Raw genomic sequence first — 72089 nt, 5'->3', positions numbered from 1 at the left:
AGTTTTCTATATATAGGTCTTTAGTTTCTTTAGGTAGAAATATTCCTAAATATTTTATTCTTTTCATTACAATGGTGAATGGAATTGTTTCCTTAATTTCTTTTTCTACTTTCTCATTATTAGTATATAGGAATGAAAGGGATTTCTGTGTGTTGATTTTATATCTTGCAACTTTACTATATTCAATGATTAGCTCTAGTAATTTTATGGTGGAGTCTAGGGTTTTTCCCTGTAGAGGATCATGTCATCTGCAAACAGTGAGAGTTTTACTTCTTCTTTTCCAATTTGGATTCCTTTTATTTCCTTTTCTGCTCTGATTGCTGTGGCCAAAGCTTCCAGAACTATGTTGAAAAGTAGTGGTGAAAGTGGGCACCCTTATCTTGTTCCTGACTTTAGGGGAAATGCTTTCAATTTTTCACCATTGAGGATAATGTTTGCTGTGGGTTTGTCATATATAGCTTTTATTATGTTGAGGTATGTTCCTTCTATTCCTGCTTTCTTGAGAGTTTTTATCATAAATGGATGTTGAATTTTGTTAAAGGCCTTCTCTGCATCTATTGAGATAATCATATGGCTTTTATTTTTCAATTTGTTAATGTGGTGAATTACATTGATTGATTTGCGGATATTGAAGAATCCTTGCATCCCTGGGATAAAGCCCACTTGGTCATGGTGTATGATCTTTTTAATGTGTTGTTGGATTCTGACTGCTAGAATTTTGTTGAGGATTTTTGCATCTATGTTCATCAGTGATATTGGCCTGTAGTTTTCTTTTTTTGTGGCATCTTTGTCAGGTTTTGGTATTAGGGTGATGGTGGCCTCATAGAATGAGTTTGGAAGTTTACCTTTCTTTGCAATTTTCTGGAAGAGTTTGTGTAGGATAGGTGTTAGCTCTTCTCGAAATTTCTGGTAGAATTCAGCTAATCCAAGAAGAAGATATAACAATTATATATGCACCCAGTATAGAAGCAGCACAATATGTAAGACAAATGCTAACAAGTATGAAAGGGGAAATTAACAATAACACAATAATAGCAGGAGACTTTAATACCCCCACTCACACCTATGGACAGATCAACTAAACAGAAAATTAACAAAGAAACGCAAACTTTAAATGATACAATAGACCAGTTAGACCTAATTGATATCTATAGGACATTTCACCCCAAAACAATGAATTTCACCTTTTTCTCAAGTGCACACAGAACCTTCTCCAGGATAGATCACATCCTGGGCCATAAATCTAACCTTGATAAATTTTAAAAAATCAAAATCATTTCAAGCATCTTTTCTGACCATAATGCATTAAGATTAGATCTCAATTACAGGAGAAAAACTATTAAAAATTCCAACATATGGAGGCTGAACAACACGCTTCTGAATAACCAACAAATCACAGAAGAAATCAAAATATGCATAGAAACAAACGAAAATGAAAACACAACAACCCAAAACCTGTGGACACTATAAAAGCAGTGCTAAGGGGAAAGTTCATAGCAATACAGGCATACCTTAAGACACAAGAAAAAAGTCAAATCAATAACCTAACTCTACAACTAAAGCAACTAGAAAAGGAAGAAATGGAGAACCCCAGAGTTAGTAGAAGGAAACAAATCTTAAAAAGTAGGGCAGAAAAAAATGCAAAAGAAACAAAAGAGACCATAGCAAAAATCAACAAAGCCAAAAGCTGGTTCTTTGAAAGGATAAATAAAATTGACAAACCATTAGCCAGACTCATCAAGAAACAAAGAGAGAAAAATCAAATCAATAAAATTAGAAATGAAAATGGAGAGATCACAACAGACAGCACAGAAATACAAAGGATCATAAGAGACTACTATCAGCAGTTGTATGCCAATAAAATGGACAACGTGGAAGAAATGGACAAATTCTTAGAAAAGTACAACTTTCCAAAACTGAGCCAGGAAGAAATAGAAAATCTTAATAGACCCATCACAAGCACAGAAATTGAAACTGTAATCGAAATCTTCCAGCAAACAAAAGCCCAGGTCCACCCCAGTACTCTTGCCTGGAAAATCCCATGGACAGAGGAGCCCAGCAGTCCATGGGGTCACAAAGTGTGGGACATGACTGAGCACTGAGCATGCATATTAGTGGCTTAAAAAAACTAATGTAGAGATCAGGAGTCAAAAGTCATCTCTTTGGGCTAAATATAAGATGGCTGTAAAAGTGATCCATCAGGACACTCCAGGGAAGAAACGCATTGCCTTCCTAGATCACTTCCTGGGGGTTACCTGTATGGCTTGTCTCATGGTCATTCCTCATCTTCAAAGGCAGTAGCATCTCTCTGACTCCAATACGTCTCCTCTCTCCACCACATTTAGGGGACCACTGCCATTATTTATACCAACCTGGATAATCCATGGTAATCTTCTCATCTTGAGGGCAATGTTTAGCAAATTTATTTTATCTTCTAGCTTTATCCCCCTTTATGTCAGCTAACATATTCAAAAGTTCTTAAGATTAGGATGTAGACATCTTTTTGAGATCTTTATCTTGTCTACTCAAAGTCTTTTTCTGATATATATTATTTGATGTCATTCAAGAGCCCTTATAGAATCGAATACAGAATTTATTAGGGCTTCTGCAGTGAGTAAAATATTTTTCTTACAAAAATTGCACAAAAAAATGAATTTTGGTATAGATCTAAACTTACCAATAACTAACTCTAACACAGGACCATAGCCTTGTTAAAAAGTGATCCACAGGACTTCCCTGGCTGTCCAGTGGTTAAGACTTCACCTTCCAATACAAGTGGTGCAGGTTCTTTCCCTAGTCAGGGAGCTAAGATACCACATGCCTCGAGGCCAAAAAACCCAAAACATAAAACAGAAGCAAATTTTTTTAAATAGAAAGGAACTCACAGATCAGGACCTGCAGTGTCACACCTCTAGGAGTGCTAGAAATGCAGAGTGCTTGGGCCCACTGGAAGACATACTCACTCAGAATTTGCACTTGAATTATAATCCCTAGTGATTTGTATCCACAGTGAAGTAAAAGTAGTGTTGATGTAAAATGTGTTTTCTCGTGTTCTTGCTGTTAACATTTGGGGCAGGATAATTATCTGTACTGAGTGCTGTCCTGTGTGTTATGGCTGTTTAGCAGCATCCTTTCTGACATTGCCAAATATCCCCAGGAGAAAACCACCTCTGGTTGGGAACCACAACCCAGAGTTTGAGAACAGGAAGCAACCTAATAGGATTCAGTCAAGACTCCATCTCAAAAGTGGCTTGTAATTTTCATCAGAACATTAAACCACTTTAAACCTCACTTCTAAAATGGAAAATGGAATTATCATAGTGCTATCTCACAGAATGTTCTCTAAGCATTAAACCAGATCATCCCTATAAGTTGCTAAGGTAGGTTATGGTGCTTGACAAAATCTAAATATGTCTCATAACTTAACAAAGATATTTAATTAGGTGCTAATTGATAGATCCAACTTCAGATATAATTTGAAATTCTTAAAAATTTTAGCAAAAGAATCAGGAAACCAAGGACTGAATTGCCCAATGAATTACATTATAGGAACAAAGTTGCCCTCTCACAAAGAGGGAAATAATTTTCTAAGGGTATCACAGACAGTGTTCCCACCACAGGTTAACATTTTGAGACCCAAGGAGCCTATTGCCCCAGCCTCACACGTTGCAGAAAGCTAAACTCATGGTTGGAATAAGGTGCTGGCAGTTTAGATCTCTGGCAGGCAAGAGAGTTAATGGAGAAGGATTAATAAAAACTGAATTCTTGGGGCTTCCCTGGAGGTCTAGTGGTAAAGAATCTACCTGCTAATGCAGAGGACACGGATTCCATTCCTGGTCCAGAAAGATCCCACATGCCCTGGAGCAACTAAGCCCATGTGCCACAACTACTGAGCCTGCACCCAGGCCAGGGAGCTGCAACTACTGAAGGCCCTGCGCCTGGAGCCTGCGCTCCCCAACAAGAGAGGCCACTGCAGTGAGAAGCCCATGCACCGCAACTAGCGAAAGCCGGTGTGCAGCAACGAAGACCCAGCACGACCGAAAATCAATCAATCAGTCTTTTTCAAACACTGAATTTCCCTGGCTTATAACCTGACATCCTGAGAACAAAGACTCAGCAGGAAAAAAAATCCTATCTTGTCCAGACCAAGTCCCACGGGGAAATCATGTACGCATAGGTAATTGTAATATAAGGGAAGTGTACCCCAGGAGAAAACATTGAGAGCTATAACTATTTTGTCTACTGTATCACTGAGCTTTTAACACCTGGGCATGGATGAGATACAGGTTTTATTGTGGAGTCCTAAATCGGGCTAACGGACAATGCTTAATCTCTTTTTGCTCTCTTGTCTCAGGACAGAGCTTCAGTCTCTATCACCAACCATCCACTAAGAGATTTCAGACTTCCACACAGAGAACTTCCTTTCAGAGTTCCCATGCAGGTGAGTCCAAGAGCCCAAAAGACACTGCTGGGAAGAGTCAGAGAGAAAGAAAGAAAGCATGTCTGCATGAGGTCACCTGAGAATCAATTCAGCCTAACCCAAAACCCAGAAATCTATTTGTTTGTTTGTTTGTTTGCTTGCTTGCTTGCTTAAATATCAATGTACTTGAATAATGCTTAAAGTAAAGGAAACACTGAAAGCAGTAAGGCAGTGTTCAGTGATGCCAACTAAATGATAGGAAATCAAGCACAGTTAGAAGAGCAAAGAGAGGTTAAAGTGCTCCCAGTAAAAGTAGGACATATGCTGCATTTGCAAATACTTCCTTCCATTATGAGGGTTGTCTTTTCATCTCGCTTATGGTTTCCTTTGCTGTGCAAATTTTCAAGTTTAATTAGGTCTCATTTCTTTATTTTTGTTTTATTTTCATTACTCTAGGAGGTGGGTCAAAAAAGATCCTGGGTGATTTCTGTCAAATAGTGTTTTGCCTGTTCTCCACTAAGAGCTTTAGACTGTCCAGCCTCACATTTACATCTTTAATCCATTTTGAGCTTCTTTTTGTGTGTTAGGGAATGTTCTCATTTTATTCTTGTACTTGTTGCTATCCAGTTTTCCCAGCACCACTTATTGAAGGGACTGTCTTTTCCCCATTGTATACTCTTGCCTCCTTTGTCAGAGATTAGATGACCATAGGTACTTAGGTTTCTCTCTAAGCTTGCTATCCTGTTCCATTGACCTATATGTCTGTCTTTGTGCCAGTGCCATATTGCTTGATTACTGTAGCAGAGCTTTGCAGTATAGTCTGAAGTGAAGGAGCCTTATTCCTCTAGCTCCATTTTTCTTTCTCAAGATTGCTCTGACTATTCAGTCTTTTGCGTTTCCATACAATTTGTAAAATTTTCTGGTCTAATTCTGTGAAAAATGCCATCGGTAATTTGATAAGGATTACACTGCATCTGTAGATTTAGGTGGTCTAGTTGTTTTCAATATTAAGTAATACTCTTTCAATCCAAGTACAAGGTTATTCTCTCCATCTGTTTCTATCACCTTTGATTTCTTTCATCATTGTCTTAGAGTTTTCTGAGTATAGATATTTTGTCTCCTTGGATATGGTTTCTCCCTTGATATTTTATTCCTTTTGTTGCAGTGGCAAATGAGATTGTTTCCTTAATTTCTCTTTCTGATCTTTTTTTGTTAGTGTATAGGAATGTAAGATGCTTGTGTATTAGTTTTGTATCCTGCAACTTTACCGAAGTCATGTATTAGCCCTAGTAGTTTTCTGGTGGCATCTTTAAGATTTTCTGTGTGCAGTATACACAATCAGTAATGTGTAATCAGTAATGTGCAATCAGCGATAGCTTTACTTCTTCTCAATCTGCATTCCTTTTATTTTCTAACCAACTTTATTGACACAGATTTCATCACATAAACTCAACCATGCAGAAAAGTCAATGTTTCAATAAGTATGATTGTAGCAGCTGAAATAGAAGCATTTGTTAGTGCAGTGTTTGCTTTTTGAAACCTCTAATTCCTCAGAATGATTCTGGTTTTTAGAATTCCATATTTAATATCAATTTATGGCAAGTAAGATTACATATTAAAAACATCTATAAAGATTCTACAGTTTTGCATTGTGGGTTGCTATACAGACAAGAAAAATAAGTTAATTAATATGAAAGGTATGCAAGATATGGGCTTCCCAGGTGGTTCAGTGAAAAAGAATCTGCCTGCCAAGGTAGGAGACACATGTTCGAGCCCTGGGTCAGGGAAGATCCTCTAGAGAAGGAAATGGAAATCCAACCCAGTATTCTTGCCTGGAGAATCCCCATGGACAGAGGAACCTGGCAGGCTACAATCCATGGGGTTGCAAAAGGATCAGATACTACTTAGTGACTAAACAGCAACATGGCAAGATAGAAGGCAGGAAAAAATACCTAAAAATTTGGGTTTTAATTAGAAGTGTTCATGCCAGATAATAAGGCGGGGCTTTTTTACCATAAAGATATTAATAACTGATTTAGCTGCCTGATTAGTATTTCCACACATCACTGCATATTTAGTGACAAAACATCAAAGAACCCGGAAATGTGGAATCCCTCATGTGCTCTAACTGTTGGTATTTTATCTGGTATAAATATAGCTCAGCTTGAACGAATATATTTGTTGGGATGTTAATACAACAAACTTAAACAGCAAACTTAAACTCAAAGGTTAAGAACAGGAAGATTAAATTTCTTGGCACACAAAATAATAGTGGATAAAAGTTGATGACTTGTGTCACTATTTTATGTGCTGATCAGATGAGCAATTAGTGAAAAGTTTTCTAACATGTCTTAAAAATGTTATAGTATGGAGATGTACTTTTTTTAGCCGTTATGTGTAAGGTTTTGTTTTGTCTTTCATCTTTTTTTACTTTTATACAAAGGCAGCATTTTCTAAGTTATTTTGTTCTGTGTTGCAACCTTTTTTTTTTTTCTTTTGGTTCTTTTAAACTGTGATATGGCTTCCCTGTCAGTTGGTAAAATAGATAAGTTGGTAAAAATCCACCTGCAATGCAGGAAAACCCAGTTCGGTTGCTGGGTCAGGAAGATCCGCTGAAGAAGGGATAGGCTACCCGGTATTCTTGGGCTTCCCTTGTACCTCAGCTGGTAAAGAATCTGCCCAAAATGCAGGAGACCTGGGTTTGATCCATGGGTTGGGAAGATGCCCTGGAGAAAGGAAAGGCTGCCCACTCCAGTATTCTGGCCAGGAGAATTCCATGGACTGTATAGTCCATGGGGTCCCAAAGAGCTGGACACGACTGAGCAACTTTCACTTTCAAGCTGTGATAAGATGGTAACTGATGTCTTTCATTTTGTTTAATTGATACAAAACAAGCTAGCTTCTGATCAAAGGTATTTCATAAAATCTTCCTTAATCTATTGAAAGGTGCTTTGATGAGTTTTTCTTTGGTTTGTAGAATTAGGACTGAACTGTTGCCTTGCTGGCTACAGATGCCATCACTTTTTCTGTGATAAAACTACTGAAGTTTGCTTTCCTAGGTAAAGAAATATTGCCTAAAGATGTCTGCTGTTTGTTTCAGAGCTTCTCCTGGGGAGATATTGTCTACATCTATGAATATGAACATGCTATTTTGTGTGTTACCATCGTTTTTTTTTTTTTTTGCTTGTTTTTCTGTTTTGTAGTATCTTGTTCTTCATACCATTTCTGTCCTTTATTGAGCCCATCTTTGCATGAAATGTTCCCTTGGTATCTCTAATTTTCTTGAAGAGATCTCTAGTCTTTCCCATTCTGTTGTTTTCCTCTATTTCTTTGCATTGATCGCTGAGGAAGGCTTTCTTATCTCTTCTTGCTATTCTTTGGAACACTGCATTCAGATGCTTATATCTTTCCTTTTCTCCTTTGCTTTTTGCTTCTCTTCTTTTCACAGCTATTTGTAAGGCCTCCTCAGACATCCGTTTTTCTTTTGTGCATTTCCTTTCCATGGGGATAGTCTTGATCCCTGTCTCCTGTACAATGTCACGAACCTCATTCCATAGTTCATCAGGCACTCTATCTATCAGATCTAGTCCCTTAAATCTATTTCTCACTTCTACTGTATAATCATAAGGGATTTGATTTAGGTCATACCTGAATGGTCTAGTAGTTTTCCCTACTTTCTTCAAGTCTGAATTTGACAATAAGGAGAAATAAGTCAGAAAGAGAAAAACAAACATAATATTGTTGTTATGTGGAATCTAGAAAAATGATATACATGAATTTGTTTGGAAAGTAGAAACAGACACTCAGACATAGAGAACCGGCATATAGGGATACTGGGGAGAGAGCGCAGAGGAAGGAGGATAAATTGGGAGATTGAGACAGACATATCTACACTACTATGTATAAAATAGATAACGAATGAGAACCTACTGTATAGCACAGGGAACTCTACTCGATGCTCTTTGGGACCTAAATGAGACAGAAATCTAAAAAATAGGGGATATATGTATATACATAGCTAATTCATTTTGTTGTACAGCAGTACTTAACACCACATTGTAAAGTGACTCCAATAAAAATTAATTTTAAAAAAGAATAATAATCAAAATATTTACATATACATCTTATGATCTGGGATCAATTTTTTTCTTGCTTTTCATAATTCAAGAACTAACTAGATTTTAATAGTGATGGGGTTATCTGGTTTTTTAATTATCCTTTTCCTTTAGAGACACACGCTGAAGTTGCTTAAATATTAATAGGTAAAATGATATTATATGTGGGAATTGCTTAAAAATAATCATCTCGTGTGACCAGGAGTACTGTGGCCAAGTTACAGGTCAGTAACTTGTGAAACCCATCGATGAGTTGATGAGTGTTCATTATACTCTTCACTACTCTTCACCTCTGTTTATGTGTGAATTTTCCATAATAAAAAAGGTTTTAATGGTCCCAGTGGGAGAAGACACATTCTTCCAACATCTACCCCTGAGAACATAACTGCAATTTTTTCCATTTTGAGTATAGTCCCCATATTCCTGCAGTTATATTGCCCCAAGCTTACAAAAATTAAAAATTTTAATGAGAAGCTTTGAGAATTCAGCTTCTGGAGCTCAATAAACTTTGCCCCTCACCTTCAGTTCACAAATATGAGGGAAAAAAGACATTCTCTCATGCTTCCTAGAAACATCACCCTGGCCCAGAGATCCACGTGCTGTTAGTTGCTCAGTCGTGTTCGACGCTCTGTGACCCCATGGACTGTAGCCCATCAGGCTCCTCTGTCCGTTGGATTCTCCAGGCAAGAATACTGGAGGGGGTTGCCATTCCCTTCTCCAGGTGCCTAGCGCCATCTCGCTCATGTTAGAGGCACGACTGCTGGCTACAGGATTCACTTTCCAGGGATGAGTCCATCAGATTGGAAATAACAACACAGCATCCTCGGGAAATAGAAGAGAGGAATTTCCCCAGGAGCACTGTCAGGAGCAAGAAAATTGGGCAAATCTATAGATTAAAAATGATTCAGAAATGTTCAAGTGCTAACCAAGAAGCAATCCTCAAGTTTAATTACAGCCTCTTCTCTTTCCTCATCTCCCTTGCCTTCTGCTCATTCCCACATTATTTCTACAACCCTCTCCTAACTCATCAGGAACCATCTCTCTCCTAGTTTTTTCTTGGGCTACACTGGTCGCCCCCTAACATTTTACCCAGTGCCCAGTCTCCTCCTGCTCACCTTACTGTAACTTGCACATCAGAGGGGCCACACTCTTCATTAACTTGTGCATGTCAGCGAGCACACACAGCCACGTTCAGTTGTCTCTGATGTACATGAATGACAGCACTCTCATCCCATTTGTCTCCAGGGAGATGAAATGAGACCATTCAGAAGAGATTAGCATGATTTCTGTACCTGGTAAGTTTAATAAATATTAACTGCTATTTATATCATTTCTTGAGTGCCTTCAATGAGCCAGACTGTTAGTCTGTGTATGTCATATGTGCTAGTCACTCAGTCATGTCTGACTCTTTGCAACCCCATGGGCTGTAGCCCACCCCTTTCCTCTGTCTATGGAACTCTCCAGGCAAATATACTAGAGTGAGTAGCCATTCCCTTTTCCAGGGGATCTTCCCAACCCAAGAGTCAAACCTGGGTCTCCCATGTTGCAGGCAGATTCTTTACTGCCTGAGCCACCAGGGAAGCCCTATTTTTGTACAATTTCAAGTAGGATGTTTTTTTCTCTATTATGCATCTGTTTATTGCTGGAAATGGGAAAGAAAATGATATATTTTTATATTTCAATCTAGTTTCACCAGAATGACTTCTTAGTTGTAATAGCTTTGCAATTGATTTTAGGTAGCCAGTTGATCATTTGAAAATGTGATCAATTTACTTTTACCCAAGATGTGACCCTATAATTGCTTTTTTATTCTTTGGTCATATTAATTTGAAATTTCAGAACAGAATTGGGTAGTGGCAATGAGATGCATACTTGTCTTCTGTATGGTCTTCATGTAGCTTTCTCAAATATTTTCATGTGCAGGTTGATATAAGCTGATGACCAAGGAAACTATTTTCATAGTAAGGAAACCTATTTAATTTCCTCAGAACTCCTTTCAAGCAGTATCTTTAGCATTCAATTAGACTATCCAATTTTTTGGATTTTTTTCTACTTATTTGCTCTACTGTAATAAATACATTACCAATATGAAATGCTGGTTGCTTTCTAGGGTTAAATGTTACCTGGGCATAGTATTTGGTTTGCATGATAAACTACTAAATATTTTTATATTTTATTGCTATTTTCTTTGAGTTTTTTAAATAATATGCTAATTAGAGACTAGTCTCTGGTTTTTCTCATACCACTACTATTGCAGAAGGCATGTTGTATCATGATTAAAATAGCTCTAGAAAATACACTGGAACACTTATTTTCATGTGCCTCCAGATAATTTTTATGTATTTCAAACAGGTTTTGTGAGATTTCAAAAGTAGCAATTTTTTTCTGGGAAAAATTGATAACTCAATGCCTTATTTCATGATTGTCCATTATACATGTTAATCAAATGAGTAGAAAATACCATGCCATTATCATAGCTTTTGGAAATTATACACAGACCCATGCTTTTTTAATTAGCATTTAAAGTAATAATTTAAATAAAATTAATAATAATTAATGGTGATTAATTATGAATTAATGATAATTAAATAAAATGACTAATAATTTTAATAAATAATTATTTTATTATAAAGCATTTAGTAATAAAGTACAAATTAATTCAAAGGCATTTGAGAAGCCTGGGTGACCAAGGGTCAAGGTAGTCAAACAAATGAGATCTTCTTTGGGTGCAAAATTAGTTTTCATGTGAAACTTTTCCAGCTACTGGTGGCAACACAGGAGAAGATAATGGCATTAGGAGACCTCAAACTGACAGGCAAGAGAGAAGAGACCATTAAGCAAAAGCATCATCTCATCAATATATTGAGTTCAAGCTAAAAGTGACCACATTTCTAAGATGCCTGTTGATCACTGATTTAATCTTGCTTCTGCTTCTCTCTTGGCAGACACTCCTTCACATGCAACCAGGAAACCACTCACAGCTTCCAGTATTTATCCTCCTGGGACTTTCTGAGAAGCCAGAGATTCAGTCTGTTCTCTTTGGGCTCTTCCTCTCTTTGTACCTGGTCACCGTCTTTGGGAACCTGCTCATCATCCTGGCCATCATCACAGACTCCCACCTCCACACCCCCATGTACCTCTTTCTCTCCAACCTGTCATTGTCTGACATCTGTTTCATCTCCACCACCATCCCAAAGATGCTCCTGAACATCCAAACCCAGAGCAAAGCCATTACCTTCGCAGGCTGCATCACCCAGATGTATTTTTTCACAGTTTTCAGACTTTTGGACAACTTACTCCTGACCGTGATGGCCTATGACCGCTTCGTGGCCATCTGCCACCCCCTGCACTACACGGTCATCATGAACCTGCGGCTCTGTGCCCAGTTGCTCCTCCTGACCCGGCTCATCAGCATTCTGGGGGCCCTTCCTGAGAGTTTAACCATGTCCTGGCTCGCTTTCTGCCCCATAGTTGAAATTCAGCACTACTTCTGTGAACTCCCTGAGGTCCTCAAGCTTGCCTGCTCTGACACCTTCATCAATAATGTCATATTGTATCTTGTGACAGGTGTTATGGGCTTTTTCCCTCTCACCGGCATCCTTCTCTCTTATTCTCGAATTGTTTGTTCTGTACTGAGGATCTCAACGACAGGAGGAAAGTGCAAAGCATTTTCCACTTGTGGGTCTCACCTCTCGGTGGTCTCCTTGTTCTACGGAACCTGCCTTGGGGTCTACCTCAGCTCCACATGGACACATGACTCTCAGACAGGGGCGTTTGCCTCTGTCTTGTACACCGTGGTCACCCCCATGCTCAATCCTTTCATCTACAGCCTGAGGAACAGAGACATGAAAAGAGCTCTGAGAAAGCTTCTCTGCAACACGTTGTCTCCCCAGTGACAACAATGACCTGGAGCCTGGACACGTGTGATCAAGAGCAATGGATCAGAACACTTAAGAGTGTGGACTCTAAATTTTTCAATGCACTTGGTTCTGAGGTTGGAATGAATCTGTTGAAAGAGGTAAGGGTGGAGAAGCAAGCTAACTGTCCATCCTCAGGACGCTGGGAACAAGTGTAGACTAGAGATGCAGAGGTATGTGTTTTCAGGAGGACAGATGGAGTGTGTGGGAGTGTGTTCGATTGTGTCCGACTCTTTTAGTGACCCCGTGAGGTGTAGCCTCTCAAGCTCTTCTGTCAATGGGATTCTCCAGGCAAGAATATTAGAGTGGGTTGCCCTTTCCTCCCCCAGAGGATCTTCCCAACCCAGAGACTGAACTCAAGTCTCTTGAGTCTCCTGCATTGGCAGGTGGATTCTTTACCACTGCACCATCAGGGAGAGGCCCAAGATTTTCCCGAATTCAAACGGTGATGCCATCTTAGTAGATGGTGATTTTTTTCTCTGTGATAAGACAAATATACTTTATTGTATTATTTTTATCTTTCTTAGACTTTTTTCTTTTTAAAAAAATTTTTTAATTATTTATTTTTAATTGGAGGATACTTGCTTTACAATATTGTGTTGGTTTCTGCTATATGTAGCATGAATCAGCCACAGGTATAGGTATCATCCCTCTCTCTTATATCTCCCTCCCACCTCCTATCCCTCCCACAACTCTAGGTTATCACAAAGCATTAGATTTGAGCTCCCTGCATCATACAGTAAATTTCCACTGGCTATTCTAATTTTACATCTGGTAATGTATATGTTTCAATGCTATTCACTCAGTTCGTCACACCCTCTCCTTCCCCAACTGTGTCCACAAGTCTGTTCTGTATCTATGTCTCCGTTGCTGCCCTTCAAATAGGTTTATCAGCACCATCTTTCTAGATTCCATATATATGCATTAATATTTGATATTCATCTTTCTCTTTCTGACTTATTTCACTCTGTATAATAGGCTCTAGGTTCATCCACCTTATTAGACCTGAGTCAAATGGGTTCCTTTTCATGGCTGAGTAATATTCCACTGTGTATATGTACCACAACTTCTTTATCCAAAGAATATTCAACCCCCATGTGCTTCAGTTGCTCTGTACGAAATGAACCTATAACAAGGCATGCCTCACAAGGGTGACAAGAGGTTTAAATGGAATAAAATGGCAAAGCTCAGCAAAAGGAATGCAAGTGGCAAGTCCTAAATAAATTTCAGCTCCCGTTACATACAAGAGTAATTTTTGTAATGCTCCAGCTTTTTGTTCCCATATTATTAAGTCAATTTCTCCCCATGTACACTGTCCTCCATTAGGACTAGGTCATAAAGCTCAGTATACCCCAGGAAGAAAGAGGATGTGTAATGTGGAGCAGAATTTCTCAACCTTGGCATCATTGATATTTGGGTTTAGGTCATTCTTTGCTATAGGAGCTATTCCTGAACATTGTAGGATGTTTAGTCATATCCCTGGATAAGATATATAACCAGCCAAATTGCAAGGACTAAAAATGTCTTCATGTACTCCATAAGGGGCCTAATCACCCCCACTTGAGAACCACGGGAAAGTAAACATATGAAAATTTTCCATGTGCAAAATCCCCAGGGGAGTGAGCTAAAGCAGGAGTCCCCAAGCTCCAGGATCTAATGCCTGATGATCTGAGGTGGAGCTGATATAATAATAATAGAAATAAAGTACACAATAAATGCAGTGTGCTTGAATCATTCCGAAACCATTTCCCCTCCCCCCAGCCACCCCGTGTGTGCATGCGTGCTCACTCGTGCCTGATTCTGCATCGCTATGAATGATAGCTCACCAGGCTTATCTGTCCATGGAATTCTCCAGGCAAGACTACTGGAGTGTGTTGCTTTTCTTTCTCCAGCAAAATATTTTTTACACATGATAAGAATGGACCATAAAAATGCCTGTACAAATAGAAAAGCAGAGTCCCAGACTTGACTCTATTTTGCATAACAGTCAGAAGAAGGAAAGGAGACTGGATAGACTACAAGGCTGATGACATTGAAAACCTAAAATCTATTATTCAAATAATATGTGGACAAAGAAGACCCTTGGCACCCTGTCTCACTGGGATGACCCAGAGGGATGGGATGGGGAGAGAGGTGGGAGGGGGGTTCAGGATGGGGAACACATGTACACCCGTGGCAGATTCATGTCAATGTATGGCAGTTCAGTTCAGTTCAGTCGCTCAGTCATGTGTGACTCTTTGTGACCCCATGAATTGCAGCACGCCAGGCCTCCCTGTCCATCACCAACTCCCGGAGTTCACCCAAACTCATGTCCATCGAGTCAGTGATGCAATCCAGCCATCTCATCCTCGGTCGTCCCCTTCTCCTCCTGCCCCCAATCCCTTCCAGCATCAGAGTCTTTTCCAATGAGTCAACTCTTCACAATAAAACCACTACAATATTGTAAAGTAATTAGTCTCCAATTTAAATAAATTAATTTATATTTTTTAAAAAAAGAAGACACTTGGCAACATCATTTTTTAAGACTTTTTTTAAATTCATTTATTATTTTTGGTTGCACTGAACTTCCCTGTTGCACTTGGGTTTCTCTAGTTGTGGCAAGCAGGGACTGCTCCTCATTGCAGTGCTCAGGCTTCTCTTGTGGAGCACCGCCTCTAGGCACGCAAGCTCAGTAGCTGTGGCTACAGTCATTCAAGAGGAAGATGCCCTAAATATCCTGCTGTTTTTATTTGTTTGAAAAATTTTAATATTTGATCTGGGTTATAAAAGTTACTCCCTTATATACTGGTGTTCTTTTTTACTTTTTTATTGAGGTATAGTTTATCAACAATATTACATAAGTTTCAAGCCCACTCAAAAAAATGGGCAGAAGACCTAAATAAACATCTCTCCAAAGAGAACATACAGATTACCAACAGACACGTGGAAAGATATTCAATATCACTAGTTATTAGAGAAATGCAAATCAAAACTACAATGAGATATCACCTCATACCTGTCAGAATGGCCATCATCAAAAAAATCTGCAGACAACAAATGCTGGAGAAAGCATGAAGAGAAGGGAACCCTCCTACACTGTTAGTGGGAATACAAATTGGTACAGTCACTATGGAGAAGAGTGTGGAGATTCCTTAAAAAATTAAAAATAGAGCTACCACATGACCCTGCAATCGCACTCCTGGGCATATATCCAGAGAAAAATGTGATCTGAAAGGATACATGCACCCCAGTGTTCATTGCAGCACTGTTGATAATAGCCAAGACATGGAGGCAACCTAAATGTCCATCAACAGAGGGATGGATAAAGAAGATATGGTACATACATACAGTGGAATATTACTCAGCTGTGAAAAGAATGAAATAATGCCATTTGTGGCAACATGGATAAACCTAGAAAGTGTCATACTGAGTGAAGTAAGTTAGACAGAGAAGAAGAAATATCATATGGCATCTCTTATATGTGGAATCTAAAATGATACCAATGAACTTGCTTACAAAACAGAGAGAGACTCATGGACTTAGAAAATGAACTTATGGTTGCTGGGGGGAAGGGATAGTAAGGGAGTTTGGGAAAGTCTTGTACACGCTGCCATAATCAAAATGGAGAACCAACAAGGACGTACTGCGTAGCACATGAAACTGTGCTCAAAGTTATGTACCAGCCTGGGTGGGATGGGAGTTTGGGGGAGAAAGGATACATGTATACGTAAGGCAGTGGATGAGATGGTTGGATGGCATCACTGACTCAATGAACATGAGTTTGAGCAGGCTCCAGGAGTTGGTAATGGACAGGGAAGCCTGGCATGCTGCAGTCCATGGGGTCGCAAAGAGTCAGACACAACTGAGCAACTGAACTGAACTGATGCATAAGGCAGAGTTCCTTCTCCATTCATCTGAGAAAAACCACAACATTGTTAGTTAAATATGTCCCAATACAGAATAAAAAGTTTAAAGTTTTCAAAAAATATATGTTTCAGGCGTACAACCTAGTGAGTCACAATTTGTAAAGGTTATACTCCACTTACTGATACTATAGAATATTGTCTATATTCCTTACTGTACAGTATATCCTTTGTGACTTATCTTATGCATGGTAGTTTGTACCTGTTAATCCCTTGCCCCTGTCTTGCCCCTCTCCCTTCCCTCTTCCCACTGTTGGCCACTGGTTTGTCACCTACGACTTCGAGTCCAGACTTCCTTGGCGGTCCAGTGGTTATGACTCCACACTTCCAGTGGAGAGGGCATGGGTTCAATCCATGGTCAGGGAAATTCTACATGCTGAGCAGTGCAGCCAAAGAAAGAAAACTTTTCTATACCTGTGAGTCGGTTTCTTTTCTGTTATATTCACTAGATTTATTTTTTTAGATTTCACTTATAAGACATATACAGAAAACAACGTCACTCGCTTGTGAATTATTTAAGATAGCCCATTCTCTCTGGACTAGAGTTTTGAGGACCATCCAATGAACCTGACCCTGAAGTCAAGTTTTGACCCTGAGAAGCCATATATTCCCATAGAGTCTGCCTGAACAGCCAGTTCTCACACTACTTCTCTCATTGTATTCCTGGAACTTCCTTCAGATTGCCCTTTCAACAGTAGGAACAGAAGCTGTGGCAAAGTCATTCATCTGGCTTTGTTGGTAGTTGGGTGCAACCCACAGCCTTGTTCATAATTTCAAGTTAAGCTGCTTGACATTCACATGACCTTGGAAAATGTGCCATCGTGCCCTTGATAGACAAAGAAATCCCATCTCAGATGTTGAGGAAGTGCTTGTGGGAAAAGATAGTGGAGATCAGATCCCGGAGAAAGAGCATTGTGACTAAGGTGCGTGGGGAGAGGTGTTCCCATGGGAACAAAGTTAGCAGTAAAGAAGCTTCTTTCTGGTTTGACTTCCACACTCATGGGAACCAAATTGATCAGAGAGCAGAGTAGCAATGGAACAATTAACTTAATGAGCAGTTGTGAGAATTCAACCTCTGAAGTCACAGAAACACTAAATATGCCCCTTACTCCTCTCACTACAGCTCCATTGTCCCAGAAAGGAGGAAGTTCATCGGTGCCCTTGCAGAGAATGGATGCCTGATGCCACCTCCTTGCACTTCATTGGAGCTGAAGTGAGGATCCATCACCCAAGAATGAAAGGATCCAGGGAACTAGAGGCTCACTGAGGACATTAAAGTGTGTGCTGTGGGAAACAGGTATGGAGGCAGGCAGAACTCTGGGTATTAACTTGGATGGCACAAATGAGCATAACACAGTTGGTAAGAGTCCATTTACTTAAAACACTCTGTACAGTTCAAGTCCTGAGTCTCTCAAAATCTCTCTTCCAGTTCTAATGAGGTGGATGAAACTGGAGCCTATTATACAGAGTAAAGTAAGCCAGAAAGAAAAACACCAATACAGTATACTAACACATATATATGGAATTTAGAAAGATGGTAACGATAACCCTGTGGGCGAGACCGCAAAAGAGACACAGATGTATGGAACAGTCCTTTGGACTCTGTGGGAGAGGAAGAGGGTGGGATGATTTGGGAGAATGGCATTGAAACATGTATAATAACATATAAGAAATGAATCACTAGTCCAGGTTCGATGCAGGATACAGGATGCTTGGGGCTGGTGCCCTGGGATGACCCAGAGGGATGGTACAGGGAGGGAGGTGGGAGGGGGTTTCAGGATGGGGGACACGTGTACACCCGTGGCAGATTCATGTTGATGTATGGCAAAACCAATACAATATTGTAAAGTAATTAGCCTCCAATTAAAATAAATAAATTTAAATTTAAAAAAATAAAATCTCTCTTCCACTCACGTTCCTTCCTCTCTCTTCTGGAACCCAATTCTGAGAATCTCTCACCTTCCTAATGGAAACTGACCTTGTTTAAGCTCCCAACATCTCTTCATATTTCTTACCCAACCATCCTAGCTATTTCTCAGGAGCTATGTGCTTCTATTCTCCATCTGATTCTCCTGTATTCTTTTATCTATCAAATCTTACTTATGTGTTCACTCACTCAAACAAGACGCATTCTCTGGGATTCTTCCTATTTACCACTTCATATATGTGTGTGTGCGCTGAGTCATGCACAACCCTTTGCAACCCCATGGACTGTATAGCCCACTAGGCTCCTCTGGCCATGGAATTTTCCAGGCAAGAATACTGGAGCAGGTTGCCATTTCTTACTCCAGGGGATCTTCCCAACCTCCAGATACTGAACCCAGGTCTCTTGCGTCTCTTGCATTGGCTGGAAGATTCTTTACCACTGCACCTTACAAACACATTCAGCCCATTCAAACAGCTTTGTGATATTAAGTTACTGAATGTTTCTCTGCCTCAGTTTCCACATTTATAAAGTGAGGATAATAATAGTATCCACTTTGTGATGTTAATATGAAAATTAAATTAAAAGAGATAATGCACAAGAATGTTTTTATCTCCATCACCCAGTAAATATCTATACGTGTTAATGATTATTGTATACTGTTTACATATATTCATTTGTTAAATCAAAACAATAATGATCATGATAAAATGAGTTAAGGCATACAAAACTTAGCACAAATACTTGACATATGGAGGTCCTCAAGTCATTTGACTTATTTAGTAAGTGTATCACTTTCATTTATTGGGTATTTGCAAATGTCCAGTCCCTATTTTAAGAGGCTTACATTTTTGTTAATATGTGAAGTGATTGTGATCTATTTTCTGAGAGATTTAACTGCACATATGAACACTGCTGGGGTTATTTTTCTCTTGTACCCGCTTTTTATGTTAATTTTTATTTTTGAATAATTTTAGAGAAATTTTAAAGAAAGTTACAGAGATAATACAGAGAGTTCTCATAGTGGTGAAAATGTTTCAAAACTTGTAGAAGCAATGATTGCAAAACATCTGAACGTCACTGAATGTTACTTTAAGGTGACTATGGTTTTTACATATTTGGTTTTATATATTTGTCTTGTATCGACTGCCTTACTTGAATCATTTTCAGTCCAAAGAGGTTTTCCTCCTCTAATTAAAAAAAATTTTTAAGAGGTTTTCAGTTGCCAATTTATTATCTTCAGCCAATCCATCATCTTCAAACAAATAATTGCTTTTTTGATACTTACATCTCTTGTATCTTTTCTCTTTGTACTGCATTAGCTAGAACTCCTTCAGAATTGATAATAGTGATGATAAACTTTCTTTTCTTCTGTAATATTTAAAGGAGAAATCTTTTGTGCCTGCCCTCGGTTCCCACAACAGCATTTTTGGAGGTAAATCTTGTTGTTTGCTTAATTTCCTCCTTAATTATTGATCTTTTATCCTCCATTCTGAATCAACTTTGGACACCTACATTGTCCCAGAAATAAATTAATTTCTTAGAGATTTTCTATTTTTTATGCCAAGTTTTAAATAATATTTTCTTGCAAAGTTGAATGTTTCCTTACATCTATGTTTATTTTTCTCATTCCTAATTTTAGGCATTACTGTTCTCTTTCTTATTTCATTCATTAGGCTAATTTTGCCTGTATGTTTGCTTTTTCCAAAGAATTAGCTCTGGATTGTCTCAACTTTAGACCTGTTCTTCTCTTCAAATCCTTAACTCTGCTTTTACCTTAATTTTCTGCTTTACCTAGTTTTGTTGTGTGCAACTTGCATTAAAAATGTCTTCTAAATCTTTAAATGTTTTTCTTGAGGATAGACTACATGTATGTTCATTTGTACCTTTTGAAAGATGTAATAGAAGAAAATGGGTTGAAAAATCCAGACTCATTTTATCACTCCAAGCTGATTCTTGTCCACATTTTGGTATATCTTGTAGATCATTTTCCTTAGATTTGTGCAAGGAAACTTATAAAAGATCTGTACAGTGATGTAATTTCTCCAGTCCAGAAATACAGATCAATTATCATCTCATGGAGAAGGAAATGGCAACCGACTCCAGCGTTCTTGCCTGGAGAATCCCAGGGATGGGGGAGCCTGGTGGGCTGCCATCTATGGGGTCGCACAGAGTCGGACGCAACTGAAGCGACTTAGCAGCAGCAGTATGTGAGGTGCTATTTCTCTTTCCACCTGATGAAATTTTGCATTCCTAGTCTTTATTTTTCTCAGTGGCTTCTTAGTTACCTCAGTGAAAAGGTATCTTGTTTTACTTTCATCCTCATAAGTTAATACTAGAAAAAATTCTCAAACATTTATTATCCCTTTTAATAAATCTTTAATATCCTATGCCTTTTTACCTGGTAATATATTACTGTTTCTATGATTTATAATTAAGGCCTTATAGGTTAAAGATACTAACTTTTGTTAGTCAAATAATTATCTTTTGCATTCCAACTTTCTGCAGGGCACATTTTCTCATTAATAATTTTTCAATTTGTTGTCCAATTACTGATCTTTTCTTCCCTTATTTCCATCAAAGACTTTTTATTCATAGAGAACATCCACTTTTAAAGATTACATATGCATATGTGTGTGCTAAGTCGCTTCAGTCGTGTCTGACTGTATGCAGTCCCATGGACTACAACCTGCCAGGCTCCTCCGTCCATGGGATTCTCCAGGTAAGAATACTGGAGTGGGTTGTCATGTCCTTCTCTAGGGGATCTTTCCAATCCATTGATTGAACCGGTGCCTCTTACATCTCCTGCACTGGCAGGTGGGTTCTTTACCACTAGCACCACCTGGGAAGCCCAAGGTTACATATATTCATGTATAAATTATATTATCTATGTATTTTATTTATTTTCTTCTGATAGCTTATATGGTCCCTAGCTCCACACTCAACATTTGAAATTTATTAGGGAATCTGGAGATAAGATTTAACACTATTTTTTCTAAATTACTAATCAATTGTGAAACACTTATTTGTATCTTTAAAAGGCCCTCTAAAATATATAGGAATTAAAAAATGAAAGTTAAGATGATAAAATACATAGAGATATATCCTAAATTATGATAAACATCATATTAAATAAAAACTCTAGAATTATTCCCTTGAATAAAGGAAGTATAATAAGAATTCCAACTCAACATAAATATGAACAGTGTCGGGGAGTTTTATAGCAATGCAATAAGACCTAAAGATAAATAAATGTTGTAAATTAATACTATTTGAAGAAAGCATATAAATATTAGAAAAAAATTTTAATTAATAAAGGAATCTAGAAAATGCCCATAACACCTTATAAATACAGGAAAATCTAAGATTTTCCTAATGTAATAGTGATATCGAAGATATAATGTGAGGGAATATCATTATTAATAGCATTAAACTTAAAATACATTAAAACACCATATAGAAATTCTGCTATTTGCAACACCTCGGATGAATCTAGAGGACATTATAATAAGTGAAATAAGCCAGACAGAAAAGAATAAATAGTGTATGATTCCACTTACATGAGGCATCTAAAATCATCAAACTCATGGAAGCATGGAATAGAGTGTTGATTGGAACTATTGTCTGGAAAGGAAGGGAAATAGGGAATTCTTATAAGATTTGTTATGCAAAATGAATAAATTCTAGAGATCTGGCATATAACGTGGTGGTGGTGGTGGTGGTCTAGTCACTAAGTCGTGTCTGACTTGCAGCTCCATCAATTGTAACCCACCATGCTCCTCTGTCCATGGAATTTTCCAGACAGGAATACTGGAGTGGGTTGCCATTTCCTTCTCCGGGGATATAACATAGTAAACAGAGTTAATAATACAGTATTGTACTCTTTAAAATATGTTAGAGGAATAGATTTTAAGTATTCATACCACACAAAAGAATATAAGGACATTTTTTGGAGATGATAGGTATGTTTTTATGGGCTTCAAAGGTTACTTGGTGGTAAAAAATCCACCAGCCAATGAAGGAGACTCAGGTTCCATCCTTGGGTGGGGAAGATCCCCTTGGGAGTAGAAAATGGCAACCCACTTCAGTATTCCTGCCTGGAAAATTCCATGGACAGAGGAGCCTGGCAGGCTACAGACCCATGGGGTCTCAAAGAGTTGGACAGGACTAAGCATGCACCCACCCAAAGCTAAAACCAAGAGATGATTTATGTGAAGATAAACTCAATATTTAGGAACTCTAGGAGTCTATATTTAGAAATTCAATTTTTGATTGAATTTGTGTAAGGACATTGATAATATAAATGAAATATAAATGGTGATTAACAATAATATTAGGGGTGTTTTTCTTTTTTAGCAAAAGGAGCACCTAAGGTCCAGAGGATCTAAGAAACTCTCAGTGAGTGAGAAGAGCTGCCTAGAAGATTTAGGGAATTCCCCATTCCCAAAGAACTGGGCAGAATGCTCAATAGTAGTCATCAGGGACTCCAGGAAAATGATGATTGTTTGGGGATGCAGGCAAGCACTAGAGCAGTGCTTCTCAAACTTGTATGTGTCAAAGTTTCCATGGGGTCTTGTTGAAGTGCCAAGTGCTGGCTTCACACCCAGCATATCTGACTCAGTAGGTCAGAGATGATTCAGTGGAAAAGAATCCACCTGCCAATTCAGGAGATACAGGAGACGCAGGTTCTACACCTGCGTTGGGAAGATCTCCCGGAGGAGGAAACTGCAACCCACTCCAGTATTCTTGCCTGGGCAATCCCATGGACAGAGGGGTCTAGCAAGCTACAGTCCATGGGGTCACCAAGAGCCAGACACACAACTGAGCACAAACGCAGGTCAGACAAGCCTAAAACAATGTGTATTTCTAACATTTCTAGAGGTTTCTGGTGGTGCTCAGGAACCACAGTTTGAGAAGTGCCAAACTTGAGATGATTTTTCCAGATGTCAACAGTAACCACAATTTGTCATCAAAGAAAGTCAATCCTGAGCCAAAATGAATGACTTCATGATCTCCCCGGGTTTGGGTTAAGGATATTTCTGTCTTTCTGGGGAATGTTTATTTGGGGTAAATTTTGTATTGCTTTTTTCCTCTTTGTTGGCTAGCCCGGCATAATCATGGAAAGAGAAAACCAAACAGGAATCAGAAACTTTCTCCTCTTGGGATTCGCAGAGGACCCAGACCTGCGGCCTCTCCTCTTCGGGCTGTTTCTGTCCATATACCTGGTCACATTCACTGGGAACCTGGCCATCATCCTGGCCGTCATCTCAGACTCCCACCTCCACACCCCCATGTACTTCTTCCTCTCCAACCTGTCCTTTGCGGACATCGGTTTCACCTCCACCACCATCCCAAAGATGCTGTGGAACATCCAGAAACAGAGTCAAGTTATCACCTATGCAGGCTGCCTCAGCCAGGTTTTTTTTTTCGTTGTGTTTGGATGCCTGGACAATTTAATCCTGAGTGTGATGGCCTATGACCGCTTTGTGGCCATCTGTCACCCCCTGCACTACATGGTCATCATGAACCCCCAGTTCTGTGGGCTGCTGGCTCTGGGGTCCTGGAGCCTCAGTGTCACAGGCTCCCTGCTCATGACCTTAACCCTTTTGAGGGTGTCCTTCTGCAGAAGCATGAAGATCCCACACTTTTTCTGTGATCTTCCTGAAGTCCTGAAGCTTGCCTGTTCTGAAACCCTCATCAATAACACGGTGGTGTATTTTATGACTATTATCCTAGGTATTTTTCCTCTCTCTGGGATCCTCTTTTCTTACTCTAAGATTTTCTCCTCCATCCTGAGAATTTCATCAGCCAGAGGGAAGTACAAAGCCTTTTCCACCTGTGGGTCTCACCTCTCAGTGGTTTCCTTGTTCTATAGCACAGGCCTAGGGGTCTACCTCAGTTCTGCAGTCACTTCATCCTCTAGGACAAGTCTGGTGGCCTCGGTGATGTACACCATGGTCACCCCCATGCTGGACCCCTTCATCTACAGTCTGAGGAACAGGGACATGAAGGGGGCCCTAGGGAGACTCATCAGCAGGGCACCATCTCTCATTCACAGGGCCTTCAGAGGACTCTCATAAGTAACTGGGCACATAACGTTGAGGACCAGACATCCTGGCTTCCTTCATTTAATGTTTTTACCTTTCCTAATACTCATTTTTTAAAGAAAAACTTCCCTTGGGTCTTCACAGCCCTCTCTATTTTCCTTCATACTATATCTTTAGTTCCCTTTTTCAATTTGTAACCATATGAATTTAACTTCCTATACACTGAACCTGATATTTTCTGTTACATTTAGTCATGATTTAAATTTCTTAAGAAATAAACTAAATCTCATATTTTAAATATATTATCTTCACCGTGATGATTGAATGTATACCTATTAAGGAAATGTTGCCCTGCAAACTCATTTACAGAGATGTTTTCTGAGGCTGTGTGAATCAAATCAACTGGAAGAAGTGCCTTTTTTATGAATAACTTTCAGTCACATCAAAACTTAGTGATGAAACTTGAAATTCTGAAAATTTCTGAAACTTGAAATCTGGAGCTAAACCGTTCAAAGCTGGCCTTCAAGTACTCAAGATCCTTGTGCTTTTCTGCTCTGTCTCTAGCATGGGCCTTCCACCCTCATGGTCACAAAATGGCTTCTGCCCTTGCAGCCACGGCAACTGCATCCCAGGGAGGTGGAATGGATAAATATAATATAAAAGATATTCTTTCATCACTTTAGCACATTCTGTCTGGCTTCCAACTTTCATATCTGCATCTTTTGCCTAAGGGATTTCTCTAGTCTGCCTGGCCCATGTTCAGAGAACTAATGTCCCAGGAATCACTCCGTAACCAGAGACCAACAGGAGCTGGTGTATAAATCACTTGCACATTGGGTAAGATAAGTCTGTAGGATATATATTTGTACTGGCTCCCTGTCTTTCCGCAGCAGAAGTCCATGAGTCGATCGTGGTGGTAACTGGCTTGATAAACACACTTTCTATGGCTGTTTTCTCTTGCCTGACACACGGCTCTGTTCCCAGGGATCACTAAAATCTTTGTCTTAGCTAGACTGAGCTACATTTCCTGTATCACATAGTGGCTTTATAGGCAACACCAGGGTCTTTTCCAATGAGTCAACTCTTTGCATCAGGTGGCCAAAGTATTGGAGTTTCAGCTTCAGCATCAGTCCTTCCAATGAACACCCAGGACCTATCTCCTTTAGGATGGACTGGTTGGATCTCCTTGCAGTCCAAGAGTCTTCTCCAACACCACAGTTCAAAAGCATCAATTCTTCAGTGCTCAGCCTTCTTCACAGTCCAACTCTCACATCCATACATGACCACAGAAAAAACCATAGCCTTACTAGATGGACCTTTGTTGGCAAAGTAATATCTCTGCTTTTGAATATGCTATCTAGGTTGGTCATAACTTTCCTTCCAAGGAGTAAGCGTCTTTTAATTTCATGGCTGCAGTCACCATCTCCAGTGATTTTGGAGCCCCAAAAAAATAAAATCTGACACTGTTTCCACTGTTTCCCCATCTATTTCCCATGAAGTGATGGAACCAGATGCCATGATCTTCGTTTTCTGACTGTTGAGCTTTAAGCCAACTTTTTTCACTCTCCTCTTTCACTTTCATCAAGAGGCTTTTTGGTTCCTCTTCACTTTCTGCCATAAGGGTGGTGTTATCTGCATATCTGAGTTTATTGATATTTCTCCTGGCAATCTTGATGCCAGCTTGTGCTTCTTCCAGCCCAGCATTTCTCATGATGTACTCTGCATATAAATTAAATAAGCAGGGTAACAATATACAGCCTTGATGTACTCCTTTTCCTATTTGGAACCAGTCTGTTGTTCCATGTCCAGTTCTAACTGTTGCTTCCTGACCTGCATACAGATTTCTCAAGAGGCAGGGTAGGTGGTCTAGTATTCCCATCTCTTGAAGAATTTTCCACAGTTGATTGTGATCCACACAGTCAAAGACTTTGACACAGTCAATAAAGCAGAAATAGATGTTTTTCTGGAACTCTCTTGCTTTTTTGATGATCCAGCTGATGTTGACAATTTGATCTCTGGTTCCTCTGTCTTTTCTAAAACCAGCTTGAACATCTGGAATTTCACAGTTCACGTATTGCTGAAGCCTGGCTTGAAGAATTTTGAGCATTACTTTACTAGCCTGTGAGATGAGTGCAATTGGGTTACTTGGGTGTGCCCTAAATCCAATGACAGTTCCTCAGAAGATGCAGGAGAGGGACTTTCCTGACGGTCCAATGCTTAATAATCCACCTTGAAATGCAGAGGACTTGAGTTTGATCCCTGGTTGGTGAACTAAGATTCCACAAGCCATGGGACAACAAAAGCCCACGCTACAACTACTGAGCCCACTTGCCACAGCTAGCGAGACCCTGTGCTGCAACAAAGATCCTGATATCACAACTAAGACCTGATACAGCCACGTAAATAATAAATAAAAATAAAGAAAAAAGTTTTATCCAAAAAAATTAAAACATACAGAAGACATAAAGAAGAGAAAATCCTATAACATAAAGGCAGAAATTGGAGTGACGTGGCCACAAGGCAAGGAACTCTTGGAGCCACAAGAAGCTGTAAGAAGCAAGGATTGATTCTCTCCTAAAGCAGGGGTTCCCACCCCCAGGCCATGAATGCATACCAGTCTATGGCCTGTTAGGAACTGGGCCATACAGCAGGAGGCGAGCAGCAGGCCAGCAAATGAAGCTTCGCCTGTATTTACAGGTACTCCCCTTTGCTTGCATTGCCACATGAGTTCCGCCTCCAGCTCAACAAACTCAATAAACATAATGTGCTTGAATCATCCTGAAACCATGCCCCCAAGCCCAGGTCTATGGAAATACTGTCTTCCATGAAACCAGTCCCTGGTGCCAAAAAGGTTGAGGTGCATGTGTGCTAAGTCAATTCACTTATGTCTGATTCTTTAAGGCCCTATAAGCCACACCCTGTCAGGTTCCTCTGTCCATGAGATTCTCCAGGCAAGAATATTGGAGTGGGTTGCCATGCCCTCCTCCAAGGAATCTTCCTCACCCAGGGATTGAATCCACGTCTCCTACGTCTCCTGCATTGGCAGGTGGATTCTTTAACACTAGCTCCACCTGAGAAGCCCAAAAGGTTGGTGATCTCTGCCCTAAAGCTTTAACGGGGAGTACAGCTCTACTGACATCTTGATTTTGGATTTTCAGGCTTCAGAAATGTAAGAAAATAATTTCTGTTCATTGCTGCAGTCATGTTTGACTCTTTGAAATCTGAAGGATAATAGCCCACCAGTCTCCTCTGACCATTGGGATTCTCCAGGAGTGAATACTGGAGTGGATTGTCATGCCCTCCTCCACAGGATCTTCCTGACCCAGAAATCAAACCCAAGTCTCCTGCATTGCAGGCAGATTGTTCACTGCTGAATGGCTGGGGAAGCCCTATAAGGCACCCACATTGTGGTAATGTGTAACAGCAGCCATGGGGAACTAATACAGACCCTAAGGAAGATTCTTAGTATATTTGGAAGGTTACAGAAATCAGCTGCCATTTGTGGACATACACACACACAAACACACACACACCGCTGAAAGCCTACTGATTTGCCCATTGGCATGAAGCTGCAGAGGCCGTTCAGGGGGCACTAGTGGTAAAGAACAAGATTGCACCACACTTCTCCCCAGCATGGTGTCAAAGGAGCTTGCCAAAACAGAAGATCTTAATAAAATCCAGAGCTTCAAAAAGGAGCCTCCCAGGTGGCACTAGTGGTAAAGAACCCACCTGTCAGTGCAGAAGAAATAAAGGACACAAGTTTGATTCCTGGATCAGGAAGATCCCCTGGAGAAGGAAATGGCAACCTACTCCAGTATTCTTGCCTGGGGAATCTCATGGACTGAGGAGCCTGGCAGGCTACAGTCCATGGGATCACAAAGAGTTGTACATGGCTGAAGCAACTTAGCACACACCCACGTGAAGCTGCAGATGGACCTACAACTGTTCTACATCCCCAGAGAACCTCTTTGAGCCTCTCCACCTCTTGGGCCAAGTATGTCCATTTATCTCCATGACAAAGGGCTCTGGGTTCTGCAGGATCCCTCATCACTGAGGTCAGAAGCAACACAGGTGAATACAGGCTTTATTCCATCCCCATGAGTTTCCATCTCTTGCTTGTGGCTTCCAGCCTGCCTTTGATCACACCCCACATTACAGTCCATCTTCTCTTCTCAGGATAAACCCAGAAAGCAGGTCACATATTTTACAACAGAAAACTTCTGTGGTCAGAGATAAATTTGTCTCATTCTTGCTGGTAGGAAGGATTGAAAGAATGAAAAGATTATCTAACCCAATCCACAGTTCCCCCCAAAAAATTATCTGTATTTCCAATGTACAGGAGGGATAGTTAGGGAATTGGGGATGAACATGTACACACTGCTATATCTAAAATGGATAGCCAACAAGGTCATACTGTGTAGCACCGGAAACTCTGCTCAACGTTATGGCAGCCTGGATGGGAGGAGAGTTTGGGGGAGAATGGAGACATGTACATGTATGGCTGAGTCCCTTTGCTGTCCACCTGAATCTATCACAACATTGTTAATCAGCTATGATGACTGTGACTATGTGTGCTCACTCTTGTCTAACTCTTCGCAATGCCATAGACTGTAGCCCACTCGGCCCTTCGGTCCATGGAATTTTCCAGGCAAGAATACTGGAGCAGGTTGCCATTTCTTTCTCCAGGGGATCTTCCCAACCCAGGGATTGAACCCAGATCTCCTGCATTGCAGGCAGATTCTTTACGGTCCGAGCCACCAAGGAAACCCTCATCAGCTATGTGCTAAGTCGCTTCAGTCGTCTCCAACTGCTTGCAACACTATGGACTATAGCCCACCCACCTGGCTCCTCTGTCCATGGGATCCTCAAGAATGGTGTGGGTTGCCATTTCTAGGGGATCTTCCCAAACCAGGGATCAAACCCGCATCTCCTGCATCTCCTGCATTGGCAGGCAAATTCTTTACCACTGAGAAAACTGGGAAGCCCCTTAATCATACTCAAATACAAAATTAAAAAAAATTTTTTAAGGTCTATACTTCCTTTTACCCATGGGGTAAAATCAAATCCAAACCACAGATCCCCCTCCCCCCTACACATAAAAAAAATGATCTATCTTTCCCTAGCTTCTTTATTCTTTAAAATGCAGGCTTATAAAGAAAATAGATCTGGAAGGGGTTCCAAGGATTGGAGGTGTTGGAGTCATGGATCCCTTGACAGTAGATCACACTTTGTGTGATGACCTGAGTTGTGTCCTCTGCAAAATTCATATGCTGAAGTCCTAACCCCCTATACCTGGGAATGTGGCTGAATTTTGAGATGGGATCTTCAAGCCATAGTAATAAGCTTCCAGGTGGTACTAGTGGTAAAGAACCTGCCTACCAATGTAGAAGATATAAGAGATGTGGGTTAGATCCCTGGGTCAGGAAGATCCCCAGGAGGAGGGCATGGCAAGTCACTCCAGTATTCTTGCCTGGAGAATCCCATGGACAGAGGAGCCTCTGGGGCCATGGTCCATAGGGTCACAAAGACTCAGACACGACTGACGCAACTGAGCATGCATGCAAGTTAAAATGAGTTCATTCAGGTGGGCCCTACTCTAATTTGGCTGGTTTCCTTAAGAAGAAGAGATTAAGATCCAGACACACACAGGGGGAGGCCCATGTGAAGACACAAGGAGAAGACAACCATCTCAAGCCACAGAGAGAGGCCTCAAAAGAAACTGGCATGGCTGGCATCTTCATCCATGACGTCGTTGTTTTTGTTGTTGTTGTTTTAACACAGTGAAAACTTATATTCAGAATTAGCCAGCTGGACTCAGTTTAGATGATCCAAATTTTGTTAGCTACATCCAAAGCATCATAGTCAGGAGCCAGTCAAACATATGCCCTCTTCTCTCCGTCAGACCTGATCAGGGTATTGACCTCAGCCACATCAATGTCACAGAGCTTCTTCACAGCCTGTTTAATTTGGAGCTTGTTAGCCTTGACATCCACAGTGAATACCAGCTATTGTTTTCATAGCTGACCCGGTGGTGAGGGGGAATTTGATGATGGCATAGTGGTCAAGTTTGTTTCTCCTAGGGGCGCTCTTCTGAGGCTATTTGGGCTGCCTCCTGAGCAGTGGTGTTTTGGGCTGCCAGAAGGTGGGTAACGTCCAGATCTTCTCTGTTTTGTGGCTGTGGATACCTTTCAACATTGTTTTCTTGGCCTTCAAAGCCTTTGCCTTGGCTTCGGCTTTCAGAGGGACAGGGGCTTCCTTCTTCACCTTCAGTGCCATCTTCATGAAAAGACATGACTTTATTTTGCAATGTTTATTTATTTGGCTGTCCCGGGTCTTAGCTGCAGCACACAGGATCTTTGATCTTCACTGAACCATGAGAACTCTGAGTTATGGAATGTGGGATCTAGTTCCCTGACCAAAGATAGAACCCAGGAACCCTGCATTGCAAGCGCAGAGTCTTAGCCACTGGACCACCAGGGAACTCCTTGATCTAGGACTTCTCCAACATGATGAGGAAAAAAAAATTCTATTGTTTAAGCCACTCAATCTGTGGTACTTTGTCATGGCAGCCCTAAGAACTAGCGTACCTTGCTTCCACAGGAGCCCTCCGGGGACGCAGAACATTGACCATGGGGTGGATAGAGATAAAAGCTGAAATTCTAGTTTAACACTGGGATCTCAGGCAAAGTTCCCCAAGGTCCATTGCAGAGTAGAATATTTTATAAGTGGAAGAGCTGTTTGTCTTCTCACGGAATATTTCTAAACTCTTACCATAATTGTCTCCAACTGTTGTTGTCCAGTCACTAAGTCATGTCTGACTCCTTGCCACCCCACAAACTACAGCACACCAGGCTTCCCTGTCCTGCACTATCTCCCAGAGTTTGTTCAAACTCATGTCCATTGAGTCAGTGATGCCATCCAACCATCTCATTCTCTGTCCCTCCCTTCTCCTCTTGCCCTCAATCTTTCCCAGCAGCAGTCTTTTCCAGTGAGTTGGCTTTTCACGTCAGGTGGCCAAAGTACTGGAGCTTCAGCTTCAGAATCAATCCTTCCAATGAATATTCAGAGTTGATTTCCTTTAGGATTGACTGATTTTATTTCCTCACTGTCCAAGGGACTCTAAAGAGTCTTCTCCAATACCACAATTTGAAGGTATCAATTCTTTGGCTCTCAGCTTCCCTATGGTCCAACTCTCATACCTGTATATGACTACTGGAAAAACCATAGCTTTGACTACACAGACTTTGTTGGCAAAGTGATGTCTCTGCTTTATTAATATGCTGTGTAGGTTTGTCATAGCTTTTCTTCCAAGGAGCAAGCATCTTTTAATTTCATGGCTGCAGTCACCATTCACAGTGATTTTGGTTCCATGGTGAGATAGATTAAATAGATTAAAGATTTCTGAAGCGCTTCTCCCAAGTTCTCTCAGTTTATTATGCTCAAGAGCTCTCTTAAAACCTTTAAGAAATGGAGGATGGAGCATCCCAAAACCTACTCATGTTTGAATTTCCCACCCTATCCTGCCCCCTCCTTTAGGAGAGGTAAGTGCTCAAGTGAAGCTTAATTCGATTTAGAAAAAAATGATATTATATTTCTTAGACAAAAGGATCATGGAGTTGAGTTATATTTATAGCAGCTATAATCATGTTACCTTCTGTTTTTCCTTGTTCTCCCCACACCTTTAGTAAGGTCTCATGTAATTTCCCACCTGGTTCATTAGCCTGCAAGAAAATGATGGTTAAACTTCAACATCCACCCTTACATATAAGGAGCCCCCTGGGGCCAGCCTGGGCCTGTCCAGGCCAATTAGTCCCAGGGGTCAAGTATCAGGTTTACAAGTCCCCACTACTCATCTCCATGCTTCTCCATCTCCACCTGCTTTCCCAGTTCCCAACAATGAGGTGTATGAAGTAAAAGGTTTAACTCGGAGGATAAGGGGTGCTCAAAGCCCGTACATCCCAAAGAAAGACTGCTTCCTGAAACATGACCTCTGAACCCCTGGAATATCCTGCCTGATACAAGTGTCTTTGTTTACCTGGGGCCATAATCCATGCCAGGTAGTCTGGTTGACGGTGAACGCCCGTTTTTGTTCACCTGGGACCCAGGGCAATGCTATACTGTGTGTGCTTAATGGCTCACTCATGGCTGCTGTAGCCTACCAATCCATGGGATTTTTTAGGCACGAACACTGGAGTGGGTTGTCATTTTCTGCTCCAGGGGATCCTTCTGACCCAGGGATCACACTTGCGCCTCCTGTGTCTCCTACATTGCAGGCAGATTCTTTACCCACTGAGCCATCAGGGAAGCCAGGCTTTGTTCACCTGGGACCCAGGGCAATGCTATATTAGTCTGACCTCTGGAGGAACTCAGGCTTCCCTGGTGCCTCAGATGGTAAAGAATTCACCTGCTACTACAGGAGGCCTGCAATCTCTGGGTCAGGAAGATCCCCTGGAGAAGGGAATGGCTACCTACTCTAGTATTCTTACCTGGAGAACCCCACGGACAGAGGAGCCTGGTGGGCTGGAGTCCACGGGGTCGCACAGAGTCAAACCTGACTGAGCGACTAACACTGGAGAGACTCAACAATGAGCTGTGAAGGTCAGCAGGAACTCCATGCCTATGTGATACACCTGGATAAAAACTCTGGACACCAAGGTTCAGGTGGCCTTCCACGGTTGGCAGTATTTCATACGTGTTGTCATACCTCACTGCTGAAAGAATTAAGGGCTATTCGTGCAATGCCCCTGGGACAGGACAACTGGAAGCTCACACCTAGTCTCTTCTGGACCCTGTCACCTGCATCGTTTGCCTTTGCTGATTTCAATGTGTCTTTTCAGTGCAAACCATAAATGAGAGTATCCCAGCTTTTTCAAGTTCTATGAGTCCTTCTGGTATATCACCAAATCTGAAGGTGGTCATGGGGACTCCCCACACAGAGGCCATGGATATTGTTTTAAAGCTAGACAGTGTATTTAAAAAGCAGAGACACCACTTTGTCAACAAAGGTCCATATAGTCAAAGCTATCATTTTTCCAGTAGTCACGTACGGATGTGAGAGTTGAACCAAGAGGAAGGCTGAGCGCTGCAAAGTTCATGTTTTGGAACTGTGGTGCTGGAGAAGACTCTTGAGAGTCCCTTGGACAGGAAGGAGATCAAACCAGTCAATCCTAAAAGAAATTAACCCTGAATATATACTTGAAGGACTGATGCTGAAGCTCCAATATTTTGGCCACCTGATGCAAAGAGCAGACTCATTGGAAAAGACCCTGATGCTGGGAAAGATTGAAGGAAAAAGCAAAAGCGGGCAGCAGAGGATGAAATGGTTAGATAGCATCACCAATCCAATGGACATGAATTTAAGCAAACTTCAGGAAACAGTGGAAGACAGAGGAGCCTGGTTGTGCTTCAGTCTACAGAGTCACAGAGTTGGACACAATTTAGCAACTGAACAACAACACTGAGGAATAGTAGTTTACCTTCTTGAGTTCTGTCACTCTGAGAAAATGAGGAACACAAGCTGACCCCTCATCTTGTTGAACGTGAAGCTTCTCTTACCCCTAATCCCAGAGCAAATATCTCCTCCTCAGCCTGGCTCATGGCCTCCCCCACAAATTTTCAGTATATGCCCAGAGAGAAACAGACACCTTAGACATCTTTCATTCCTGCTCCTTTATCTCAGTTTCCCCCCAAACATGCTGGAAAGAACATGTGTGTTCCATGCACAGTCACTCGGGCAGGGGTTCTTCCCCAGGAACCCCCTCCCCGACCCCCTTCCCCCCTCTCTGGGTGGCAGAGCAGGGGGCTCTCACATGGCACTCTCGTTTCCTCCCCGTCCCCTGGACGCCCCTTTCTCCTGTGCCATGAGTGACTTGTAGGGCTTCCCCAGGCTGGGGAGGGTGAGTTCAGCTTCCTGCAGCTCCAGCTCCCGCTGAGACAGATGTTCAATGACGGCCGCTCCGATAGAATCCCCCAGCACATTGGTCATTGTGCGAAGTCGGTCACTGCGGAGGGAAGGGGAGAGAGAAGCTGCTGTTAATCAAGGCTTGAGACACTCCACAGAGAAGGTGCAGCAGCTGGAGGCTCCTTGTGCCCTGGAGTCAGGGCTCACACTCCAGTCCAACACAGGTTGGACCAAGCTCTGATGTGCTCATATTTATTCTCAGCAGTGCAATTCTTTTTTTAATGTAAATGTCTGATATAACAAATTAGGGGTATGGACATACATATGAAACCTAGAAACATGATACTGATGAACTTATTTGCAGGGCAGGAATAGAGACACAGATGCAGAGAATGGACTTGTGGGCACAGAGGGGCAAAGAGAGGGTGGGACGAGTCGAGAGAGTAGCACTGACATATACGCAAGACCTTGTGTGAAACAGATAGCTAGTGGGAACCAGAAGCAGAGACAGTACTTTGCCAACAAAGGTCTGTCTAGTCAAGGGCTATGGTCTTTCTAGTAGTCATGTATGGATGTGACAGTTGGACTATAAAGAAAGCTGAGCACCAAAAAAAATGATGCTTTTGAACTGTGATGTTGGAGAAGACTCTTGAGAGTCCCTTGGACTGCAAGGAGATCCAACCAGTCCATCCTAAAGGAGATCTGTCCTGGGTGTTCATTGGAAGGACTGATGCTGAAGCTGAAACTCCAATACTTTGGCCACCTAATGTGAAGAGCTGACTCATTTGAAAAGACCCTGATGCTGGGAAAGATTGAAGGTGGGAAGAGAAGGGGACAACAGAGGACATGGTTGGATGGCATCACCGACTCAATGGACATGAGTTTGAGTAAACTCCAGGAGTTGGTGATGGACAGGGAGGCCTGGCATGCTACAGTCCATGGGGTTGCAAAGAGCTGGACATGACTAAGCAACTGAACTGAACTGAACTGGGAACCTGCTAGGGAACTCAGCTCGGTGCTCTGTGATAACCTACAGGGATAGAAGAGAGTGGGAAGGAGGGAGGCTCAAGAGGGAAAGGATATATGTATACCTGTAGGTGATTCATGTTGCTGTACTGCAGAAACATTGTAAAGCAATTATACTCCAATTTTTTAAGTAAATTAATTCATTTTAAAAAAGAAAATTAGGGGTTATGAGCTGAACAGCATACAGAATGAGGAAGGTAACCACTGTGAGTAAATAAGACCCTGCTGGAAACCATCTAAAAGGGAGTAAGATCCAGGCAAGAGCTCCAAAGTGGAGATGAAAGTCCAGATTTTTATATGTAAACCTCCTATTATTAAAAGTTGAGAAAATTCCTTGGCATTCCAGTTGTTAGAACTCAGATTTCACTGCCAGGGCTTGGGTTCAATCCCTAGCCAAGGAACTAAGATCCAACAAGCTCTGCAGCACAGTCAAAAATAATTAATTAAAAAATAAAAGTTGAGGGGGGCTCCCCCAGTGGCACTAGTGGTAAAGACTCTGCCTGCCAATGTAGGAGACATAAGAGATGGGGGTTCAGTCCCTAGATCAGGAAGAATTCCTGGAGGAGGGCATGGCAAACCACTCCAGTATTCTTGCCTGAAGAATCCCATGGGCAGAGGAGCCTGGCGGGCTACCAACCATGGGGTCACAAAGAGTCGGACACTACCGAAGAGACACACACACACACACACAAAAGTTGAGGGGCTTCTCTCGTGGTCCAGTGGCTAAGACTCTTCACTCCCAAAGCAGGGGGCGCAGATTCAATCCCTGGTCAGGGAACGAGATCCCACATGCCAAAACTTAGAGTTCGAATACTGCGAACAAAGATAGAAGACCTGCGTGCCCCAGCTAAGACTTGGCACAGTCAAATAAATAAATAAAATTCAAAAATAAAAGTTGAGAATTTTTTTTTAAAATTTGCAAGTCAGCTCTGCCCCATGGATCACCTTTTTGTGTGTGTGATTTCTACATAAGGCAGGTACCATAGGGCTTTTCTGGAAGATGGGTAAAGCCCCTCATGGCTTACTTCTCTACTTCCAAAGATTAACTCTATGGAATTTGGGGTCCATACTGCTTGGGATGTTCTCCAAGGCCCTCTTTTCATCCTAAAATTCTAGAGCTCTGTCCTTGCTGCAATGAGAGCCCATTCATTGGGAGTCCTACAGGGAAAGCAGGGGCTTCAAGGAGAGAGAGTAGAAGAGTCTGAAGAACACTCACAGGAACCAGTCCACAGCGATGATGAGCGTGATGTCTTCAGTGGGCAGGCCGACCGAGGTGAGCACAATCACCATGGTGACCAGACCTGCCTGGGGGATGCCGGCAGCCCCGACACTGGCTGCTGTAGCTGTGATACTGCACAGGAAGAAAGGACACAGGGACACAGGCAGGGGGAAGGGAGAAATGAGGGGGTATTAGGGAGACACAAAAGAAGGGAAGGGGTCAGATCCCCAAAATAAGAGCAAATTCAAAGCGACTTTTATCAAAAGCCAATGCAGAGATACCCCTCATCTTTTACTGGGATCTGGCTGGAGTTTCATCCAATGATGGACGTTTTAAACAGTTCATATTGCAGATGCAAGAGCAGGTGTTTTGCTGTTGTTTTTTTTTTTTAAACTGAGTTGTTGTTGTTGTTGTTGTTATTGTTGTTTAGTTGCTCAGTCGTGTCTGACTCTTTGCAACCCCATGGACTGCTGCCCACCAGGCTCCTCTCTCCATGGTATTTCCCAGGCAAGAATACTGGAGTGAGTTGCCATTTCCTTCTCCAGGGGATCTTCCCAACCCAGGAATCAAATCCCCATCTCGTGCATTGGCAGGCAGATTCTTTACCACGGAGCCATGAGGTACGCCCCTTAAAGCTGAGTTATGTTTTATTCCGGGACCTTTCTGAGCCAGAGTGACAGCCACTCTGATAGCTCTGAGGAAAGGTTCTGAAAAGGTTAAGGATGAAGGACTTTTTGTTGGGAAAAAAAAAAGAGAAAAAAATAAAAACTTGTCTGGAAATATCTAAAAGATTACTGCTAAACACAAAAATAAAAATTAAAAAAAACCAGAGAGTAGCCCTAGCATATATACACTCCCCTCTGTAAAATAGATAGCTAGTGGGAAGCTGCTGTGTACCATAAGGAGCTCAGCTCAGGGCTCTGCGGTGACATAGAGGGGTGGGATGGGGGAGGGAGAATGGGAGGGAGGCTCACAATGGAGGGGATATGTGTTTACTTATAGTTGATTCACACTGTTGTACAGCAGAAACCAACACAACACTGTAAAGCAATTCTCCTTCAAATAAAAATTAAAAATTAATTTTTTCAATCATCCTCCAATTAAGATTTAAATTAAAATCACCAGACATCTCAAGTCAGTGATTTGAGCACTTTTCTATGTATGGGACAATACAAGAGTCTGGCCCGTTGATACCATTCCTAGATGAGCATCTGAACTATACAGGGCCAGCAGCCTGCTTTGCTCCATCCTGAATTGCCCCCAAGGGGCACCTCTGGGGGCAGCTGCAGCGGCCAATAGCTGATGGCAGGGTGACAACCTTTGTTTACTGAAAAGACCAGCGACATTTTTTTGACCACAGATGCAAAGGAAAGCAAGCAGTCAGCATGGCATGAGTGTCTAGGGATGTCACATCCATGCCGCCCAGCTTCCCTCGTGGTTCAGTGCTAAAGAATTCACCTGCAATGCAGGATTCGTGGGTTCAATCCCTGGGTCGGGAAGACACCCTGGAGGAGGAATTGGCAACCCACTCCGGTATTCTTGCCTGGAGAATCCTATGGACAGAGCAGCCTGGTGGGCTACAGGCCGAAGGTGTTGCAAAGAGTCAAACAACTGAGCGACGAAACGACAACAACAAACCCCTGCCACCCAGTGCCTCACCCAGAGAGAGCAATGTGAGAGGTGATCCTGACGCTCCTTACAGTGTCCTCAATGCTTCTTTCTTTGCTCCTTTACTCTTCCTACGTGTAAAAGCAGGGGTTTAACCAGCTGCCTCTGGGGGCTGGAAGAGGGCAGAAGAATCAACCTGGGCAGCAGCCATGAAGCAGAAGCTTGAGTCCCCCATACACACATGTGCTAGAAGTAGGTGGGTCAGTAGAGAGAGGTCCTGATGCCAGGAAGGACACTCTGGAAGGGGGGCTAAGTTTAGAATCAAAAGAAGAAACTGTCTATGGCACTGAGTGAGAGAAAAAACATATACACTTGCATGTATATGGCTTAGGAAAACTAAAATGTGCAATACCTAGAAAATGAAAAAGATGGTGGTCCACCACCAAGTAGAGGGTCAGACTGAGTCAAGAGTAGGCTAACGAACTGAGAGGGTAGCATCAATATACATACACCATCCGGTGTTAATAAGACAGCTAGTGGGAAGCTGCTGGGTTTCCCAGGTGGCGCTAGTGGTAAGAACCCACCTGCCAATGCAGTAGACATAAGAGATATAGACTCAATCCCTGGGAAGATCACCTGGAGGGCATGGCAACCCACTCCAGTATTCTTGCCTGGAGAATAACATGGACAGAGGAGCCTGGCAGGCCACAGTCCATGGGGTCACAAAGAGTCACACACAACTGAGTGACTGAGATGATACATAGCAAGAGTTTCATAAACGTTGGCCATCATCACCGCCACCGAAACCATTATCACCACCATCACCACGATCGACACCATCCACCTCATCTCCACTATTACCAACATAAGCTACATCATCACTGTCATCAGCATCACTATCATCAGTGTCTCTTCCTTAGACTAGATTCTCCCTAAGTTCAGGAACCATGTCTTATTTTTTCCTGCATCCCTCAATACACGCCCCCAACCAATATCCAAAGGCTCCCTTCCCTCCAACACCATCCCTACCCCCAGCCAAGCTAATGACTTCTCAGGTCTCACCTGTTGGCAGGTTCCAACCAAGGCCAACTCACCTGATAGTTGTGATCTGGCCCAGGTTGAGCTCGTAGTTGTTGACTTGGGCGATGAAGATGGCGGCCAGGGCCTCATAGAGGGCGGTGCCATCCATGTTGACAGTGGCCCCCACGGGCAGTACGAACCTGGTGATGCGGCGGTCCACACCGAGGCCCTCCTCCAGACAGCGGAAGGTGATGGGCAGTGTCGCAGAGCTGGGGAAGAGAGCCCCAAGGGCTGAGGATAGGGGGTAGCCCTGGGCCCAAGGAGGGCTCCCCTTGAGAACACTGGGAGGCAGGCTGGGAACTAGGGTAAGGGGAAGATGGCAGATGTATACCATTTCAGGGGCTGATAACTGTGCATGGGGGAGAGGGACTCTTCATGACACAGGGGGCACACAGCAGTGACGTCCCCCAGGCTCAGGTCTCCTGGCCCACCCAGAGTCAATAGCTTAAGGCCACTTACTACACACTGGTTCAGGTCACTGGTTCATGCTGCTAGCTCACTCTAACTACCCACTTCCAGAAAGAAGAGGAAAGATCTTCCAAGTTCCCACCTCTCAGGGCTAAGAGAAGGGTATTACAGAAGACTCCTATTCCCCACTTCCCGTGTTTACTTGGGGACTGACCTCAGGTATACGAGCCTTCTCAGCCTTTCTCCCCACTTGGAGTCAGCTGATCCATAAAACATGTGCTCTGTCTGGTCCACTTTATATCATGCAAAGAGAAGCCTGGACCCACAGAGAGGATGTTTAGGTATCCATGCCTGCGGCAACCTGGTGAGTTTAATTCTGGAGGTACAAGTGACCAATCCTACTTGACCACAGATCAAGAGGCACATTCTTCAGTGTATAAGCAATAAAAATTATATTCTTCTTCCATCTGGTTGGCTCTAGTGATACGTCTCAGATTGTTTTGAATTTGGTTGATGGGAGAAAGGGGTGCTTCTTATGAACCCCCTGAAACCACAAAATAAAAGAAGCCAAGAGATCTCCCAGAGGCCATCTCAAGGCAAGATGAGACCCTACAAGCTAGAAAATGACTGAGATCAGGAGGCATGTTGGAACCTTTGTCCTAACCTCAAAGTTGGTAGCTGGCTCTCTGTCCATATTAAATAGAGAAACAGAAGAAGAGCGGAAAAGAGTCACAACAGCCAGCGCATGACAAAGATCAGTGCCCAGGTGCTGGGTGCTAAGTCACTTCAGTCATGTCTGACTCTTTGTGACCCTATGGACTGTAGCCTGCCAGGCTCCTCTGTCCAAGGGATTGTTCAGACAAGAGTGCTGGATTGGATTGCCATTTCCTCCTCCAGGAGATCTTGATCCACCTTCAAAGAGCCACTGACACTACTCAGTAGCCCAGATGAGGTTCTAAAGTGGTAGAAAGGGCAGGACTCCCAGGAGATCCTGGGAAACACAAAGAATGTATCTAGGAAAGGTACCAGCAGTGGGAGTCAAGGTCATACCTGGAAGACGTGCCCATGGCGGTGATGAGAGCCTGCAGTATTCCTCCAATGAAGGGGAAAGGATTCCGGTGGGTGATGAGGAAGTAGATGAGAGGCAGGATGCCACCGGCATGGACGAACAAACCCACAATGACGGTCAGGGTGTACATGCCCAGCTGACCCCCCAGGACGGCCATGTCCTCCATCTCTAAGATCTTGCCAGCAATCAGGAACAGGATACCCACGGGTGCATACCTGGGCCAAGCCAGACACCTGTCAGGCCCTCCTCATGACCTCCCCTGGCACTAGCAGCCCCAAGCCTTTGCCCATATAGACCCTGGAGCCAGGCAATACCCACCATACAGCACCTGACTCCCCTCCAACCTCCCCCACACAATAACCTATGGGGCGGGTTTCCATGAACCTATCCCTTCTTTTCTTCCTGCTTATCTACAGCTCACCCTCAGTCCTACAGCTCCAAGATATACTCTCTTATAAGGGCTCTCCTTCACCCTCTCCCCACTTCAAAGACCTCCCAATTATCGCTGTCTTCAGGACTTCCTCCTGAGGCGATGCCCAGATACTCCCTACCTCTGACCCTCTAACTTCCTTCATTTCCCATATTTGTACCTCATATGCCCCTATTCTCTTCCCTAAAAGTGCATATCCTCACTCATTCACCAGCTGTGAGCAATTTCACCTGGATTTCCCACAGACATCTCAAAACCATCTCTCTCAAATATCCTATGATATCACTTATTTGTGGAATCTTTAAAAATGGTACAAATGAACCTATTTACAAAACAGAAATTGTGTCACAGATGTAAAAAACAAACTTATGGTTACCAAAGTGAAAAGGGGGAAATAAATTGGAAGAGTGGGATTAACATATGCACATTACTATATATAAAATGGATAACTAATAAGAACCTACTGTATAGCACAGGGAACTCTGTTCAATATTCTGTGATGACCTACATGGGAATGGAATCTAAAAAAGAGTGGATATATGTATGTATATTATATATAACTGACTCACTCTGCTGTACATCTGAAACTAATACAACATTGTAAATCAACTATATGCCAATAAAAATTAATTATACACAACCTGTCTTATTAAATTACCTATTTATTCATTTACTCAACAAATATCCATTGAGCACCTACTATGTTCCATTCACCTGGTCCCTGCCCTCTTGGTGCTTACATTCTAATGGGTGAAATATGCAGTACACAGAGAAATATGTCATTAAAAACCTCAATGTGTGATAACTGCAAAAGAGAGCCACTTCTGAGTGGGGCTTTAAGAAGGAGTGGTCAGGGAGGGCTTCTTGGAAGATGTGACATTTGCACTGAGACCTGAATGATGAAAAGCAACCATGCATATCTTAGGGGAAAGCGCTGCAGGGACAGTGCAAGACCCAGAGGTGAATGTGAGCTAGGAGTATAGGAGGAGCAGAGAGAAGACCAGTGAGACTGGAACAGTGAATGAAAAAGATAGTAGAAGAGACAGAAGAAGCAACTTCATCAGGGACTCATCTGTTTTCCTGTCAAATCAGCTCATTGCTTAGTTTTATGAGTTTCTGCCAACAGTGCCCTAATTAGCTCATCACCTGGCTTCCTCTGTTACTTCTCTCTCTTTAGAAATTGAAGCCTACGCTTGTTCATTGTCATGGAGGATGTACTACAGGAGGTGAGGACCACTTGGAAAGTTGGTGCAACAGCTTAGGACAGAAATGATGAGACCCAAGCTAAGGCTGTGGAAATAAGATCACAGGAGACACCGCCAGACATTTCTGGGCTCAAGGATAGGCCTGGTGGGTGATTGCTGAATTGTCCCCCACTCTGTGTCTATGAATATTCCCAAACTCCTCACCTCCATCCTTCGTTCTCATCCTCTGCAAAATTCCTCAACTCTGGATCAACTGTACATGATTTCTTTCCTTCCATACTCAGCTACCTGGCACATATAGCATAGGTGCGTGCTTGCTCAGTCGTGTCTGACTCTTCATGATCCCATGGAATGAAGCCCACCAGGCTCCTCTGCCCATGAAATTTTCCAGGCAAGAATACCAGAATGGGTTGCCATTTCCTGCTCCAGGGGATCTTCCCGACCCAGGGATTGAACCTGCAACTCCCGCATTTCCTGCACTGGCAGGCAGATTCTTCACCATTGTGACACATGGGTATTTTCCCAAACATGCCAAATACCACGATAAAACTCATGGTTCCCAATTCAGTTGAGTTTTCAATACTTCTTTTCAATCTTCTTGCTTATCCTTGATAAGCTTCCCCTCCAAGCTAAGTTGAGATCTTGGAAAAGCAGCTGGAAGGGTCCAGGACATCAGACCCCAAGGGGTTAACTGGACTCAAGTGGGTAAGAAAGGGGAGAAGGGGACTTCTGCCTCCTGCACAGCCTCAGAACCCCAGTTGTGAATACAGTGAAGTGACCTTTCTGGCCCCACAGTCCCCGTCCCCTCCACTTCTGAAACTTTTATTCCTAATGACAAAGTGGTTATGTGCAATGCATACATACTATAGGTCTTCTGGTTCAGTACTGGATTCCCTTTAATATATTTTTTTTGTTGCAAGTTATTTTGCTTCCTTCTCTTGTACTTCCAGTCTTGTTTTGCTTTCCTTCTTTGGTTTTGTTTTGTCTATTTTTTGTTATAACCTCTTGAAGTAACAGCACTTTAAAAAAGGTGACAACTGAGGCTTCCCTGGTGGTCCAGTGGTTAAAAATCTGCCTTGCAATTCAAGAGACATCAGTTCAATCCCTGATTCAGAAAGATCCCACATATTGTGGGGCAACTGAGCCCATGGGCCACAAGTAATGAGCCTGCACTCTAGAGACTGCAGGCTGCAACTACTGAGCCCAACAGGCCACAACTCCCGAAGGGTGCGCAACGTGCCCTAGAGCCCGTGTTCTGCAACAAGTGAAGCCACCACAGTGGGAATCCTGTGCACAACTGCAGAGTGGCCCCCACTCGCCGCAACTAGAGAAAGCCCGTGTACAGCAACAAAGGCCCAGCTCAGCCAAAAGTAAATAGAAATTTTTTTTCAAGGAGTGACAACTGAATTACAAGGCAGAGACCACCTTGAGCCTGACGGGAGACCACTCTGTATCCATAAATTTTGTTTTTAATCAAACAAAAATTTTTAACATTTCCCCTTTAATTTTCATTTAAAACCAATTTATTTAAATATTTTAGCTATAAGTTCTAAATAGTGAAGATATAGTAGATGCTGTGAGCCCTCAGTATTGTCTCCCACTCCCTCTCCCCACCCCAATCCCCAGGCCTTGCCTCTTTGCTCAAGATACAGACACTCTCCACCCTCCTGCTTTCCCAGGCTCTCAACTTAGCCTCTAGCCCCTCCTGGCCACTTTCGCCTGATTTGGGATGATGTACAAAGTCTTACCCAATTTGGGAAGACAGTCTTGTTCCCATCTTCCACCACTATTCCCAGCGTATGCACCCACCTTCTGGAACTCCTCACAATTCCCCAGACAACTCAGATTCTTTCAAGCTTTGCATGTTCTGTTCCCTCTGCCTGAAGTACCTCTTCCTTCTTCAGGTCCTGTTGGACTCTACTCACCTTTCAAGACCCAGCTAAGAGGTGGACTTCTCCGTGACTTTCTCCTCACCTTCCCAGGCAGAGTTCACTGCATATACCCCACTGGCGGCTCACTTTTCTGTATTCCCTATACTATTTTTTTCTTTTGAACCTTTTATTTTGTACTTGGGTCTAGTTGATTAACCATTTCCTGGTAGTTTCAGGTGAACAGCTAAGGGACTCAGCCACAATGTATACATGTATCCAATCTCCCCCAAAGTCCCCTCCCATCCAGACTGCCATGTAACATTGGGCAGAGTTCCATGTGCTCTACAGTAGGCCCTTGTTGGTTATCCATTTTAAATAGGGCAGAGTGTACATGTCCATCCCAAACTCACTTACTATCCTGTACCCCTGACAATCATAATTTCGTTTTCTAAGTCTGTGAGTTTTTTTCTGTTTCGTAAGTAAGATCATTTGTATCATTTCTTTTTAGATTCCACATATAAGGGATGTCGTGTTTTTCTCTTTCTCTGACTTACTTCACTCAGTATGACATTCTCTAGGGCCACCAATGTTGCTGCAAATGGCATTATTTCATTCTTTTTAATGGCTGGGTAATATTCCATTGTGTTTAAGTACCATATCTTCTTTATCCATTGCTCTGTCAATCATATTCCCTATACTTTTTAAATCTCTCTTGACTCTAGAACCTTCCACCTTGTATCATATTTATCTAATATGCATCTGTCTCCTCTAAGACTTTGTGAGCTCTTTAAAGACAAGGACTGAATTCAAGTTTTCTCTGTATTCCAGAGTTCGAAACAAAGTCTGCCTGGGAAAATGTCTGATGGGATTTAAAGAGTGAATGAATGAATGTGTCAATTAAGGAATAAATAGCAAGTGGATAAAGGAACAAGAAAATGAGCAAATGAAACATGAATGATGGGTGTGTGAATGGATGAGTGGCTTAAGCAAACAGATGAATGAATGCAGGGGATATTTGATTAAATGACAGAATAACAAATGTAGAGATGAGCAAGTCAGTCAAAGAATGAGCCTGAATGAATAAATGACTTAGTGAGAAAATCGATCCATCAATTAATCGTGGGTTAACTAATGCATGGATGAGTTTGTGAATGAATTTATGAGTGAATGAACATATCAATGAGTGAATTAACTTATGCACGGACAAATGAACAAATGAGAAAGTGAATAAACCATTGCACGGAAGAATGATGATAAATAAATAAATGAGTGAGTGGATAATGTGGTTAATCCATAGAAGAATGAGCAGCTGAGCAGCTGAATGATGGAGTGAATAAACAATGCACAGAAGCATGAGTACAAATGAGTAGATGAGTGGATACATAGGTGAACAGGGGGGTGAGTGAGAGAATAAACCGTTCACAAAGCACAAAGGACTGAACGAATGACTGAATGAGTGGGTGAGTGAATTAACCAACAGACAGATAGATGACTTTGGCCAAAGGCGCCCCACAACCATTTCAGTAGCTAAACCACAACCTGACTTCCCAGTCTTGACCTCCTTCCCATGTACCATCACCATCACTCCCTGCCCCCATCACAGCGCCACTCACCAGATAATGATGCCCACCAGCCTCATAATAGCCTCATTGAGGCTGTCGAAGAAGTCCCGCAGGACTCGGCCCTTGTGTTTCATGCCACCAATGACCAGCCCGAAGGCCACTGAGAAGACCACAAGGCCCAGGGCATTGATGCCATTGGCTGAGCCAGGCACAGGTACAGTCTCTTCAAAGCTCAGCACCTCCTGCAGGGTGCCCAAGGCTCGCGTGACATTTTCCAGGAGGCCGGTTCCATTCTCCAGTGAGGATGAAGGCGGCATAGAGGTGCCCAGCTCAGATCCATTATCTGTCCTCACGACAGTCCTGGTCACCAACCTCGTGCTGTACTGTGTCTTAAACTGAAATGTGGAGATATCAGGCCACAGATGAATGCATAGTAGATTGAGTGCATCAATAAATAAATGAGGAAGTGAACAACCTCATTTGTGCATGGGAGAATGAGTATAGATTTTGCATGAGCAATGTTCAGGCAGATTTGGGAGGCCTGTCTCCTCACCAATTTATGATCAGAAGCCCTGGTTCCTTCTTCATTACCATCCCCAGGCAGCCTTGGGTTGGCCTAAGTCCTTATCTCTAACCTTCCCTGATCACCACACCATAGGAAGCAGTCTTCCTTTCAGACTCTTCCAAAAGACCTGAACAGTGAGTGCTCTGTCCCATCCTTCTTCCCATCCCTCCCTCCTGGACCATTCACTCAGCAGCAAGCTCCCCCAACCACCCAAACCTCCTTGATCAGACAATGTCTTTCCCCCTGACCTGTTTGAAGCAGGCCTCCACAAGGTTGGGCGGAAACATATTTCTGCAGAAAAACATCAGATAAATGGACGTGGTTAGACCTTGGAAGAGAATCTAAAATGATCATAGCAATAATAATAACAACAGCAACAATAATAATAGCAGACAGCATTTGAACACTGAGCTAAGTGCCTTACCTCTAGGATCTGATTTAAACATCACACTAACCCTGGAGAATCCCATGGACAGAGGAGCTTGTCAGACTACAGTCCATGGGGTCCAAAAGAGTCAGACACGACCGAGCAACCAAGCATGCTTGCAACCCTGAAAGTATTACTGATTCTCCCCATTTTACATACAAAGAAACCAAAGCAAAAAGAACTTATGTAAGTTACCCAAAACCACAAAGCTGCTAACTCAGGGGGAGGGGTAGACCTCAAATTCAGGTCTGTCTGAGCCCTAGGTTAGGACACTATGCCATCTCAGGGACTTCATATACTGTGATGTCTCGAAAAAAAAACACACACACACACACACACACAGAAAGCTCCTGAACTCTTCCAACACTAGCTTTCCCCAAATTAAGTCACTAGGGGAGACTTGTGGCCAGTCTTGATGCTGGCAGGCAAAATCTTGCTACTCCAAGAGAATTATTCACCTTCCAATGCATCTCTGGAATACCAAACAAACACCATTTGTCCTGAGCCCATACCAAGAAGGGGCAACTATAGCCTTCCGAGCCTAAGGATCAAAAGATCACATTTTGGAAGTAAGCAAAATCAATCCCAGGGGATCTGTGGGCTTCCGTGGTGGCTCGGTCAGCAAAGAATTCGCCTGCAATGCAGGAGACCCAGGTTCCATTCCTGAGTCAAGAAGATCCCCCGGAGAAGGAAATGGCAACCCACTCCAGTACTCTTGCCTGGGAAATTCCATGGACAGAGGAGCCTGGTGAGCTATACTCCACGGGGTCACAAAAGAGTCAGACACAACTTAGTGACTAAACTACCACCACCACCCAGGACAGAAACTGAGTGCCAAGAAAACCCAGGTGGGCACTAGTGGTGAAGAACCTGCCTGCCAACTCAAGAGATGTAAGAGACATGGGTTCACTCCCTGGGTCAGCAAGATCCCCAGAAGAAGGAAACAGCAACTCACTCCAGTATTCTTGCCTGAAAAATTCCACGGCCAGAGGAGCTTGGTAGGCTACATACAGTCCAGGAACTCACAAAAACAGTCGGACACGACTGAGCATGCACTATTATTCTAAAACTAGGCTCAACTTGGGTGCCATATTTCCTGACTGGGTCCACCTGTCTCCCCATAGGTCTCCCCATGAGTAAAGGTTGTTACACATAGGGCTGGAATTCCCATCAACATTAGAAAGGACGTCACCTGACCAGGTCCATGAAGGCATCTGCCGTGGGGATGGTCTCGATCCGACCCTCTCGGTGCAGCCCCTCCTTGGAGCCTTTCCCGGGGTGGATGATGGTGACCATGAGGATGCCGATGAAGACCGCGATGACCGTGGTCACCATGTAGTACACAGCCGCCCGCATCCCCATCCGCCCTGTTGCCTTGTTATCCAGGGACGCCATACCTGGAGGACAGGGGATGCAGCCCGGAGGAGCCCCATCCACAGCCCACCATCCGCTCTCCCATCCACTTGCTCCTCAGCCCCCATACTGCCACAACCAACCCTCCTCCCGTGACCCACCCCCGTCCTTCCACCCACATGGCTACCCTCCAGCTCCCATTCTGTGTTCCAAATACACCTTCCACTCCATCCTTTATCCCAAGCACCACTTCACTAACCTTCCTCCTACTCCAAGCCAACATTTTCAACCCCTACTCCATCCTCTAATTACCCCTATTTTGCACCATAACTTCATTTGCATTCCTCTCTTTACCCTACTATCCACCCCAAGCATCACACCTCCCTTCAACCCACCTCAGTATACACTATCTGTATGTAGTATATACGCTTGGTACCCTATCCAGACACCCTTTACAAGGCTGATACACCCATCTTTCCACAGCTGAGCCTGCTGGCTGCTAATGACTCATGCTGGCCCCTTCTCTTGAACATTGCTCTCAGCACAGCAGGAGCTTACTCGCCCACAAGGGCCCCAGTGGAGGCTGGGAGAAATGACTGATTGGTACAGGGATTCAAAAGCTCAGCTCCTTTGATTTAGAGGGAGGCAGAGTTGTGGAGGACGACTCTGTAGTTTTATACACTCTCCAGAGCTCCCTATGGGATCAGGCTGAGAGGCCAGCCTTCTGAAGCCATTTCTGCTTAGCTTCTTTATCCACCCCATCCTGCTCATCTCACTTCCTCATAGGTTTCTCCTGAGAACTATTTTATCCCTCAATAATTCGCTTGTGCAAATATCCCCATCTCAGGCTCTGCAGCTAGGGAAACCCAACCCAAGAAATCATTCTTCTATGCCTTTATCATCACCACCGCCCCGCCAAAGCTGGTGCTTGAGAACTGACCACTCTTTCTGTAAATAAAGTTTTATTGGGACACAACAATGCCCATTTGTTTACTTACTAATCTGCTGCTGCTTTTGCATGACAAGAGAAGTGAAGCGTTGCAACAGAGACCACATGGCCCTTGAAACAAATGTGTTCTACCTGGCCCTTCATAGAAACAGTTTGCCAAGCCCTGCATAGGCTGTCTACACTTCCATCCTACCCTCCACCCACCAGGGCTTCCCTTGTGGCTCAGTTGGTAACGAATCCACCTGCAATGCAGGAGACTTGGGTTCGATCCCTGGGCTGGGAAGATCCCCTGGAGAAGAGAAAGACTACCCACTCCAGTTTTCTGGCCTAGAGAATCCCAAGGACTGTATAGTCCGTGGGGTCGTAAATAGTCAGACACAACTGAGCGACTTTCACTTTCACTTTCTCCACCCACTATTTTGTAACCTGTCTCAAACACCTTCATCCACAGCCCACTCCATGACCATCCACACCATATCCCAGGTACCTTTCCTGGTGACCCCACAACAGCCTTCCTTTCATCTCTAAGCCCCCAACAGGCTGGTATTTTACCTCCAAGGAAAAGTACAGGAACATTACTGAGATAAGTCACCTAGGTCATACGGGTTCTAAAACACAGGTCTGATTGGGACTGGGGCTTTGGTCAAGGACTCAGAGTGAGTTGCATGCTCCATGTTTGAGGTCCTGAGTTGGGGAGGTTGTCCCATGCTTGGAACAGCCTTGGCTCAAGGTGTGAGCCTGGACTCTGGGATGGGTCTTGGAGGCCAGCCCCAGCCTGGGTTCTCTCACCTGTGACCAGGCTGGAGACAATGAGGGGCAGCACCAGCATCTGCAGCATCCTCATGAGGAGCTCTCCAGGGAAAGAGAAGTACTTGATCTGGCGGTAGCTGAGCTGGTATGGGCGCAGGGCAAAGGCCAGGCTGACCCCTAGGGCCAGAATGAGCGGTGCATAGAGTTGAATTTGGTCACTGAGCCCCAAGGAAGGGCCATCCATCCCAAGCAGGGTCTGTGTGTGTGTGGATCGAGGTAAAAGAAAAGAGAAACATTTGACGAGTGTGTGTTGGTGTGTACATTGTGGAATGCATGAATTTATGTGCTACTGCCGTGGCATGTGTGTATATGTCTACACCCACTCCTGTGTACCTATGTACACATATGTAACAGTGTATGCTCACTTGTGCACATGTATCTGTGCCTGTATGTGAGGGCCCATGTATATCACATGTACATGTCTTTCCTATGTGTGCATATAGGTGTTACTTGTATGTGTTGGCTTCCTCGGTGGCTCAGTGGTAAAGAATCCACCTGCCAATGCAGGACATGCAGGTTCGATCCCTGGGTTGGGAAGATCCCCTGGAGAAGGAAATGGCAACCCACTCCAGTGTTCTTGCCTAGGAAATCCCATGGACAGAGGAGCCTGGCAGGCTACAGTACAAGAGTAGGACATGACTTAGCTACTGAACAACATGTTCACTTGTGCACGTGTATCTGTGCCTGTATGTGAGGGCCCACATACATGAGATGTGCATGTTTCTCCTACATGTGCACCTAGGTGTGATTTATATGTGTGTGTTACTATTTTCAAGCATGGGGGTATACATGTATTTAAGCTTTTCAGTGAGCCAATGTGTGGGCTAATGCACACATTAGCATTAGACTAATGCATATGTGTGTGTGAACATGTTTGTAAGTTCTACTATAGGTGTACAAATGTGTGAGTTTATGTGTTTGCACCTGTAAATTTTGTGCATGCATAAAAATGTGTTCGTGTCTGTGTTCACATGCAGAAAGTGTATGCTGTGTGTTCATATGCAGACAGTGGGCATTTGAACAGTGTATACTTATGCATGTGCGTGCACTTGCATATCCATGAGACACTGCACGTACAGCTATGTTTGCGGGAGTGTGTACCATTTGTCTATATCATGGGGAGGCGGAATGGTGGACTTGGGCACGCGTGCAGGTGAGAATAAGTAAGTGGAGGGAAGAACCCTGAGTGCAGGGGGTGTCCCTCGAGTCCTCACCCTCCGAGGGCAGAGCCCGCCCCTCCCAGATGACTCACCAATGACCACGGCACTGACAGTCAGCAGGATGAAGGCGTTCCTGCGCAGGAACCGCAGCACGTGCTCGCGTGTCATGGTCTGCAGGCGCAGGCGCGTGCGCAGCGCTCTCTGCTGCAGGCTCTCCTGCAGCCGCTGCAGCCAGCCCACCCGGCCCAGCCGCTGGCCACTCTCCCGCAGAAAGAGGCTGTTGCCATGGCTGCTCATCGTCTATCTGTGGGGAACAGAGGGAGCAGGCCTGGTGAAGGATGAGACAGAAGGCGAAGGAAAGGGCAGAAGCTGGTGAGGAACTCAGGGAGAGCGCTGGTCCAGTGGGGATGTGCCCACGCTGGGCTGCCTGAGAACACCGCCTGAAGTTCAAGGGTCATGTCCTGGCAGAAAAAGGATCAAGGTCTCCAGAACCATCCCCAGGCATGGGTGGGAGAGACAAAGAAGCAGATCACAATTTCAGGGACGATTTTGCCATTCTGTATCTCTGGCCCCCTCCTTAGTTCATGAAAACTGAAAGTGTTTGTCGCTCAGTCCTGTCCAACTCTTTCAGACCAGATGGACTGCAGCCCATCAGGCTCCTCTGTCCATGGAGTTCTCCAGGCAAGAAATCTGGAGTGGGTTGTCATTTCCTCCTTCAGGCAATCTTCCTGAGCCAGGGAAGATCTTCCCAACCCATTAAACCTGGGTCTCCCAAATTGCAGGCAGATTCTTTACCCTCTTATGAGATCGTTACAAGTAATTGGGAGCTTCCCTGGCTCACAAACCAGACTAACAAGCCTCTGCCAAGCACCAGTTTCACGCAGACTCTTAAACAAGGTACTTTGGGGCTAGCACCCCAAATTAATACGATTTCATGTTTGGCTTAGTTGCTGTGCTGTGCTCAGTCATGTCCGACTCTTTGCCACCCCATGCACTGTAGCCCGCCAGGCTCCTCTGTCCATGGGATCCTCCAGGCAACAATAATGGAGTGGGTTGCCATTTCCTGCTCCAGGGATTTTCCTGACCCTGTATTTTAATACACATTAAGTAAAATGCATATAGAAATTAAAACTCGCCTATCCTTTTACCAATACCATATATGCCCAGGGCAGTCTGGAAATTGTGATTTTCATGAGTCTGAGGAACATTTGCCTTTGTGTTCCCTTCCTCCATTAAAACATACATCAAAATTAACCTACAGGGGTGTGATGGGGTGGGTGGGAGGTTGAAAGGAGGTTCAAGAGGGAGGGCACATATGTATACCCATGGCTGATTCATGTTGATGTATGGCAGAAATCAACACAATATTGCAATTATCCTTCAATTAAAAATAAATAAACTTCTAAAAAATATTTTACAACTGCGTTTGTATAAAAGTGAATATAGTATTTTGGAGCTTGATAAAGGTGATTGCTGTACAATGTTGCAAATGAACTAAATGCCACTGAATGCCATTTTAAAATGGGTGGTTGTTCTGCGTACATTTCACTCCAGTTTTTTAAATGAATATTAATATTATATATTAAAATATTTTATTCAATCTGAAAGTTAAATTCTTTATTGTAATTTTAAAAGAAGCACAAACAGGAATTTCAGTGGTTAAGACTCTGCCCTTCCACTTTAGGGGGAGCATGGGTTTGATCCCTGGTCAAGGAATTAAGATCCCACATGCCATGAGGCTCAGCAAAAAAAAAAAAAAGCATAAACGTTTGCATGGGTCCCTAAAAGTATTGTGGGCCCTGGGCAGCTCCTAATCTGGAAAGATAAGTAGACTTGCCTATATGACCTCACAGCAAGTGGCAGTGTCCCTAATATAGGCATACTGGAAATTCTGTTATCCCTCTATATTCATTCCCAGGCAAAAGGCTAACCACTAGAGATAGCATGGCCCAGGCTCCCCTGCCATTGCAGGCAGGCCAGTGGGAAACAGCAGAATGGCAAGTGGGAAAAGATGGAGATGGCACATTCTTCCAGCTCCCCCTGCCAGGCTCACGTTTGGCAGTGACTGGCTCCCCAGGTGATGTAGTAGTGAAGAACCCACCTGCCAATGCAGGAGACGCAAGAGGGTTCCATCCTTGGGTCAGGAAGATCCCCTGGAAGAGGAAATGGCAACCCACTCCAGTATTCTTGCCTGGAAAATCCCCAAGACAGAGGAGCCTGGCGGGCTACAGTCCATGGGCTAGCAAAGAGTTGGACACAACAGCACACACAGGCACGTACTCCTCTACATAAGGCCACAGCTCCCATCAGAAAATCCTCTGCAGCTGTCGGACATTTGGACATCTTCTTTGGAAAATGACTATTTAGTTCCTCTACCCATTTTTCAGATTGATTTTTGTTATTGAGTTGTATGAGATCTTTACATATTTTGGATATTAACCCCTATCCCATGCATGATCTGCAAAGTTTTTCTCCCCTTCTGCAGGTTGCCTTTTCATTTCGCTGTTGTTTTGGTTTGGGGTTGTTTTTTTTTTTGGCCATATAGAAGCTTTTAAGTTTGATGTAGTACCACTTGTTGATTTTTGCTTTTGTTGTTTGTGCTTTTGCTGTCATATCAAAAAAAAAAAAAAAAAACTCATTGATGGGACCAGTGTAGAGGAACTTCTTTCTAACATTTTCTTCTAACAATTTTATGGCTTCAGGTCATATATTTAAGTCTTATACCCAAACAATCCATCTGGTCCCATCACTTCATGGCAAATAGATGGGGAAACACTGGAAACAGTGAGGGACTTTATTTTGGGGGGCTCCAAAATCACTGCAGATGCTGAGTGCAGCCATGAAACTAAAAGAGGCTTGCTCCTTGGAAGAAAAGCAATGACCAACCTAGACAGCATACTAAAAATCTGAGACATTAATTTTCCCACAAAGGTCCGTCTAGTCAAAGCTATGGTTTTTCCAATAGTCATGTATGGATGCGAGAGTTGGAGTAAAAAGAAAGCTGAGCACCGAAGAATTGATGCTTTTGAACTGTGGTGTTGGAGAAGACTCTTGAGAGCCCCTTGGACTGCAAGGAGATCCAACCAGTCCATCCTAAAGGAGATCAGTCCTAGGTGTTCATTGGAAGGACTGATGTTGAAGCTGAAACCCCAGTACTTTGGCCACCTGATGCAAAGAACTGACTCATTTGAAAAGACCCTGATGCTGGGAAAGATTGAGGTCAGAAGTGGACAACAGAGGATAAGATGATGGTTGGATGGCATCACCGACTCAGTGGACATGAGTTTGAGTAAACTCCAGGAGTTGGTAATGGATAGGGAGGCCTGGAGTGCTGCAGTCCATGGGGTCACAAAGAGTCGGGCACAACTGAGTGACTGAACTGAACTGAACCCATTTCAAGTTAATTTTTGTAAGTGGTGTAAAATTGTTGTTTAGTTGCTAAGTCGCATCCAACTATTTTGTGACTCCATGGACTACAGCCTGCCAGGTTCCTCTGTCCATAGGATTTCCCAGTCAAGAATATTGGAGTGGGTTGCCATTTCCTTCTCCAAGTGATCTTCACAACCCTACATCTCTCACATGGGCAGGCGGATTATTTACCCCTGAGCCACCAGGGAAGCCCAGTATAAAATGGGGGTCAGATTTTATCATTCTGCACGTGTTTAACCAGCTTTCCCAACATCATTTGTTAAAGAGAGTATCTTTCCCACTGAGTGTTTGTGGCTCCCTTGGCATGATAAAAAAGCTATTGCTACAGCGGCAATCACGTTTCTGTGTTCGCCCAAAAGTTCGTTCAGATTTTTCCATAACGTCATATGGGAAAACCCAAAGGAACTTTTCAGGCCAAACCAATATTATACAACATATATCAAAACAACATGGTGTACATCTTAAAATGTATCCAATGTTATGTATCAATATGTATTTCAATTTTAAAAAATAGTAAAGACAATTCTTTGTTACAGCCAAAGCTCTCTCCAGGTCTCCCTCTTGCTCCCTCCCTGCCACTCCCCTATTCTTGCTGTTCCCTGAGTTGTACCAACTTTACTGGTTTAACCTTGTAAATAGTCCTTAATTTTCAACTCCCCTTTTCGAGTGTGCTGTCAGGTTCCTGACAGTTTCCTTCATCTGACTCGTAGAGGGAAAAAAAACTCTCCAAACCAAAGGAAGGCAGTAAATATTGTATCCTGTGCTGAGCTGTGCATATTCAGGTTGCCTGGATGGCTGTAGAACTTGGCCTTCCTCAGCTACTCTCTGATCATGGTTTCAGATTCTTCTCCTTGTCACCCTTTCCCCAAGCCCTAATCCCAACCCCAGTGCCTGAATCCATCCAGATCAAGTGGGAAACTATCAGAGATGGGCCAATAAGTAGTTCCCTGAACTTTTTTCGGGGTGGAGGGGAGCAGCGCTGCCGCTGGCTGAGCAGCTACTTTTCTGAGATCACTGCCTTTCTTGTCCTCCTATGCACCTCACATATCCCAGGGATAGGGTATCTGCCTCAGTTTTCCGGGCTCTCCTTCCTTCAGCTCTAAGTCCTAGTTCCAACGTCAAATCCCAGTTAGGATCTTGCTCCAAAGGATCCTGAAATCACGATGGTATTTTTCAGCTGGCTGTGAAAAATCCCAGATAGGAAACCAAGTGTGTGATTATTCCCTCACCTCTAAGATGCATGTTCCCAGTCACCAAGAAGTATTGTGAAGCTTGCCCATGGGTTGAAAGGGCTTATTCAGCTGAGATGTTAACTCATTACAAAAAATCCAGAGTGAGTTTGTCTATTTCCTATGTCTTCCTTAAGAGAAAGAGCAGGGATGGACAAGCCATTGTCCAAGGGTCAGCTCTGGCCTGCTGCTTGCTTTAGTAAATAAACTTTATTGCCACATAGCCATGCTCCTTTCTTTATTCTCTACAGCTACTTTTGTGCTACAGTGGAGGAGCTGGGTTGTTGGAACATAAGAGGTTTTATGGATGTCCATACACTATCGCTGGTCCTTTACTGAAAATTGTTGCAGAACCCTGCCTTAGAGGAAGAGCATGCATGAGCTCTTTGTTTCACATCCAACTCCACCTTGCAGGACCTGGTCACTTTCTATGTGATTTGATGACTCGATTCATGTGACACTTAGAATAGCACCTAGTGAGCATGAAACAGATGACAACTATGGTTAATAAAAAGCATCAGTCCAACAGACATATGACTGAAGACAGAGAAAAACACTGACAGGAAAGAGTTTTCTCATCAGTCTTGCTCAGTGCTAACGGCATTACTTGCCAAGCAATGTTTGACTTGAAATGTTTTTCCCAGGAATTTGGCCTCCACTTGGCCCCTTCTCAGTTTCTCTTGGACCCCTGGGGGCTTCTGCCCTCACAGTCAATTCTCTCTTGTCTAGTCTTTCCTGGTCCTGGGCCTTCTCTTGGCCCTGCTTCTTCGGTTCCTGATAGGGAAATGACCCTCCCAGTGTCCCCAGTATCTGCAGGAGTTCAAAGACAAGTGCCCCACCTGCTGCCCCCAACCTCCAGACTTTCAGATGTGATGAGATGTGAAAGCCACCCTTCTCTCAGGCCCAAGGAGAAGAAGAAGGAACTTCTACATTCTAAAGCTGAAGCAAACTACAGTGGGCAAACGAGGACGCTTTCCATACATTTTATCTCAATACTCTGCCAGCCTGAGGAGTGAGTGAAGGGAGAGAGGAGAAGGAGGAAATCACATACATTACACACACACACTTGAACACACAACCTCACATACCTCGTGTGTACAACTGACATATACACAACTGCACAAAGACACACAGTCTCACACACACAGAACTGTTCGACATACAACACACACAACTTCAGAAATGCAACTCCAGGCATCATACTAAGTGAAATAAGTCAGACAGAGAAAGACAAACACTGCATATTACTTATATGTGGAATCTAGAAAACACAACAAACTGGAGAACATAACAAAAGAGAAACAGACTCACAGATATAGAGGACAAATTAGTGGTTACCAGTGGGGAGAGAGAAGGGGGGAGCAGCAACTCAGGGGTAGGAAGTTACATGTACAAACTATTGGGTATAAAATAAGATATAAGGATATATTGTGCAACATAGCAAATATAGCCAACATTTCATAATAACTATAAATGAAGTAAATCTTTAAAAATTGTGAATCATTATATTGTATTGTATCATTATATTGTAACCCACCAGGCTCCTCTGTCCATGGGATTTTCCAGGCAAAAATACTGGAGTGGATTCATTAACTTCTCCTGGGGATCTTCCTGACCCAGGGATCAAACCCGCATCTCCAGTTTGGCAGACAGATTCTTTACCACTGCGCCACCTGGGAAGCCCCTATTGTATTGTATACCTGTAATTTATGTAATATTGTACATCAGCTTTACTTCAATTTAAAAAAGAGAAAAGGAGCTTTATTCATGCAGTATGTCATACAATTCCTACACACACAAACATACACGCACTTGACATTCATGCACGCCATCAGACACAAAACCCCACAGTCCTCCTCAGACACACAGCTCCATACACACACACCCCTTCAGGATCTTGCACAACTCCCCTTGTAAATGAAGCTCTATACAGGCAGGTACATAATACACACACACACACAACTTGGGACACAAGACACAAAACTTCAGACATCGAAATGCCTTCCCACATTTAAACATTCAGCCTCACTCATCTCTGTGGGTTGGCACTCCTACTCAAAATTCAGTCTCACACACACACACCATCACCACCACCACCCCTCATAGAACTTCTGACCCAGTCCCCCTGCATCGGTGGCCAAAGTCTCAGTCACAATCAGGGCCCTCCGGATTGGAGGAATAAACCCCCTGATAGGGAGGGGAACCAAGCCTTGGAAAGGGACCAGGCATCAGGCAAAGATGGAAACCTGCCCACGGGTAGAGGCCATGGATAAGAGGGACAGGATGGACAAGAGCCGAGATGGGTAACCAAGGAGACAGGAAACTCACCAGGGCTACAGGAGATGAGCGGAGGCTACGACTCTACGGGGCAGGGAGCAGCTGAGACAAAGAGCAGCCGAGAGATGAGAACATGGGCGAAAGGGGGGCCCCACCCGCCTGACCCCATGATAGGCCCAACCGGCCCGGATCCCGCCTGCCAAAATCTCAGAGCCCCCGCCCTCGCAGAGCCGCGGGACTCGCACTCACCAGCGCCAGGAGCAGCGGGGGCGGCCTGCCCGCGCGTCCGCCTGCGCGCTGCGCGGGGATGCAGGTGCCGGAGCCCAGCGAAGCGCCCGGCCGGGGCAGCGGGGACCCGCCAGAGACCGCGCAGCGCCTGCTCCAAAACCAAAAAGGCCGAGGTACCGGCGCGGAGCCGCGACGCGCTGTGCAGCTGGTGGGATCCGCGCCGGGCCCGCGTTCACGTGGGTGCGGGGGCGCCGGGCCGTTGGAGGTGGGGGGGCGGGATCCCCTCCGGGATAACCCCCGCCTCCCCCGCGCCCAGCCCAGGCTCAGCAGCCGAGCGGGAGAAAGGGCACTGCGTGTTTGGGGAGGGGTGAGTGGCCTCTCTCGCGTCTAGCCCCCGCCCCCAGCTCGGAGCCGCGCCTCCGAACCCCTGCCTCCCGCCGCCTCCCGGGCCCTCCAGACTCCCGACCATCCCTGGAGAGCGCGGGGACCAGGCCTCGGCATCACTGGGCCCGCGCCCACATCCTCAGCGGAGGTCTAGGGAAGGCGCGGCGTGGACTCGGCTGCCCGGCTTCTCCCTCCGGGTTCACGTTCCTTCTTTGGCCACATGGCCGCTGTGTGAGCTTGGGTCAGCCCCTCTCCCTCTCTGAGCCTGGTCTCCTCATTTAAACAATGGAGGTGACTCTGCCAACCCCACAGAAGATTAAAGCTGAGAAAATTAAAGTGCGCGTGAGCCTGGAAATCCTCCGTGCAGCATGAAGCCTTGTGCAAGTGGGAGGCAAATCACTGCTGGTAGCCTTGTAATTAATATTATTCTTTGCTCTCTTTAGGATACCCCGGGCAGTGTTGATTTTGCTTTTCTTCCCAAAAGGCACTGATTTGGTCCCTTCCAATATCTCCTACTAATTGCCATTTTTAAGAGCTGAGCACAGAGCTTGGCGTGTGATTAAAACCTCAATATGTGTTTGCTATTATTATTACCGAGCAATTGTTTATGGCAACCTCCTAGTCTAGCCAGGCTCTTTTACACCTATTTAATCTTCACACTCTTATGTAGTAGCTATCACTACCCTCAGTTTGCAGATGAGGGTACAGGCTCTCAGAGAGGTTCAGTAACTTGATCAAGATCACACAGCCAGAAAGCAGTCACCCCAGTTCCAACTCTGTGCCCATAGCCCCCACTTTCCTTCTTGACACAGCAGCTTCTATTAATAGATAAGCAGTTCTCAAACTTAGCTGTACCTTAGACTCACCCACCAGTTGTTGTTTAGTCACTCAGTGGTGTCCAGTTCTTTTGTGACCCCATGGAGCCCGCCAGGCTCCTCTGTGGGATTTTTCAGGCAAGAATACTGGGGTGGACTGCCATTTCCTTCTCTAGGGGATCTTCCGGACTTAGGGATTGAACACAGGTCTCCTGCATTAGCAGGTGGATTCTTCACCACTGAGCCACCTGAGAGATACTAATAGTAGGGGAATAATAATAGGGGAAATTTGGGGGGTGGGGTGAGAGGATATGGAAATTCTCTGCACTCTTTTAGGAGAAGGAAAAGGCAACCCATTCCAGTGTTCTTGCCTAGAGAATCCTATGGACAGAGGAGCCTGGTGGGCTGCTGTCCATAGGGTCGCACAGAGTCGGACACAACTGAAGCGACTTAGCAGCAGCTGCACTTTTTTCAATTTTTCTGTAAATCTAAAACTATCCTAAGAAATTTTGTCAACTGATTAAAAAGATCATGGAGAGGAATACTTCCCTGGTGGTCCAATGGTTAAGACTTTGCATTCCAGTGAAGGGGGTACAGGTTCAATCCCTGGTTGGGGAGTTAAGATCCCACATGCCGATTGGCCAAAACACCAAAACATAAAACAGAAACAGTATAGCAACACATCCGAACAAAGACTTTAAAAATGGTCCACATTAAAAAGAAAAATCTTTATTAAAAAAAGAACTAAAAAAAAATTATGGAGGATTCAAAAGAGTTTTCGTCTATATGTTATACTTACTAATCTTCACTGTATTGGAAATTAAAACTGAACGTACTTAAATATTCATTTTAGGATAAAAGTAAGCTCATTACATGTTAACATAAATAGCAGATTTTTATGAAAAATAACTATATTTTCCAAAACAAGGAAAAAGCTATGAGAATAGCAATATTTTACACTTTCACAAATTGCTGTAATGTCTAGCTTAATTAAAACAAAGCAAGTATTATAGTTTGTGTACTCAGCCACTTTGTCTCATTTTTAATTGAACATTAAGGGAATGTAGTATTTTACAAGGGCTTCCCTTGTAGTTCTGTGTGTAAAGAATCTTCCTGCAAAGCAGGAGACCCAGGTTTGATTCCTGGGTTGGGAAGATACCCTGGAGAAGGAAGTAGCAACCCACTCCAGTATTCTTACCTGGAAAATATTATGGACAGAGGAGCCTGCCAGGCTACAGTCTTTGGGGTCACAAGAGTCGGACACGACTTAGTGACTAAACCACCACCACCAATATTTTAATCATAACTCTGCCAACATCTTTATCTAGAGGCTTGTTACCATTTTTGTCTTTTCTGAAATTTTTATCACCAAGAAAGGCAGGATGACAATTTTTTCCCTTCCAGATTGAGTTGGTGTAGTGTATTCTGGGTTATCAAATGCCCATGGTTTTGAGACTTTGAAATGATAAATATTCATGATGTGTGAAACAGCATGATACATAACTGCATGATCTTAGTTTCATAATAATGGATGGTTAGTTGTGAAAATACACAAATGAGACCTAGAAGGACACATCAGCCTGAGCCTGTGATTGTAAATGACTGTTTTTTGCTTCTTGTGTTTTTTCTATTTCCTATTATGCACATGTTAACTTTTAAGAAATAAATGCTATTTTTAAAACCTTAAAAAAAAAGAAAAGAAAGCAAGATTCTCATACAGTTGATACAGTTGACCCTCCTTGTGTGAGAATTCCATATTTGTAAATTAACCGACCTGCTAAAAATTTTATGTACCCTAAATTCAATATCCATGGCATTTTCATGGTCATGCACGGAGTGATGAAAAATTTGAACTGGTTGACATGCTGAGGTCAAATATACAGCTACAGTCAAACAAGGCAACCCTCTACCTTCTTGTTTCAAGTGTCATACCATAAAAAATGTCCTTTCCACAATCTGTTTAGTGCCGCATTTTTCAAATTTTTGTGCTTTTTGTTGATTTTGCTGTTTGGAATGGCCCCAGGCCTAGTGCAAAAGTGCTGTCTAGTGTTCTTTAGCACAAGAAGACTGTGTTGTGCTTCATGGAGAAAATCTATGTGTTAGATAAACTTCATTCAAGCATGAGTTACAGTGCTGTTGGCTGTGAATACAATGTTAATGAATCAACAATATGTATCAAATAATGTGTCTCTAAGCAGAAACACCCAGATGGTTGGAAAAGATAGGAGTATCTTAATCAGCTTTTTAGGTTATTATGCCTATTCTTTGAGACTGTACGGAGGCTTGACATGTTTTAAAGGATAGTTGCAAAGCAGAATCTGAAAGTATCACTGAACCTTTACTACTCTATTAACATTACAATCCATGGAGTGCATCTTTTTACCTATGGATGATTTTGAAACATCATTCACGAGTCACCTAAATTACACAGATCATCCAAGTATTAACACATTTCATTATTCAGTATCAAAAAGTAACATTTGTTAATATGACTACCAATCTCATCAGAAGAGTCTTTAAATGTTGGCAAGCTGTCAAGATTACAGTAGTAAATACAAGTTTTTCAAAATTCTAATTTTCCCTTAAAAGTCCAGATTTTATCATGGACAACAAACACTGTTCTCCTTGATGCTACAGACTCTTTCTTTCACTTTTGTGAAAATGTAGCCTTTCTCTTCCTAACTTATTTTACTTAGTATGATAATCTTTAGTTGCAGCCAAATAATATTGCAAATGGCATTATTTCATCCCTTTTTATGGCTGAGCAGTCGAATTGCACTCTTTCAAATGGTTAACTTCATGTTGTTTGAACTTCACCTTAATTTAAGGAAAAGTAAAGAAATGCCCAGAAAAACTCAAGAGTATTTTAATGCAGTGTTTTTAAAAATCAAATTAATGCAAAAACTCCACAATGAACAAGTTATCAGCATTTCACATAAAGACAAGATCAGAATTCCTGATTTTTCCTTGTGCTTCAGATTTCCATATAGCTCAACACTCTTACTGATTCTGTCTTTAAAATAAACATTTTGATATTTTGCTTACCATGGATTTTTACATTAATTTTGTGTGACTTTTTTTTTTTTTTACTACACCCAGTTTTAGTCATAGCACACAAGATCTTTAGTTAAGGCATGCAGGCTCTTACTTACGGCATGCAGGATCTAGCTCCCTGACCAGAGATTGAAACTGGGCCCCCTGCATTGGGAGTGCAGAGTCTTAACCACTGGACCACCAGGTAAGTCCCTGTGTGACTTTTTAATTATTAAAATTGGAATCTTATTTATCTTTTCTATCAGAGAACATCCCTATTATCTCTGAATGGGGAAAAGATAACATAACCATATCGTCAAAGAATAATTTTTTTAATTATTTTAAAATTTTTTAATTATTTTATTGGAAAGTAGTTGGTTTACAATGTTGTATTAGCTTCGGGCATACAGCAAAAATAATCAATTATACATATACATATATCTACTCTTTTTAGATTTTCAAAGAATAATTTGTAAAGAAAAAAATCTGACTTATTTCACTATTTCAAAGTTACAGATACACACAGACTCCTTTTGTGTCTCATTGCCCTGTTCATTTCTCTTAACTATTTTATTGAGGTATAACAACAGGTAAAAATGTGAACTAAACAACATCAACAGAGACCCATGAAACTATCACCACCATCACTTCTCAAAGTTAATATTCCAGTAATAATATTCTGATATGATTTTTCTTAATTACAGAGGTTTTCTTGGATCCCCCTAACAAGTTGGACTTCCCAGGTGTTGCAGTGGTAAAGAATCCACCTGCCAATACAGGAGATGCAAGAGACGAGGCTTGATCCCTGGGTGGGGAGTATCCCCTAAGAAGGAAATGGCACCCCACTCCAGTATTCTTGCCTGGAAAATTCCATGGACAGAGGACCCTGGTGGGCTACAATCCATGAGGTTGAAAATATTCGGACACAACTGAGCGACTGAGCATGCAAACACACAACATTTTACAGACAAGTGCCTTATTTTCCTCATTCTTGCCCTGTCCCTGTGAGTATCTCTTCCATCCTTTTTTCATTTGTGTGTGTGTGTGTGTGTGTGTGTGTGTGTGTGTACTCCAGGTCTTAGTTGCAACATTCAGGATCTTTAGTTTCAGCATACGGGATCTAGTTCCCTGGCCAGGGATCAAACCCCTGGCCCTCTGCATTGGGAGCACAGAGTCTTAGCCCTGGATCCCCAGGCAAGTCCCTCTTTCATTCTTTCAAGAAGGGAAAGGCTACTGGCTTCCATTTATAGTGGGAAAGCGGGCTCAAAGAAGTTAAGTCACAGGCTGCACTGGTAATAAATGGTGCAGCCAGAGTTTGAGCCCACCCTGGGGTGGACCGGAGTCTGACCGGAGTCTCCAGCTCTGGCCCCAGCATTAGGAAGCCAGGCCAACCCAAACAGAGCATCCTCAGGTTGTCCCAGACGATTGCTCCAGTGGTGGGATGGGGCCTGAGCAAGGACTGAGCCACAAGGAGCAAGAGATGGAGGAATTGAGGCTAATTACTCTGCAGGAAGCACTCACTCCCTATGAATTAATTAGGGCAGAGCTAGCCTGCGGCATCCCCGAAGCCCCCAGAGTCATTAAGGGAGAGGGAGTGTCTCATTACGGCTGGCAGCTTGGGAGGGGCAAGAGGAAGGCCAGGCACCCCCCCCCCCACCGACTCTTTCAACCCCACCCTCCTTACCAGAGTGGCCTGCTCGGCAAGCCAAAAGTCAGAGATGAAGGGATAAGTTACCCACCTCCAAAATTCAGTCAACATTTATATTTATGTAAGATATCTGGCTTCCCATGTAGCTCAAACAATAAAGAATCCGCCTGAAATCCGGGAGACCTGGGTTCAATCCCTGGGTCAGAATGATACCCTGGAGAAGGACACGGCAACCCACTCCAGTATTCTAGCCTGGAGAATCCAACAAACAGAGGAGCCTGGTGAGCTACAGTCTGTGGAGTCGCCAAGAGTCAGACACGACTGAGCAACTAACACTTTCACACAAGATATTCAGAGTAGGTAAATCTGGGGCTTCCCTGGTGGTCCAGTGGGTAAGATTCTGTGTCCCCAATGCTGGAGGCCCAGGTTCCATCCCTCATCAGGGAGCTAGATCCCACATGCCACAACTAAGACCCAGTGCAGTCAAATAATAATAATAATAAAAGATATGCAGAATAGGTAAATCTATAGAGAAAGAAAGCAGATTAGTGGTTACCAGGAGCTGGAACAAGAAGGGGATGGGGAGTGATTGCTTTATGGGTATGGGGTTTCCTTTCGGGGTGATGAAAAAAATTTGGAGCTAGATAGTCGTGATAGCTACGAAAAACGTGAGTGTACTTATCACTAACTTATGCCTTTAAAATGGTTACAACGGCTGTGGTGGAAATCATTTTGCAACAAATATATGTATCAAATCAACACATTGTACACCTTAAACTTCTACAATGTGTGTGCGTGTGTGTGTGTGCACGTGTGTGCAGTCCTGTCCCACTCTTTACAACCCCATTAACTGTAGCCCACCAGGCTCCTCCGTCCATGGGATCAAACCCACGTCTTTTGCATCTCCTGCATTAGTAGGCAGATTCTTTATCACTTGTGCCACCTGGGAAGCCAAAACTTCTACAATCTTATATGTCAATTATATGTCAATAAAAATGGAAAAATTGGTTACAATGGTAAAACTTGCGTGTTTTACAATTAAAAAGTCAGTCTCCTTGTAGTTCATGATTACTTATTCAACATTGATGAACACCTTTGGGGTTTTATTTTGTTTGCTTTAATATTTATTTTTACTCATTTATTTATTTGGCTATGCTGGGTCTTAGTTGCAGCACCCGGATCTTCTATTTGTTATAGCATACAGAATGCAATGCAAACTCTTGGTTGTGGCATATGAGATCTAGTTCCCTGACTAGGGATCAAAGCCAGGCCCCCTGCTTTGGAAGTGTGGCATCTTAGCCACTGGACCACCGGGAAGTCCAATGAACACCTGTTTGGTACCCAGCATTGTACTGGGTGAGGAAGCCCAGCCCTGTGCTCAGAGCTCAATCTCAGTGAGAAGTGGCACCATACAACTTCCATATAGCCTCCTAAGACACTCTCCATCCTCATCTAATTCTGGTCTTAGGGCACTGACCCTCATGGATCATACCAACAGGTTCCTTTGCTCTCCGACTTCAGGTTGCATGCTCAGCAGCTTCAGTCATGTCCAACTCTTTGCAATCCTATGGGCTGTAGCCCACCAGGTGCCTCTGCCCATAAGATTCTCCAGGCAAGAATACTAGAGTGGGTTGCTGTGCCCACCTCCAGGGCATCTTCCCAACCCAGGGATCGAACCCGTGTCTCTTACATCTCCTACATTGGCAAGCAAGTTCTTTACCACTAGTACCACCTGAGACTTCCTGTTGGGCTCAGGCAAAGGGAGCCCCTTGCAGGAGGACAAGGGGTGGAGAGTGAGATCTCAGTAGTTTTTCCCTCAGGTCCATTCCTACGTGCTCACTGCAGATGTCTGTGCCCCCAGACTAGAACACAGGTCCAGGCAGGTGGCTCTTTCCAAATTCTAGAAGTAATTGCTCCCTTCTCTCCAGAATGTTCTTCCAGGTATGGATAACTACTCCCAGGTGCGACTAACTTTGATGGTGTGTCATCCCATATGGGTTCCTAGGCCTCCTCCCACACCTTCGTCAATCGCTCCTCAACTTGTCCAGTTTGTATATTTGCATTCTGCTGAGACTTGTTGTTCAGACAGGTATTTAGAAGAGGCAACAGAAAAATAAATGGGCAATGAGTAGACTGAAGTTAGTACTACCTTTAGTAGTATATCCAGAAACTGGGGAGCCCTAGCAGAATTGTTGCTATTGTTCAGTCACTGAATCATGTCTGACCCTTTGCCACCCCATGGACTGCAGCATGCCAGGCTCCTGTATCCTCCGCTATCACCCAGAGTTTGCTCAAATTCATGTCTATTGAGTCAGTGATGCTGTCTAACCATCTCATCCTTTGCTGCCCCCTTCTCTTTTTGCCTTCAATCTTTCCCAGCATCAGGGTTTTTTCCAATGGGTCGGCTGTTGGCATCAGGTGGTCAAAGTATTGGAGCTGAAGCTGATGCTGAAGCATCAATCCTTCCAATGAATATTCAGGGTTGATTTCCTTTAGGACTGACTGGTTTGATCTCCTTGCAGTTCAAGGGACTCTCAAGAGTCTTCTCTAGCACCACAATTTGAAAGCATCAATTTTTCAGCACTCAGCCTTCTTTATGGTCTGAGTCTCACATCCATACATGACTACTGGAAAAACCACAGCTTTGACTATACAGAACTTTGTCAGCAAAGTGATGTCTCTGTTTTTTAATGTGCTGTCTAGGTTTGTCATTAGTTCAGTTGGTAAAGAATCTGTCTGCAATGCAGGAGACCCCAGCCTGATTCCTGGGTCGGGAAGATCTGCTAGAGAAGGGAAAGGCTACCCACTCCAGTATTCTGGCCTGGAGAATTCCACGAACTAAATAGTCCATGGGGTCGCAAAGAGTCAGACATGATTGAGCTTTCACTGGGTTTGTCATAGCTTTCCTTCCACAGAGCAAGCATCTTTTGATTTCATGGCTGCAGTCACCATCCACAGTGACTTGGGAGCCCAAGAAAGGGAGAGATAAACAGAGGGTAAAATTTTTAAAGACATTTTTATTGTCAAGATAATGCATATTCATTGTAGAAAAATTGGGGAAATGCAGAAAGGGTAGAAGGAAACAAAAAAAAAATCACCAAATCCTCTTCATACTCACCATTATAATGTTGGTGGAGTACTGTTGAAGTGGGGATATTTTTCCTAGTTCACAATCAGAATCATGCCTACTTGTTACAATTGGATGAACCTTGAGGACATTATGCTAAGTGAAATAAGCCAGAGACAAAGGAACAAGTATTTGATTATTCCACTTATATGAAGTCCCTAGAGAAGTCAGATTCATAAAGACAGAGTAGTAGAGTGGGGGCCAGGGGCTCTGGGGAGGGGGATGCGGAGTTCCTGTTTAATGGGGACGGTTTCAGTTTGGGAAGATGAATCAGTTCTGGAGATGGATGGTGGTGACAGTTGCCAACAGTGTGAATGTGCTTACGCCACTGAACTGCACACTTAAAAATGGGGAGGATGGCAAATGGCATGTTGTGTATATTTTGTGTGTGCCTATGTGTGGTCGCTAAATCGTGTCCGAAGCCTCATGAGCTGTAGCCTGCCAGGCTCCTCTGTTCGTGGGATTACCCAGGCAAGAATACTAGAGTGGGTTGCCATTTCTGCCTCCAGGGCATCTTCCCAACCTAAGGATCGAAACTGTGTCTCCTGTGACTCCTGCATTGGCAGGCAGATTCCCTTCCAGTGAGCACAAGGATGGGCAATGTTTATGTAGAGACAAGCCAGCAGTAGGCAGGGGACCCCACACTTAAAGGGACAGATATCATTGTACTAGTCTTCTAGGGCTACCATAACAAATTACCACAAACTGCGTGGCTTAAAGGAATAGGAATTTACTCTCTCACAGTTCTGAAGCTCAGAATTCTGAACCAAAAGGTTGGCAGGGTCATGCTCCCTACAAAGGGTCTAGGGGAGGAACTTCCTTGCCTCTTCCAGCTTCTAACGGTTGCCAACAAGCCTTGTTATTGTTCTCGTTCCGTTGCTAAGTTCTGTCCAACTCTTTGCGACCCCTATGGTTTGTCGCCTGCCAGGCTCCTCTTGTTCATGGGATTCCCAAGCAAGAATACTGGAGTGGCTTGCCATTTGCTTCTCCAGGAGATCTTCCCAGCCCGGGGATTGAACTTGTGTGTCCTGAATTGGCAGGTGGATTATTTACCACTGAGCCACCAGGGAAGCCCTCCAGCAAGCTTTGGCCTTACTCAACTTGTAGGCATCACTCCAGTCCATGCCTCTTTCTACACATAGCCAGCTTACCTTTCTCTGTCTCTGCCTCTTCACACAGCCTTCTTATAAGGATATCAGTCATTAGATTAAAGGCCCATCCTACTCCAGTATGACATCCCCACCCTACTCCAATATAACCTCATGTCAACTGTTTACATCTTCAAAGACCCTATTTCCAAATCAGGTCATATTCATAGGTACTAAAAGTCTGAGTTTCATCATAACTTTTGAGGGAGACACACTTAAACCCACCACAGTGGGCAAGGTCCTTCATCTGTCCTCAGTTCAGTTCAGTTCAGTCGGTCAGTCGTGTCTGACTCTTTGCAACCCCATGAATCGCAGCACACCAGGCCTCCCTGTCCACCACCAACTCCCGGAGTTCACCCAGACTCGTGTCCATTGAGTCCGTGATGCCATCCAGCCATCTCATCCTCGGTCGTCCCCTTCTCCTCCTGCCCCCAATCTCTCCCAGCATCAGAGTCTTTTCCAATGAGTCAACTCTTCGCATGAGGTGGCCAAAGTACTGGAGTTTCAGCTTTAGCATCATTCTCTCCAAAGAAATCCCAGGGTTGATCTCCTTCAGAATGGACTGGTTGGATCTCCTTGCAGTCCAAGGGACTGTCAAGAGTCTTCTCCAACACCACAGTTCAAAAGCATCAATTCTTCGGCACTCAGCCTTCTTCACAGTCCAACTCTCACATCCATACATGACCACAGGAAAATCCATAGCCTTGACTAGATGGACCTTAGTCGGCAAAGTAATGTCTCTGCTTTTGAATATGCTATCTAGGTTGGTCATAACTTTTCTTCCAAGGAGTAAGCGTCTTTTAATTTCATGGCTGCAGTCACCATCTGCAGTGATTACCACCTAATTTGGGTTCCCTCAAAAGAAAGATGCTTAGGACTTCCCTGGTGGTCCAGTGGCTAAGACTCCAAACTTTCAATGCAAGTGCCCAGGTTCAATCCCTGGTCAGGATACTAGATCCCACCTGTTGTAATCAAGAGTCCACATGCTACAACTAAGACCCAGTACAGCCAAATAAATAAATATTTTTTAAAAATAAGAAGGATGCTTCGATGTTGAGCAGCCAAAACAGGAACACCCATGGCAGAAGCACCAGAAAGTCCTTCGTCGGTCCACACATGGACTATATCCAGGAAAGGTAGGGCTACAGTCATTCAGTCATTCAACAAATAAATATTAAGAACCTGCTTTGCACTAGGAACTGGGCTATGTACCAGGGATTCAGTGATAACTAGAACAGGTGAGCTCCTGGTAGGCGATGGGGTTGCAAAAGAGTCGGACACAACTGAGTGAGTCGGTCACAACAACAACAAAGGACAGGAGAGGTCCCAGCCAAGGACCTGGAATTTAGGAACGGAGTTGAGAAAATCACAAACTGATGCAGGAGAGATGCAGTAAAATATGCAGTGTGATTCGTCAGATGGTCAAGGAAGGCCCTTTAGGAGATAATCCTTGGGCAGAGATCTAAAGGATGAGAAGGATTAAACCATATAAAAATGCAGGCGAGAAACATTTCAGAGAGGGAAGAATATTCCAGAGAGGGTGACTGCGACTGCAAAGACCATGAGATTAAATAAGCTTGATGAATCTAAACACGGCATAGCTGATCCTTCATGAGCCAAGGACGAAGTGATGGCATATGGGAAAGGAAAGGTGGACAGAGGTCACCAGGTTGTAACTGGAATTCTTTTCTATTCAGTTCAGTTCAGTCGCTCAGCCGTGTCTGACTTTTTGCAGCCCCATGGACTGCAGCATGCCAGGCTTCCCTGTCCATCACCAACTCCTGTTCTGTAGATCATGGTAAGAAATGTGGATGCTATCCTATAATTGAGACTCATCTCACTAAACCTACCGATTGTTCTTAAAGTCACAGGCATCCTAACCGAACAAGTGATACTCAGATCCACTAATGTGGATGAGATTTTCTAGGGAGAAGGTCATGGAGAAGGTGACGGAGAATAGATGATGGAAACCTAATATTGTTCAGTAGCTCAGTCATGTCTGACCTTTGTGACCCCTCATGGACTGCAGCATGCCAGGCTTCCCTGTCCTTCACTATCTCCCAGAGTTTGCTCAAACTCACGTCCATTGAGTCAGTGATGCCATCCAACCATTTCATCCTCTGTCATCCCCTTCTTGTCCTGCCCTCAATCCTTCCTAGCATCAGGATCTTTTCCAGTGAAAAAGACCTCTTCACATCAGGTGGTCAAAGTATTGGAGCTTCACCTTCAGCATCAGTCCTTCCAATGAATATTCAGGGTTGATTTCCTTCAGGATTAACTGGTTTGGTCTCCCTGCAGTCCAAAGGGATTCTCAAGAGTTTCCCCCAACACCACAGTGCAAAAGCATCAATTCTTTGGCACTCAGCCTTCTTAATGGTCTAGCTCTCACTTCCATACATGACTACTGGAAAAACCATAGCTTTGACTATACAGACTTTTATCAGCAAGGTGATGTCTCTGCTTTTTAATACACTGTCTAGAGTTGTCATAGTTTTCTTTCCAAGGTGCAAGTGTCTTTTAATTTCATGGCTGCAGTCACCATCCACAGTGATTTTGGAGTCTAAGGAAATAAAATCTGCCACTGTTTCCATTGTTTCCCCATCTATTTGCCATGAAGTGATGCGACCAGATGCCATGACCTTTAGTTTTTAAATGTTGAGTTTTAAGCCAGCTTTTCACTCTCCTCTTTCACTTTCATCAAGAGGCTTTTTAGTTCCTCTTCACTTTCTGCCTTTATGATGGTATCATCTCCATGTCTGTGCTTGTGTGCTTAGTCGCTCCATCATGTTCAACTCTTTGCGATCCCATGGACTATAGCCAGGCTTCTCTGTCCATGGGGATTCTCTAAGCAAGAATACTGGAATGGGTTGCCATGCCCTCCTCCAGGGGATCTTCCCAACCCAGGGACTGAACCCAGGTCTCCCAAATTGCAGGTGAATTCTTTACCTTCTGAGCCACCAGGGAATCCCATGAACACTTGAGTGGGTAGCCTATCCTTTCTCCAGGGGATCTTCCCAACCTAGGAACTGAACCAGGATCTCCTGCATTGCAGGCGGATTCTTTACCAGCTGAGCTACCAGGGAAGGTGTATCTCATCTGCCTATCTGAGGTTGTTGATATTTCTCCCGGCCATCTTGATTCCAGCTTGAGCTTCATCCAGCCCGGCATTTCGCATGATTGCTGCATAACAAATTAACCCAAAACTTAGCAGCTTAAAACTTTAAAACAACACATCTATTACATGAGTCTCTAAGAGTCAGAAATCTGGGCAGAGCTTGGCTGGGTCTTCTGGCTCAAGGTCTTTGACCAGACTGTAGACAAGATGTCAGCCAGGGCAGTTACCTAGTCCCAAGTCTAGACTGGGGTAGGATATGCTTCCAGGCTCACTCCTGCGATTATTGGCAAGATTCAGTTCTTCATGAGTACTGGACTGAGGGTCTTAAGTCCTTAGTGTCTGATAACCAGAGGTCTTCTCAGTTCCTTGCCATGTGGTACCGTCTTTTCTAAAAGAGTGAGCAAGACAGAAGCCCTGATTTCTTTATAACCTAATCTCAGAAAGGACATCCTATCAATCTTCTATTGGTTAGAAGTGAGTCTCTAGGTTCAGCCCACATTCAAAAGAAGGTATTACACAGGGCATGAAGATCAGAGGTGAAGACCACAGGGAGCCATCTTCAAGACTGCCTAAAGCACCTAAACAACCTAACTATTTGAGGGTGGATGGCAGACAACCAGCCAGTGAAGGACCAAGACCACAGGCAAGAAGGAAGAGTGAGAAAGAGTGTAGGGGAGGATATTCAAGT

The 72089-nt window shown here is 43.5% G+C and overlaps 2 protein-coding genes and 2 pseudogenes across 3 annotated transcripts; 2 read left to right on the top strand and 2 right to left on the bottom strand.

The window, feature by feature from the left end:
• The first annotated feature begins 11492 nt into the window (after positions 1-11492).
• On the top strand, positions 11493-12431 carry LOC138441674 (olfactory receptor 7C1-like). Its single transcript, XM_069592770.1, has one exon. It carries the CDS (start codon positions 11493-11495, stop codon positions 12429-12431), a length of 939 nt encoding a protein of 312 aa, XP_069448871.1.
• A 10901-nt stretch (positions 12432-23332) lies between these two features.
• On the top strand, positions 23333-24358 carry LOC138440638 (olfactory receptor 7C2-like; annotated as a pseudogene).
• Positions 24359-30144: 5786 nt separating this feature from the next.
• On the bottom strand, positions 30145-30607 carry LOC138441673 (large ribosomal subunit protein uL23 pseudogene; annotated as a pseudogene).
• Positions 30608-34115: 3508 nt separating this feature from the next.
• On the bottom strand, positions 34116-51265 carry SLC1A6 (solute carrier family 1 member 6). 2 transcript variants are annotated; one of them, XM_069592768.1, is made up of 9 exons: positions 51061-51265; positions 49788-49925; positions 47889-48093; positions 46518-46560; positions 45756-46099; positions 40618-40851; positions 39174-39368; positions 36469-36603; positions 34116-34326 (listed from the first exon to the last, which is right to left on the bottom strand). In XM_069592768.1, the coding sequence occupies exons 1-9, from the start codon at positions 51263-51265 to the stop codon at positions 34131-34133; spliced, it is 1695 nt and encodes a 564-aa protein (XP_069448869.1). In that variant the 3' UTR covers positions 34116-34130. The 2 variants fall into 2 exon arrangements, with proteins under 2 accessions (XP_069448869.1, XP_069448870.1); XM_069592769.1 differs by lacking the exons at positions 34116-34326; positions 36469-36603; positions 39174-39368; positions 40618-40851; positions 47889-48093 and having other exon boundaries at positions 46069-46099.
• Positions 51266-72089: the final 20824 nt, after the last annotated feature.

This window comes from Ovis canadensis, chromosome 5 (assembly GCF_042477335.2).
Source record: "Ovis canadensis isolate MfBH-ARS-UI-01 breed Bighorn chromosome 5, ARS-UI_OviCan_v2, whole genome shotgun sequence".
Taxonomy (NCBI): domain Eukaryota; kingdom Metazoa; phylum Chordata; class Mammalia; order Artiodactyla; family Bovidae; genus Ovis; species Ovis canadensis.
This window is presented reverse-complemented; position numbering and strand designations above follow the sequence as displayed.

What these genes read in the sequence shown, in the direction of transcription:
- LOC138441674 (XM_069592770.1), top strand. Translation starts at nt 11,493, where the DNA reads ATGCAACCAGGAAACCACTCACAGCTTCCAGTATTTATCCTCCTGGGA.
- SLC1A6 (XM_069592768.1), bottom strand. Translation starts at nt 51,265, where the DNA reads ATGAGCAGCCATGGCAACAGCCTCTTTCTGCGGGAGAGTGGCCAGCGG. An exon ending in GCCTTCATGGACCTGGTCAG is followed by an intron (nt 46,561 to 47,888) that starts GTGACGTCCTTT and finishes GTTTTTCTGCAG; the next exon opens with AAATATGTTTCCGCCCAACC. An exon ending in GGCCAGATCACAACTATCAG is followed by an intron (nt 36,604 to 39,173) that starts GTGAGTTGGCCT and finishes CTTCCTGTGCAG; the next exon opens with TATCACAGCTACAGCAGCCA.